Source organism: Dama dama, chromosome 29 (genome assembly GCF_033118175.1).
Source record: "Dama dama isolate Ldn47 chromosome 29, ASM3311817v1, whole genome shotgun sequence".
NCBI lineage: Eukaryota > Metazoa > Chordata > Mammalia > Artiodactyla > Cervidae > Dama > Dama dama.
Genome location: NC_083709.1, coordinates 33,097,950 through 33,170,038, shown reverse-complemented (window position 1 = coordinate 33,170,038; position 72,089 = coordinate 33,097,950). Strand labels below are relative to the sequence as shown.

The following is a 72,089-nucleotide window of genomic DNA, read 5'->3' as shown; positions in this document are numbered from 1 at the left end:
TAGACCATTCAGGTATGACCTAATTCAAATCCCTTACGATTATACAGTGGAAGTGACAAATAGAGTCAAGGGATTAGATATAATAGATGGAATGCCTGAATAACTATAGATGGAAGTTCATGACATTATATAGGAGTCAGTGATCAAGACTACCCCCAAGAAAAAGAAGTGCAAAAAGGCAAAATGGTTGTCTGACATGGCCTTACAAATAGCTATGCAAAGAACAGAAGCTAAAGGAAAAGGAGAAAATCGAATGCAGAGTTCCAAAGAATAGCAAAGAGAGCTAAGAAAGCCTTCCTCGGTGATCAATGCAAAGAAACAGAGGAAAACAATAGAATGGGAAAGATCTCGTCAAGAAAATTAGAGTTGCCAAGGGAATATTTCATGCAAAGATGAGCACAATATAGGACAGAAATGGTATGGATCTAACAGAAGCAGAAGATATTACAAAGAGGTGGCAAGAATACACAGCAGAACCGTACTAAAGAGATCTTCATGACCCAGATAATCCTGATGGTGTTATCATTCACCTAGAGCCAGACATCCTGCAATGCGAAGTCAAGTGGGCCTTTGGAAGCATCACTATTAACAAAGCTAGTGAAGGTTATGGCATTCCAGTTGAGCTATTTCAAATCCTAAAAAATGATGCTGTGAAACTGCTGCACTCACATGCCAGCAAATCTGGAAAACTCAGCAGTAGCCACAGGACTGGAAAAGGTCAGTTTTCATTTCAATCCCAAAGAAAGGCAATGCTAAAGAATGCTCAAACTACTGCACGATTGCACTCATCTCATACGTTAATAAAGTAATGCTCAAAATTCTGCAAGCCAGGCTTCAACAGTACTTGAACCATGAACTTCCAGCTGTTCAAGATGTATTTAGAAAAGGCAGAGGAACCAGAGATCAAATTGCCAACATCTGCTGGATCATTGAAGAAGCAAGAGAGTTCCAGAAAACATCTACTTTTGCTTTATTGACTACACCAAAGCCTTTGACTGTGTGGATCTCAACAAACTGTGGAAAATTCTTCAAGAGATGGGAATACCAGGCCATTTGACCTGCCTCCTGAGACATCTGTATGCAAGTCAAGAAGCAACAGTTAGATCTGGACATGGAAAAACAGACTGGTTCCAAATCGGGAAAGGAGTATGTCGGGGCTGTATATTGTCACCCTGCTTATTTAACTTATATTCAGAGTACATCATGAGAAATGCCAGGCTAGATGAAGCACAAGCTGGAATCAAGATTGCCAGGAACAATATTAATAACCTCAGATATGCAGATGACACCACCCTTATGGCAGAAAATGAAGAAGAACTTAAGAGCCTCTTGATAAAAGTAAAAGAGGAGAGTGAAAAAGTTGGCTTAAAGCTCAACATTCAGAAAACTAAGATCATGGCATCCGGTTCCATCACTTCATGGCAAATAGATGGGGAAACAATGGAAACAGTCAGAGACCTTATTTTGGGGGGCTCCAAAATCACTGCAGATAGTGACTGCAGTCATGGAATTTAAAAATGCTTGCTCCTTGAAAGAAAAGCTATGACCCACATAGACAGCATATAAAAGAGCAGAGACATTACTTGGCCAACAAAGGTTCATGTAGTCAAAGCTATGGTTTTCCAGTAGTCATGGATGGATGCAAGAGTTGGACTATAAAGAAAGCTGAATGCTGAAGAATTGATAGTTTTGAACTGTGGTGTTGGAGAAGACTCTTGAGAGTCTTTTGGACAGCAAGGAGATCCAACCAGTCCATCCTAAAGGAAATCGGTCATGAATATTCATTGGAAGGACTGATGCTGAAGCTGAAACTCCAATACTTTGGCCACCTGATGTGAAGACCTGACTCATTGGAAAAGACCCTGATGCCTGGAAGGATTGAAGGCAGGAGGAGAAGGGGACAACAGAGGATGAGATAGTTGGATGGCAGCACCAACCTGATGGACATGGGTTTGAGTAGGCTCCGGGAGTTGGTGACGGACAGGAAATCCTGGCATCCTGCAGTCCATGGGGTTGCAAAGAGTCAGACATGACTGAGCAACTGAACAGACTGAACTGACTGAAGGGGGTTTTGTAAACCCCAGGACATTCCCACTAGTGGATCATTTTGCAGACACATTGTTAACATGTATGGCAAGAGAAGACTGTGTATTCTTGCTGGTGAAGAGAACCAAGGGACAGCCTCTTATTAGCATGTAGATGCCCACAGTGCAGAGTGGGTGTCCAGGCAGACATGGGAGGCACACTGGCAGCCTGCAGCAAGAAGGTCTGTTACCTCTGCCAGTGTTGAAGCAGGACACTGATGTTGAGAGAAAAAAGAACCAGAGGAAAAAAAAGTGAGAAACAAAAAAGAGTAGGAATTTTTGAGTAAGTCATCTAGAGCTGGAAGAAACATTGTTTTGTTCTTCTTGAGCCTCTTTGGCATGCTGCCTTGACACCAGGCCAGTCTTGGATATTTTGATAAAATTTCCTGAATTGGATGGACTTGGGCATTCTAGCCAATACATTGTCTGTGCCAAGCTTCTTCTAACTGGCAAGTAGTGCTTATGTTAAGCAATTCTTAATAGTGCCTTCATTGGAAGATTATTAAACTTCAGGTAAATCAACAGTAGCTCTTCATCAAGAAGATCAATGACCCTTAGCACAGGATAATTGCCAAGAACACTTGTATTTCTTGTCCTTGCATCTGTGTGGTCTTTGGACATTGGCATGTTTTGTAGGGCACATGATGGAATACTGAGTGCATAAGACTTAACAGTTACTAAACTTGCTCCTGGGTCCAGTTGTGCCATGACTAGCTATGTGATGTTTGGAAACTGACAACTTCACAATTTCCTCAATTCCAACTGTAAAATGGGAACTAATAGAATAGTGATTAAAAGCAATGAATGCATCCAGCACTATATTAGATCTTTGAGCGGCCAGGAGGGTTAAAGAAATATGGCTCACTTCCTGCTTTGAAACGGTCTGTTTTCCCTACCTAACAGGGTTGAAAATGCTAAATGGGGTGGTTTATACACTTTAAAAGTGTAACATACTATATAAACACAATTTATTATTTCATTTAGTAAACAAAACCTGCTGGTTCCTATAGATGAAAGTAATTTGTTTTCCTGACAACATGATGCTTCCATGTATTTCTCAGTGATTCCCCATCCAAGAAAATGCCTGGCTCTTAAGGTCAGTGACAGTATCCTATAACATCAACACTGGGCAAAATGGAGGTCATCCTTTCCTCCTTCATCATTCCTTCTTCTATTTCCAACTGACTCCCCTCTGTCCTCCCTTACAAGGGCCTGGTGGAAAAGTAATCCCTTTGTTTCACCACTACCTTTGATGCACCCCCATGCTGACTCCAAACAGCTCATGTTCACTAAAATGGAGCTTTCCTCCTATTCTCACATATTCAATCAGAGCTCCAGATGGGTAAGCAGGAGATCCCAGATGGCCTGACCACTTCCTGGATCATAAAGCTTCTCAGTATATAAAATAGAAATCTCTTTGATGATCCATGTATTTGTCAGGATTTGTTACACAACACATGTCCCAAGCAAGTCTCCTGTGATTTCCAGCACCTCTGTCATAAGCCCAGAAAGACAGTTGGTTAGTTTGTTTGTTTATTTAGCTTTCACTTGGGCAGTTGGTTGCAGTTTCCTATTTCTGTTTCTTCTGCCTACCCCATTGTCCTTTAACTTAGAATGCAGTCATGATGCCCTTCCTTTTAAAAAATACATGAATGCTAAGATCCAGGATGAACTGTTGATTCTCTAAAATAATGCCATGTTCTTAATTATTGGAGACTATTTCTCATCATTTATTTTTAAATTTCTTGGCTCTCATTTACCTAACTGGAAAATATCTAATTTGAATAAATTTCATCCCCAAAGGAAATGGTCAAGACAAATCTTCCTTTAAATATATGTATTTATTTAATGAATATGTAATGAAATCTTACTTTGTGTCACACTGTTCCAGGTGCTCAGCATACAGAGTTAACAAAATAGACTAAAATCCTTATCCTTGTAAACATACTCATTCTTATCTTACCAGAACTTATATGTTAGTGAGAAACAGAAACAGTGAAAAGAACAAGAATGGGGGTGGGGGGAGAGGAAGAGGAGGGGAAGAAGGAGAAAGAGGAGGAGAAAAAGAATAGAGAAGGGGCCATATGAGTGTGGGTGTGTATTTTTTTAATTGTGCAAGTTTCATGGAGAAAAATGGAGAGGACAAGGAGGCCAGGAGTGGAGATGCAATTTAAAATTTTAAGTGCTAAGACTAGACTATGGGAAACAAAGGAGAAGCAGAAAGATCGTGGTGGTTTATGATAGGGTGGTGACAGTGAGAGTGGTGAGAAGTGGTCATTTTCTGGGTTTATTTTTAAATTAGAGCCAACAGGATTGTTAATAGGCTGAATTTGAGAGAAAGAAAAGAAAGTTAACATGAGAGAAACTGACTTGGGGAAGAAGGTGAAGGATTTGTTTCAGATGATGAGGGTAGCAGAAGTGATAGATATTCTAAGAAAGAGGAGAAGTTATGAAATAGTAATTTAGGAAGAAACAATATAGGAGAAAAAAGATCTGAAACCAAAACCATAAGATATAATAGTTTTCTAAAATTGAAAAAAGACATAAGTCCTCAGACTGGAAGTACAAAATCTTAAACTGAATATATAAAAATAAATCCAAATGTCGCCACTATAATGAACCTGCAGAACATCAAAGAAAATAAGAAGACCTTTAAAGCTCTCAGATAGCAGGCTTTTCCTTAGCTGCAATCAATGCCAAAAAATAACAATACTATCTTCAGGGCTCACCGGAAATAACTGTCAATCTGCAATTTTATGCCCTAACAACCTTTCAGTTTGTAAGACAAAGAAGAAGTCATTTTCATCATACAAAAACTTGGAGTATTTACCACTTACTGATCCTCACAAAGGGAACTATTAAATGATTTACCTCAAGAAGAAAAATGAACCCAGAAGGAAGAAACAAAACAGCACACACACACACAAACATGCATACATAAAAATAACTATTTATTTTGCATTTTTGAAAGTACAATAGAAGCTCTGAACTCAATAAAAAGATGGGGTGGAGGCACTGTTCCTTGGTAGTAGAAGCAGGCTAATGGATCTTGTAATGTTTGACAGGAAGATAGAATTATTACATAGCTAAAGGTTGGTAGAAAAATGTATGGTTAAATATTCTGGTAAACATTTAAGAGTAATAAATAAAATGGCAGGAAAACAATCTAGTTTATAAAACAGGAGAAAGAAGAAAAGAATGTGGGTATCTGTCTATGGCCATACCACCTTAAACACGCCCAGTCTCCTCTGGTCTCAGAAGCTAAGGAGGGTTGGGCCTGGCCAGTACTTGGATGGGAGAATGTAGGTATCTTATTAGTCTACTAGAAGAAAGTAAGTAAAAGAAAATAAGCAAGAATGAAGAAGGCAATCAGAAAACCTAAAATAAAAAAGGTAGAAGTAAACCCAAATAGGTCAGAACACAAACAATGTTAAGTATTTTAACTTACCTAATAAAAAATGAAAATAAGGAGCATCAAACTTGAGAAGGAAACCTCAAACCTCTTCTTATTTATAGGTGATGTGATTGCCTAAAGAAAATAAGAGTCTACAAAGTTAGAATTGGTAAGAGAGCTCAGGAAGAGTTTATACAAACATCAGTCATGTTCCTATGAACTAGTAATAACCAGAGAGAAATGTACTAGAATAAAAGTTACCACTCAAAATATCAATTAAATGTGTTTTTTTTTAATCTTACGATACATCTAAGAAAAGATATGCTATAATTTTATGGGGAAGACTTTAAAATAGCATTGAAGGACACAGAAGCAGACCTGAATAAATTCAGTGATATACCATGTTCACTGATGGAAAGTTTCAATGGCATAGAGATATCAAGTCTTCTCAGATCGATGTGTCAATTCAATTCCAAACAAAATCTAACAGAAACTTCCAAGAAGTTTAAAAAAGTTAATCCTAAAATTTATATGGAAGAAAAAAGGGCAAAAATCACCTGGAAAATTTTGAAAAACAAAATGAGTAGTTGGGCCCTATCAAATACCATGATTTATCATAAAGCTATAGCACATAAGTGATCATGATATTTGTGCAAGTGAATAGACAAACAGATCAATGGGATAGGATATCAAGAACTAAAAAACATATCTGTGGATAGGGGGAAAATGGACACATTACAAATTAGTGGGATAAGATGGATTATTTAATAAATGGTGCTGTGATAATTGGCTATTTATGTACAAAATAAAATTATATCCCTAAGCTACATCCTAAAAAAAAAAAAACCAAAAAACTATAGGTGGATAAAGATCTAAGTGTGAAAAATAAAAGTTTAAATTTTTTTAGGAGAAAATAGACTGTTTCTACATTTCCAAGCTAGAGAAGAATTTCATAATAACTGTACCCCTAAAAAGCACAAAACCTAAAGGGAAATATAGATAAATTTGACTTTAGAAAAACTTTAAACTTTTGCACATGAAGAGACACCACAAAGTAAAAAGTCAAAGTCATACACAGGGAGAAGGTATGAGCAAAATTAACCCAAAATTAACCCAGAACAAAAGGAAAAAACCCATATATATATATATATATATATATATATTCCCAAAATACATAAAGAACTCCTGTTACCTAATCAGTCTGCTCACCTGCTCAGTAAAGCCGATCTACTGACACCAGGCTGTGGTGAAGGAAAGTGCAAGTTTATTGCAAGGCCAACCAAGGAGTGAGACAATGTGGAGATGGCATCATCAACCTGGATCCACCTGGCTTGGGGCTCGTGGGCAGCATTCAGTTAACTTCTTCCACCTTGTGGGGATTTCAGTAGCTGTAAAAGGATGTGGCTCAGAATATTATCTCTACCCCTTAGGGAGGAACTAAAGGTCCTTGATTTTGTTTAACGGCTAAACTACTAATATTTGTCTTGCTTGACTGTTTTCCTTTGTTTCTGCATTTTCTCACTTTTTTGATTAAATCTCTGCTTCAGAACTCAGGAAAGACCTAGGAAGCTTAAGTTTTTCTACAAACAAGAGGCACGGGGAGAACATACAAATGGGGAGGGGGTGGTCTGTGGACCAGAAGTCCCCATAATTAAACAGGGTTCTGTTTAATTATATTCCTAGAAGTCAGCAAGAAGAAGAAAAGGCAAAGCATTATGAATAGTCAAGTTACAAAAGGGAAACACTACAGATTCACAAACATGAGGAGCTGCTCAATTTGAGTCATAATCAGAGCAATTCAGTTTACAAAACTAATGATATAACCACTTCTCAACCATAAATTTAATAAAAATTAAAGTCTGAAAACAATAATAAGTATCCCCATTCATGGCAGGTGATAAAACCATACCCGGCAGAAAAATAAATCAGTAAAAACTGCTTTGCAAAGCCAAGTAGTATCTTCCAATGTAGATGCTGTGCATACTCTTGGCAATTCCTCTTCTAGGCAAATCCAGAACGGTGTTACTAAAACTTGAGGTTTTGACCCATTAACAGATAATGAGATCAATTTTAGTAGGCAATGAACAGAATGGAGGGGGAGGAGGAAGAGAGGAGAGGCCAGAGTCAACACATTTAGACTGACTCATCCATGAATGTGTGTGTGTGTGTGTGTGTGTGTAGATGAGGGATATGATTTTCTTTTATTTTCTACATAAACAGCCAATTATTCCAGCACCATTTATTGAATAATCTATCTTGTCCCCACTAATTCACTAAATTAATGAAATCAGTTTAGTGGAAATGAACAGAAGGAAGGGGAAGGGGGGAGAAGAAGGGGAAAGGGAAGACGCGAGGTGCGGGGAGGGGAGAGGGTAAACATCAGACTATATCACAGGTTGGAAGGTGCAGTCAGTGCGAGCAGTGCCTTGCCCAGACCCCTTTACTGGGCGAGCACACTCACCCTACCTGCTCTATTAGCTGCTAACTGCTCACACCTGCACTCTTATCGCAACTTGGCAAGTAAGCCGAGAGGAGCCTCTTTCCCTGGAGAAGTCTGGGCAGTTGCCGCGCCCCATCCCCACGCCCCAGGTGGCCTGCAGCCAATGGCTGACGCATGAGGGGTATAAAAGCCAGACTCACCCCTGGCACAGTTAACCAAACTTGCCTTGCCATTTGTAGTTCAGGTTTTTACCCTGCAATGCAGGAAACACAGGAAACCTGGGTTGGATCCCTGGGTTGAGAGGATCCCCTGGAGCAGGGCCTGGCAATCCACTCCACTATTCTTGCCCGGAAAATTCCATGGACAGAGGAGCCTAGTGGGCTGTAGTCCAAAAGGTTGCAAAGGCAACTGAGCACACACATACATGTAGGTGAGAAGGGTTAGGATGTAAATAGGGTTTTAAAGGTTTGAGCGCTTCTGCTCCAGATTCTTGTAAGTGTGCACGCACAAGGAGAGAGTGACAAGAGAGTCTGTTGTGAAAACTAGAGTGTAATACTCTAACAGTAAGAGCAAAGATAATATGTGTAAAAATAACAAACCACTTGCTCATGTTCGCCTTAGACCAGAAAGGACTAAGGTTGAGAAAACATGACAAATTTCAGCCTTTACGGGGGCGGTGGGGGGGGGGGGGGGAGGGGTACAGGGTAATTCTGATATTTTTTATGCTTCCCTTTTCTAACTTTTCTCTTTATTTGAAATATTTAATGAGCAAGATAAAGGCCCTAATCCTCACTTCCTTGACCACTCACCTTCTCTTATACACCCCCACGGATAAATGAGGAAGCAATGTGTTTCCCACTCTTTGATAAGTTCTGTAAGTTAAGCTTCCCTTCTTCCTTGTTCTAAGGATACACAGGAGAACTTTGTTATACGGAGGCTCAATAATAATCAACTCCTGGTCTTTACCATCAGCTGGTCCTCTGAACTGCCATGGGGCTGGGGTTGCTGTTTAATTGTGGTTCTTGTTTCCTCAAGTCTTTCATGAAATAAAAATTAGTAGGAAGGAGGGAAGGAGAGTGGGAAGGAAAAAGTCAAGTGAGAAGGCAAAAGAAACTGGGAATCTCAGTTTCCGTGAAAACGCCATGGTTTACCATGGGGATGGTTTCTTTCCTTGCAGTTCCTAAGGGTGAATCGGAACCACTTGGGAGAGCTGTGACCTGTGGTCAGCTCTATTTTTGACTGCAGGTGACTTCCTGTTCTGATTTTGCTTTTTGAATGCCTAGGAAATCAAGGACAAGCAGACATTCCCTCCCTTCCCAACTGTAGCTTCTCATGCCGCCGTTCCACAAGGAGTAGAGGTTTCCCGTGTTTCTGTGTAGAATCTCCCAATACTTGCATATTTTCTTCCAGCTCGTTCTGGAGTCCGGTGAAACATACGGGAAATTTGCAGGAGATGGAGTCCATCAGCCAGGCATCAATCTGGAAAGATTTGTGGCCATGTCCATATAAAGAGACCATAGTTGTCCGCTAACTGTATACATACGGCATCCGGGAATATAAACTCACAGCCTGTGCCTTCAAAACCACATGCTACCTACCCAGGGAGGTAGAGGCGTGGTTCACGACATGTGGGTTGTGACCCGGAGGAGGCTGCCAACTTTTGGCAGGTGGGCAGCTAGAGATGAATTGTGTGCCTGCTGCAATTTCCTTTCTCTGAGATTGCCTTGGGTGTACACATGCACATACTCTCTAGGCCATAATATATACCCGGCGTGGAGCTGGAGCAATGAATGCTGATGAAGACTTGGACCCATACATAGACATATTCCTGTCTCGTCATTTTGCGGGCACATTCTTCCATCTGTCTTTATTTCAAATACATTACAGATACATGTGTATATATTTCATGGACCCATGCAAGTTTTGTAATTTCTATCAACCATGTGTGTGTCCTGCAGCCCCAGTGGGGAAAACAGACCGTGAGCAAATAGGTTGATCTAGCCAGGGAGGTTATAGGTGGTGGTTTTTCTTTTTTTCTTTTTCTAATACAACAAATTGTTTAATGAGCAAATTCGTCTTAGCAAATATGAAAGTGCCACAGAGAGGAGGAGAGGGACAGGGCCCACGGGGTGGAGGGCAGGCCCGGGAGACTAGAGAGAATCAACTAGGGAAGAAACCAGGACACCGGGGCGAGGACCAGAGGCCAGGAGGACGGGACCTGTGGTCCTGAGAGGGAAGGGGCAAGGTACCAGGCCGGACAACCAAATTCAAAAGAGTTTGGCCGTCAAATAGAAACACACTGTGTTTCCACGGTGGGGAAGGGTAAGAGACAGGGGGTATCCCGCAGAAGACTGCTTCAGGGAGGGGATGTGGGGGACCGACCCCGCCCCGCTGTCTCCCCCTCCCCGCCCTTCCCCCTGTGTCTGTGCCGTGCCTGCATCTGTGCGGGTCTGCGTGCGCACTTACCCGGGCCCCGCCCCGCCCCGCCCCGCGCCCAGCCCACCCCCAGCCTTCACTGCTGCCATTCCAGTTGCTGCCGGCTGTCATTCGGCTCACACTCCTCTGCCCAGCGTCTGCAGAGCGTTACGGGGGAGGGGGGAAATGGGGGGAGCAGGAGGGGGGAGACGCCCCCAGCCAGCTCCGCCGCTGCGCTGCCCCGCCACCTCTACCAGAAGTCCCGGCGGTGGTAAGAGTCGGGGTCACAGTATTTTGTGACCACCACTCTGTTGGCGAACTTGCGACCCGCCAGGCCCTGCATGGCTTTCTGGCAGTCAAACACAGAGGTGAACTCCACGAAGATCTTCCCGCAGCCGGGCACCTCCACGCCGTCCACGGGCCGTGGGATCTCCATGGACTGGACGAGCCCGTACTTCCCGCACTCGTCGCGCACGTCCTCCACGATCTCCTCGTACTCCTCGTCGTCCAGCAGCTCGGCCGGCAGCACCATGTTCATCAGGCACAGCACCTCCGTCGGCTGCCCGCCCATCTGCACCTGCGAGCTCATCAGGCCGGGCACTTGCAAGGTCACGGGGGTCTGGCTGATGGTGCTCAGCGTGGCATTCTTGGCGCCCACACTCGCCCTCTGGACCAGCAGCTTCTTGTCTCCCAGCTGCATCCCGTTCAGCCCCGCGATGGCCTGGTCCGTGACCTTGATGTCCACGTACTCACAGAAGGCGTAGCCCTTGGACAGCCCGGTGGCGCTGTCCTTGACCAGGTTGAAGGCCTTGAGCGGCCCGAACGACGCCAGCAGCTCTTTCACCTGGTCGTCGTTCAGGTAGTTGGGCAAGCCCCCGATGAACAGCTTGTGTGCAGAGTCCGGGACCACGGTGGACACGACTCCAGGCACGTAGACCGAGGGGCTCTCCGACATGCCCGGCAGGGGCTGGTAGTCATGAGGCCTGCGGATCTTCAGCGACTGGCCCTGGAAGATGATGCCGTCGAAGGCCATGGCCTGGGTGGTCTCGTCCACCGAGCGGAACTCTAAGAAGGCAAAGTTCTTGTCCTGGTTGATCTGCACGGCCAAGACGGGGTTGCCGGGGGCCTGCGTCAGCCCCCCCAGGCGCATCTGAGCGTTGAAGAAGTCCATCATGGCCTCCTCAGTGACCCCGAAGGGGATGTTGCCCACGTAGAGGCGCCGGGCCTGTCTGGTCATCTGGCTCCCGACCACGGGCACCGGCGTCGGGGTCACAGCCAGACCGTCGGGGGTCATGGTGGGGAGGAGGGCGGTGGCTGGAATCTGACCCGCAGCTTGCATGGCCTTGTACTGCATGGGGCTGATGTGCTCGAAGCCCGGCGGCGGCACGTCCCAGTATCTGCGGGCCTTCTTCTTCTCGTGGCAGGGGGAGCGAATCAACCCACCGTGCTCCTCTTTGGCGCCTCTGGTCAGAGGTTTGCTGCGGCGCCGCCTGTCCCGGGAGGCGCCGTGCTGGTCCCGGTTGCGGCGGTCCCGGCTCCGGCTGCGACGCTTGCGGTCCCGGCTGCGGGAGCGGCTGTGGCTGCGCTTGCGGTGCCGGTTCTCCTTGTCGCGCTCTTGCTTACTCTCGTTGAGCTGCCGCTCGAACTCGTCGAGGTCCGACATGCTGAGGCGGCCGCCTAGGGCGCTGTGCAGCTCTGGGTTCCCTGGCCGCGCGCCCGCTCAGACTGCTTTGGCTACTTCCGGCCGCCGCCTCCTACCCTAACCTAATCAAGGCCTGGCTGCCCGCCCCGCCCCGCCCCGCCCCACCCCGCCCCGGCTCCGCCCCTGCCCGCCTGCGCGCCCGCCAGGTGCCCCTCCCCCCAGGGTCTGGCTGCCAGACCCGCCGGCCACTTCCGGACCCCAGAGGAAAGCATCCGGAGCGGTGACTGTGGCTGCTTCCGAAAACACCCCAAGAGAGGGTTTCACCGACTCCCCCAACTCTTCCCAACTTTTCGGATATTAGCTCTTCCACGCTCGGATGTTATTGGAGGTCCTCGCCTTCCTCTGCACCCAGCCCCCGCTAGGAATCCGGCTTCTTCTGAAAATTCAAGCCGTCCCTTTACTGCCTGCGGGGATGCTCCCCGCTCTTCTCCGCCGGCCCAGTGTGGCCAGGCCTTTCGTGTATAGTCACTCCTTTTAAGGCATCAGACAGTTCATACTGGAGAGGAACCTTACAAATGGGATGAGTGTGGCAAGGCCTGTCGTGTAAAATCACTCCTTTGAAGGCATCAGACAGTTCATACTGGTGAGAAACCTTACAGATGTGATGAGTGTGGAAAAGTCTTTGGTTAAAAACCACATCTTCGACATCATTGGAGAAGTCATACTGGAGAGAGACCTTTCAGGTGTCATGAGTGTGGCAAGTGTTTCAGTCAAAATTCACACCTTACAAGTCATCGGGGAATACATATAGAGAAACCTTTCAGATGTTTCGAGTGTGGAAAATCCTTTACTCAGGTCTCAGCACTGACTGAACATCAGAAAATCCATACATGAGAGAAACTTGTGTGAATGTGGTATATGGTAGAAGTCTTTAAAACTCAAATTTGAACTTCACTCCCTACTGTTGGTCAGAGAATTCATACTACTGAGAAACCATACAAACATCAGGAGTGTGGCAACACCTTAGGCTTGATGAGAACATCCATACCGGATAGAAGCCAGATATATATGTGTTTATTAGTCAGGTCTTTAGAACAGGAATTCATTCGAGAAAGATTCTTCACCAGCTTCACAAATGTGAAAAAAGAAAAGAACCCTATCCTTAGGGCTCACGTCTCGCCAGTAGGCTCAGAGTATTTATCCTGGAGAAAACACACAGCAATGTCATGCGTGAGGCAAGGATCTTACCCAAAAGTCACAAGATAGGAATGTAGTGGAGCCATACTTCCCAGGCTCAGTGGTTGTGGCAAATCCTTTACGTCTTTCTATGTGTTCTCTGATGACTTTAGTTCAGATACTCAGTAACTGCAGTCAGTCCATATTTGAAGAGAAGCCAGAGAGATCTTTTCGTGTAAAAGAAACCCAAATTCTAACTCAGCAAAGATGCTTCTTTAGGACAGTAGTCCACCACTTTTATGTTCTCCTGGCTTTCTGTATAAAGTCACTGTTTCTTGCCACCAGCCCTCCCCCAAAATTACCACTGGGTCATTCCGATAATTTTTATGCTTCTCTTGTCTATAGTTCCCTCTTTATGTGAAATATTTAATGAGCAAGATAAAGGCCCTAATCCTCACTTCCTTGACCACTCACCTTCTCTTATACACCCCCACGGATAAATGAGGAAGCAATGTGTTTCCCACTCTTTGATAAGTTCTGTAAGTTAAGCTTCCCTTCTTCCTTGTTCTAAGGATACACAGGAGAACTTTGTTATACGGAGGCTCAATAATAATCAACTCCTGGTCTTTACCATCAGCTGGTCCTCTGAACTGCCATGGGGCTGGGGTTGCTGTTTAATTGTGGTTCTTGTTTCCTCAAGTCTTTCATGAAATAAAAATTAGTAGGAAGGAGGGAAGGAGAGTGGGAAGGAAAAAGTCAAGTGAGAAGGCAAAAGAAACTGGGAATCTCAGTTTCCGTGAAAACGCCATGGTTTACCATGGGGATGGTTTCTTTCCTTGCAGTTCCTAAGGGTGAATCGGAACCACTTGGGAGAGCTGTGACCTGTGGTCAGCTCTATTTTTGACTGCAGGTGACTTCCTGTTCTGATTTTGCTTTTTGAATGCCTAGGAAATCAAGGACAAGCAGACATTCCCTCCCTTCCCAACTGTAGCTTCTCATGCCGCCGTTCCACAAGGAGTAGAGGTTTCCCGTGTTTCTGTGTAGAATCTCCCAATACTTGCATATTTTCTTCCAGCTCGTTCTGGAGTCCGGTGAAACATACGGGAAATTTGCAGGAGATGGAGTCCATCAGCCAGGCATCAATCTGGAAAGATTTGTGGCCATGTCCATATAAAGAGACCATAGTTGTCCGCTAACTGTATACATACGGCATCCGGGAATATAAACTCACAGCCTGTGCCTTCAAAACCACATGCTACCTACCCAGGGAGGTAGAGGCGTGGTTCACGACATGTGGGTTGTGACCCGGAGGAGGCTGCCAACTTTTGGCAGGTGGGCAGCTAGAGATGAATTGTGTGCCTGCTGCAATTTCCTTTCTCTGAGATTGCCTTGGGTGTACACATGCACATACTCTCTAGGCCATAATATATACCCGGCGTGGAGCTGGAGCAATGAATGCTGATGAAGACTTGGACCCATACATAGACATATTCCTGTCTCGTCATTTTGCGGGCACATTCTTCCATCTGTCTTTATTTCAAATACATTACAGATACATGTGTATATATTTCATGGACCCATGCAAGTTTTGTAATTTCTATCAACCATGTGTGTGTCCTGCAGCCCCAGTGGGGAAAACAGACCGTGAGCAAATAGGTTGATCTAGCCAGGGAGGTTATAGGTGGTGGTTTTTCTTTTTTTCTTTTTCTAATACAACAAATTGTTTAATGAGCAAATTCGTCTTAGCAAATATGAAAGTGCCACAGAGAGGAGGAGAGGGACAGGGCCCACGGGGTGGAGGGCAGGCCCGGGAGACTAGAGAGAATCAACTAGGGAAGAAACCAGGACACCGGGGCGAGGACCAGAGGCCAGGAGGACGGGACCTGTGGTCCTGAGAGGGAAGGGGCAAGGTACCAGGCCGGACAACCAAATTCAAAAGAGTTTGGCCGTCAAATAGAAACACACTGTGTTTCCACGGTGGGGAAGGGTAAGAGACAGGGGGTATCCCGCAGAAGACTGCTTCAGGGAGGGGATGTGGGGGACCGACCCCGCCCCGCTGTCTCCCCCTCCCCGCCCTTCCCCCTGTGTCTGTGCCGTGCCTGCATCTGTGCGGGTCTGCGTGCGCACTTACCCGGGCCCCGCCCCGCCCCGCCCCGCGCCCAGCCCACCCCCAGCCTTCACTGCTGCCATTCCAGTTGCTGCCGGCTGTCATTCGGCTCACACTCCTCTGCCCAGCGTCTGCAGAGCGTTACGGGGGAGGGGGGAAATGGGGGGAGCAGGAGGGGGGAGACGCCCCCAGCCAGCTCCGCCGCTGCGCTGCCCCGCCACCTCTACCAGAAGTCCCGGCGGTGGTAAGAGTCGGGGTCACAGTATTTTGTGACCACCACTCTGTTGGCGAACTTGCGACCCGCCAGGCCCTGCATGGCTTTCTGGCAGTCAAACACAGAGGTGAACTCCACGAAGATCTTCCCGCAGCCGGGCACCTCCACGCCGTCCACGGGCCGTGGGATCTCCATGGACTGGACGAGCCCGTACTTCCCGCACTCGTCGCGCACGTCCTCCACGATCTCCTCGTACTCCTCGTCGTCCAGCAGCTCGGCCGGCAGCACCATGTTCATCAGGCACAGCACCTCCGTCGGCTGCCCGCCCATCTGCACCTGCGAGCTCATCCTTTACTCAGGTCTCAGCACTCACTGAACATCAGAAAATCCATACATGAGAGAAACTTGTGTGAATATGGTATATGGTAGAAGTCTTTAATACTCAAATTTGAACTTCACACCCTACTGTTGGTCAGAGAATTCATACTACTGAGAAACCATACAAATATCAGTAGTGTGGCAACACCTTAGGCTTGATGAGAACTTTCATACCGGATAGAAGCCAGATATATATGTGTTTATTAGTCAGGTCTTTAGAACATGAATTCATTCGAGAAAGATTCTTCACCAGCTTCACAAATGTGAAAAAAGAAAAGAACCCTATCCTTAGAGCTCACGTCTCGCCAGTAGGCTCAGAGTATTTATCCTGGAGAAAACACACAGCAATGTCATGCATGCGGCAAGGATCTTACCCAAAAGTCACAAGATAGGAATGTAGTGGAGCCATACTTCCCAGGCTCAGTGGTTGTGGCAAATCCTTTACGTCTTTCTATGTGTTCTCTGATGACTTTAGTTCAGATACTCAGTAACTGCAGTAAGTCCATATTTGGAGAGAAGCCAGAGAGATCTTTTCGTGTAAAAGAAACCCAAATTCTAACTCAGCAAAAATGTTTCTTTAGGACAGTAGTCCACCATCTTTTTGGTCTCCTGGCTTTCTGAAGAAGGTCACTATTTCTTGCCCAACAGCAACCACAAAAAATTACCACCGGTTAATTCTGATATTTTTCATGCTTCTCTTGCCTATAGTTCCCTCTTTATGTGAAATATTTAATGAGCAAGATAAAGGCCCTAATCCTCACTTCCTTGACCACTCACCTTCTCTTATACACCCCCACGGATAAATGAGGAAGCAATGTGTTTCCCACTCTTTGATAATTTCTATATGTTAAGTTTCTCTTGTTCTTTATTCTAAGAATACGCAAGAGAACTAGCTTATGTGGAGGCTTAATAATAATCAACTCCTGGGCTTTACAATCAGCTGGTACTCTGAGTTGCCATGGGGCTGGGGTTGCTGTTTAATTGTGGTTCTTGTTTCCTCAAGTCTTTCATGAAATAAAAATTAGTAGGAAGGAGGGAAGGAAAATTTGAGGAAAAACCGATAAGGTAAAAGAAACTGTGAATGTCAGTTTCAGTTAAAATGGCATGGTTTAACATGGGGATGGTTTGTTTCCCTCCAGTTCCTAAGGCTGAATCAGCACCACTTTGGAGAAAGCTCCTGTGGTCAGCTGTATTTTTGACTGCAGTTCCTTTTTAGAAATTGGTTTTTGAATGCCTAGGAAATCAAGGAAAAGCGGACATTCCCTCCCTTCCCAATTGTAGCTTCTCATGCCGCCGTTCCACAAGGAGTAGAGGTTTCCCATGTTTCTGTGTAGAATCTCCCAATACTTGCATATTTTCTTCCAGCTCGTTCTGGAGTCCGGTGAAACATATGGGAAATTTGCAGGAGGTTGAGTCTATCAGCCAGGCATCAATCTGGAATGATTTGTGGCCATGTACATATAAAAAGACCATAGTTGTCTGTTAACTGCATTCATATGGTGTCTGGGAATATAAACTCACAGCCTTTGCCTTCAAAACCACATGCTACCTACCCAGGGAGGTAGAGGCGTGGTTCACAACATGTGGGTTGTGACCCGGAGGAGCCTGCCAACTTTTGGCAGGTGGGCAGCTAGAGATGAATTGTGTGCCTGCTGCAATTTCCTTTCTCTGAGATTCCCGTGGGTGTACACATGCACATCCTCTCTAGGCCATAATATATACCCGGCATGGAGCTGGAGCAATGCTGATGAAGACTTGGACCCATACGTAGACATATTCCTGTCTCGTCATTTTGTGGGCACATTCTTCCATCTGTCTTCATTTTAAATACATTAGAGATACATGTTTATATATTTCATGGACCTATGCAATTTTTGTAATTTCTATCAACCATGTGTGTGTCTTACAGCCTCTATGGGGAAACCGGACCATCTGCAAGTCGGTATATTTAGCCAAGGAGGTGGGATCTGACTAACATCAGGGAATTAATTTCAGACTAGAATATTTGTTCTAATTTTGATTTAACAGGAGTACGGGGTGTGGGGGATTCACTACTTGTATAGTGGTCTTTCTGGTTCTTGTATCAGAAGCAAATTTCCCAAATCTTTTCTAATCAATGATTTTTATTGTTCATTCTATAAATCCAACATCCCCAGTAACTTTATCTTAGCATTGTAATAAAGTGAGTCCCTTTTAGACTATTTGACTCTACTTGGTTCTGAATGGCTTGAAATGGTGCCTCTTGGCAAATGGTCAGATTTTCTTATATTCTATGACACAGTCAATTGCTTTAAAATATAAATATGGTATGTTGACTCGGCTGCTGGAGTCAATTAAATATTTTAGCTACACTTTGCCAATGAAAATCTTTGGTTTGTTTATGGTTTCTTTGGCATGTGATGGTGTGTAACCTCACTTTTCTTCAGGCTTGGGATGCTGTAGTAACCTGGCAGAGTGGTCCATATCTATTTGCATCATCTTTCTGGTGTTTTAATTACCATTCTTCCATCAAAATATTTAATGACAGCTCAACCCCTTGACTTGAAGTTCTCGTGAACTAATACATAATCTTTTGCAAGCTTACACATTTCAAAGAAATAGCCTGAGCAGAATGAATTAAAGGTGACTGCTGCAGAAGTCAACTATGTTTCTATAATGCACTGGAACAAAAACAGTGTCTGCTACACCCTTCCAAGCACAGCCATCAGCATAGCCTTAGGGCATTCCAGAACAATCTAGGCAGCCAATTATGTTCAATAATAACCTGAGCTCAGGCCCAAAGACTTGATCTCTTAATGTGATTGCCCTAAATTTTCCCATGTCTCTATTGGGATAACTGCTTCAACCATGTCTCACACTTGTGGCCCAACAACTAATACTGCCACTCAGGGGATTGTGTGGTACACAGTGTGTATTTTTTCCTAAAACTAGTCTCAAAAATTGCACCCTATCCACCATGAAAACAACCTGTGCCATTTTAGCTATGTGGAATTCAAGTCTAGACACTCATTTTTTCCAAATGGGACCTTCACTTGCCTCTACAAATGGGCTTCCACAATGGCTCAAGCAGTAAAGAATCTGCCTGTCAATGCAGGAGACATGAGTTCAATCCCTGGGTCAGAAAATTCTCCTGGAGGAGGGCATGGCAACCCACGCCAGTGTCCTTGCCTGAAAAATCCCATGGACAGAGGAGCCTGGTAGACTACAGTCACAAAGAGTAGGACATGACTAAACATGCATGCACATTCCCTTTACAAAATCAAAAGGCCCAAGGAAGTCAGTCTTCCAGAAAAACAGGTTAAAATTTCCTACCACATCTTCACCTCTTGTAGCACAAGGAAATGCAAGAAGTTTTGACATGAGAAAATCCTTCACTTGTATATTCTAACTTCACAAATTTTCAAACATTATGCACAAATTCTTTTAGTCACAGGTCTTGAACAAATGGAATTTACAACTGCTTTGACCTAATGTCTCCACAACTTGAAGATATGCTAAACTGTGTTTTCCAAAGATCAGACCTTATGGCTTGAAGTCAAAGGCCTCAGATTTCCTTTTCTTCTCTTCTGCAAGCCACTAGCTTTTCTCCAGCTCTTGCTCTCAGGTACAGAGCACCGGCTCTGGTAGGAGGATCACAGATGCATCACCTGTGTCTACAGTTTACTCAGTTTCACGTACATAAACACCCAGAGCAGGAAACTTGATGGTGGAGTATGAATTCCCAATTACAGGACTACACATTCAAATTAAAAGAAAAGAGGGGAAACATTAGTGTCGAGAACAAAGAGTACAAGATAACTCAATCTTCCCAGACGTGCAAGTGGTAAAGAAACCACCTGCCAATGCAGGAGACATAAGAGACACGGGTTCAATCCCTGGGTCAGGAAGATCCCCTGGAGGAGGGTATGGCAACCCACTCCAGTATTCTTGTCTAGAGAATTCCATGGACAGAGGAGCCTAGCAAAGAGTCAGACACGATTAAAGTGACCTAGCAAGCACCAGGGAGCTCAAGTGGAAGGGTAGGCAGGTTTTCGGGAGGGTGGGCACCAGAAGTGATGATTTCCTCAGATGCTCCCTACTATAGCCCTGAGAGGGAAGGAGAAAGAACCTCATCTCCCCTGATTCAGGAAGGGATGGAAACCTAGACTACAAGCAGATTGTGATGGCTCTAAGATGGATTCAATCCAGTGTGGCACCCAGGCCCTAAACTCTTGTTTACCCACCAACCCCATATGTAGCTGGAAGCACACAGAAGAGAAACCTCCTTCAGAAGAAGGAGAGATGATGGTGAGGCTGAGGCTGCTCACTCTGGGGAAGGGGCAGATGCTAGCACTCCATGCAGGGTGAGACACTGTAGTGGCTGTAGCATGTGGATTCTTCCAGAAGGCCCCAAGGCTACCAGCCAGAGCCAGTCATCCCTGAGAATGCAGATTTCCATGGAGTCATGGAAGAAGATGACTGCTTTGGGCCAAAGAAAGGAATTTAGCAAACCTGAAGAACCTGGAGGCAGGTGATAAGGGGCAAGTTGTTATAAGCTATGTTATTTCTCTCCTTGCTCTTTTGCAACCTCCAACCAATCCCTGGAGGAAGACATGCTATTGATATTTATTTCTTTTACATCACCATAGCTCTTCACATGTCTTGAGTCTATGCAAAGCTAGTTAACTTGACTAGCACTGTGTAGCACAATGGTTAGAGATTGAGATTCTTAAGTTTGATGACCAAAGTTTAAATCCAGACTCTGCCACTCAATAACTTGTGTATTATGTGACCTTGATGAATTGCCTTAGCTTCTTTGTGCATTGATTTTTTTTTTTAATTTTTATTTAAGTAATGAAGGCACAGTGCTCATACCCACCTCAGAACTTTAGGGGAAGGATGAACAGCCTAATAGACATAAAGAACTAAAATAGTGTCTGGCCAATGTTAGACACTCCATAAGCACTATGTACAAGTTTTTACTTGTTAAAATCAGAGGCCCTTGAGTAAAAAGGGCTTCATAAAAGAAACTTCATTCACACAATAGACTGAAAATGTCAGGCCCTGGGCAAGGGTCTAGAGATAACAAAAATAATTGTGCTACGCAATTCATGACTTTGTCAACATCTCCCTGCAACAGTTTACCATCTTAATTTCCTAATCTTATGCTCTTTTTCTTCCCTTTTAAAAAACTATTTTTGCAATAAAATATTAATCACAGTAAATAAACTTGGATTTTTTAATGATTTTACTTTAATATTGGTCACTTGCATATACTATAGGCTTCCCAAGGGCAGGGTCTGGGATCTGTCTATTGCTGTATCCCCACTGTCCAACCCAAAATCATATATGAGATACTCAGTGAAGGTTTGAGTGAATAAATGAGCCAAGAGGAGGAATTAACATTTTCCAGAAGTTCTCACTAAAACTCAGCACAGCGACAGAGACAGGTGGTAAGTGTTAAATATCTTACCACCAGCAGTCATGATGTGCTTCCTGAGAGTAAACCACATGCTTCTCTGTACTACGTAAGTCATTTCTCTGAAAGATAACATGGAAACCCTGCCACCTCATCTTCAGGTTACTTCCTCATTTGAAACCAGGAAATGTGGCATCTTGGTAGCCAAGCAGGTAGCTTACCCTCAATTTAAATATTCAAGAGAGGATACATAGATACTATTTTAGTAGGAGACAGAGAGGAGAATGTATCTGAAATAAGTGTCCTCATTATACATGGATGGCTGTTTATTGATTTCCAAAAATCTTTCTGCCAGTGTATTGCAAGAGAAAGGATCATGAAAGTAAGCACTCTGCATAAACTACAGGTTGTGAATCAAAAATTTTCAAAGATAAATTTTTCTCTGCACTTATTTCTCTGCCAAAAGGATGGCCACTTCTCTTGTCTAGATTCACTGTCACGTTTGAGAAACACAGAGCCAAGTTGAATCTCAACCAATCAAGTCTGGGCTTTCCCGCCAGCAAATGCTGAATTTACAATCGTGTACTCAGAAACCCCTGAATAATTGAACTAAAAAAAGACAGCAGCATCCTGAATAATTGAAAGGATTCTGCTGCATAAAATCAGTCTTCTCCAGCCCTGAAAAGTAGAATTGTTTTCACCTCCGGTGGGTGGAACTGTTTGCATAGTGGGTCACAGCAGGAAGCTTGTTGGGGCACTGGTACCAGCCGGTGGGGCGATTATGCTATCTGAAAGGTATGTGCCTGCGATTTCTTAATGATGGCTGCCTGCTTGTTTAGTCCTGCAGGTAATCAAGGATGGTTACGGAGAAATGTGAGCTAGATCAATGAAGGATAGAGGAGGTGGGGACAGACAACCACAGCGAGCCAGCAGAATGAGGTGTGCCTCACATTGTCAGGCAAAGCTGGAAACTGAATCACAAAGGCCAGAGGCTCAAAGGAGCCCTCCAATCTGGGGACTCAGGGTTGGAGGGAACCCCCAAGTTATGCCTTCGGCTGACTTCTGCTTTTGTGATCCTGAAAAATTTGAAAAGGTAACCTTTCAGGAAGTGTTTCTTTCATTCATTCATGTATTTATGCTTTATTGAGCATAAAGTATAATCTTATATATATTGGGCATTATCTTCAACAGTAACGATGGCCCCCATTTAACAAGCAGCTTCTAGGTGCCAGGCACTGTGCTAAGCAAAAGTAAATAGTATTACCACTGTTACAAGAGGAACTTGAGATGAAAAAAGGTTCAGTAGCTTCCCTATGGTGATGGGGAGGTGGCAGAGCTGGGACCCAAGTCTTTCTGACATCAGAGTCCTTGTTTCCTGCTTCACAATATACCACCTTCCTCTTGAAGGTTTTCCTGAGGATTTCTAGCTGATGACTAGAAGCTAATTTGTTGGGAGGAGGGGAAGAAGAGGGAGGGATGAATTAGGAAGATGTGAGAACACAAACTAGTGAAGACCAGAGAAACCCTGTGTTGGGAATGATTTGCTTTTCTCTTTATTCACCTGGCACTGAAAAGAAGTTGGGCTTTTATTCAATAATTCTTAGTAAGACTTGATCTTAGTAGCCTTCACATAGTTCTGGGGAATAATCCAGACCTTCGTTCTGATGACTTAGCCCTAACTTGGTGTGAAGGGTCCTCCTTGTCCCCCAGACAGAAGTCATCTCATAGGTCCCATGGTGTAGTGTAAGTTTGAGTTGCAGACGTAGAGTTAGATGGTTCTGGAAGGCCATGCTCCTAGGGTTCATTCTTCAAAATACTTCAGAAGGCCTGGATGAGCGTGACCTCGCTGTTCCATGACTCAGGAGCCATCTCGGCCTCATGGAAGATCCAAGGGCCCCAGGCTGGAAATGGAAGTGTGGGTGGTCCAGCTGAGCCTTAAAAAAAAAAAAAAAAAAAGCCTGCTCCTGACTAAGCAGACCGACCCAAGTGCATTTATGAGGTTCGACACTTGTCAAGTGCTTGGACACTTTAACATGTTAATTCATCTCACGCTCACACTCACTCCAGGAGGCTGGGATATTTCTCATATGTTATGAATGGGAGAAAAAAATGAACTCAAGAAGTGCAGCATCTCATTCATGGCCAGGCACCCTTTACACAGAAAAGTGGAAAATGCAGACCCACACATCCAGCAGCTTGTCCTTTTTACAGACTGAGAGCCCTCTTAAGTCATCTGTATCCACATGGAAATATCCCTTAGACTGGACTTCTGAGTACCTTGTTCCAGCCCCTCACCCCAGATCCAGCTGGAGGTGAGGTTGACGAAGGGGGTCATGTTCTGGAAACTCATGACTATGGAAATCACAAATGAAAACTAAGCTAGTTAGACGATAAAGCAGCCTATGTTGTAGGTGTGGTCTGGGGAACAAGCGCATCCTAACAAGGATACAAATGGAGGGCCCCAGTTGGCCCCCTTTTCTCTCTTCTCAGGCTCCTTCCGGCTCTGAGGGGGGCCTTGCCTGCCTGCCTTTGGACACTCAATTGTGCACGTCCAAGCTCTGTGCAAGCGCCACCCAAACAGCCAAATCCTGGGAGTGGGCTGGGGCTAGGGTTGCCAGAAAATATACAAGATGCAGTCGAGCTGGAATTTAGATAAATAATAACTTTTTAGCATTAAGCATGTTCTAAATATTTCATGGGACATAATTACACTAAAAAAAATTTGCTGTATCTAAAATTCAAATTTAACTGGTCAGCCTGTAATATTTGCTACCTCAGGCAACTCCAGCTAGGACCCCTTGATGAGGGAGTTCCAGGAGACTAGGTATCTAGTGTATAGTCTAAAATGTAAGGGGGGCAGGGGGGCAGCAAGGGGTCCCTGGGTAGGCAGAACTATCCAGTTTCCCAGACTTTTTGCCTCTTGGGAGGGGCCCTCTAAAGCCTGGAGCCTGAGGGAGGGACACCTGGTGCCCAGATCTAAGAGCAGTACTGGTAGAAGGAGGCTTGGAAAGCTAGCACATGAGAGGGAGAGGCCTTCAGCTGTGAAACAGACTGGGCTCCACTACAAGCCCTGGGCAAAATCACATTCTCTCTCTGAGCCTCAGTTATCTGAACTGTGTGTAGAATGGAGGCTTCCCTGGATTCCTATTTGTAAGAAAGTTAGCCTGTGCTCAACACTTAGTAGGTCTCAATACTAGCAGCTTTTATTATCAACTTAAAGGGAGATCAATACTAGGAGAATGCTGAGTTTTTCTGCTTCCTGCTTTCTGTTGTTGAGTTGATTGACCTCAGCTGAGCTGGGAAAAGGTATCATATCAATGTTTCCACTGCTTATACCTGGATTAGGAACGATCACTCTCTGCTTGATGTAGCAGCCAATGAAGCTCAAAGAGAGAGGCTGGGGCCAAGTATCCCAGGAGAGCTGAGGGCTTTTCCTGTTCCCCACCTGCCCTCACTGTTCCTCAAAACCTATATCTGGGCTGGTATGCAGATGAGGCACTGTCCTTTCCAAAGGGAGCGGGGAAGACAAGGAACAGAGCAGACACTTGCCTGGCCTGAGGTGCTGTGAAGTAGTTACTCACTTACCTCACAGACTTGTCTTCTGTCTTGGGTGAAGCCAGCCAGCCTTCTATGAGAATTTAAGCCGTATGATTGTAACTCGGGGCTGCAGGGCTGCACACAAAGGGAGCCCAAGCAAGCTCGCCCCCAGGCGAAGTGCTCGGTGTTTGAGGAGGAGGTAAATGGACTTAGACCATCATGAAAGCTAAGACTCCTTTCTTAATTTCACAGTCTCATTCCTAACTACCACCTCATGGAATCTGACTCAGGGTCTCTTCCTGCTTAAAAGTCCAGAGTAAGAAGTAAGGGGGTGGGGATGGTAAGGGCAAGGTGGCTCAGAGTCAAATTGATCAGCTTCCTTTTAAACTTGGGTGATTTAATGGGAGTAGAATTTTTTTTGAACTTTAAGGTACCCAGGTTTCTTTCTTTTGCAGATTACAAGAGTTTAAATTGACTAGGGGCTGAAATGACCTTGTTTAGGGGCTTGGACTGTCCCTAGGACCATTGTGGTTCTGCATTTTGGTGCAAGCAGATGAGATGGTGCGGGGGGTGGGGGTTCCCAGGAAGAGGCATTACCCAGAGTTCAGATGGAGATCTGTTAATTGAGGTGATAATATTTCTCCAGCCCCTTCTGCATCTCTGAGGGTCTTGTGTAATTAGATGTAGAGCTTTTGTCCCTGAAAGACCATTGCATGAATGGCCTCTCTGCCACATCTAGGTACATTCATGAGTCTTCATAAAAAGTGAAGCTTCTTTTCCCTCCTTTTTTTCCTCCCTTCAGATCCACTCTTCTCCCAGAAAAAGGACTCTTCCTTCAACTTTGTTACAGTAATAAAGAAAATATAAATGAAATAAAGTGTAGATACCTTAGCGAATAAAAACCATATGTCTTTAGAACCCCACCATCACCTGCAGAAACACACAACCATTTCGATCACCTGATAATAATACTGAGGGTTGTTTTGTTTTTTTTTTGCTCCTATTCATGTTGGTATCTATGAGAGTGATTGTTTAGACAAATACATGGCTTTTCAGGCAGGAAGAGAAGGGGACAACAAAGGGTGAGATTGTTGGATAACATCACCAACTCAATGGACATGAATTTGAGCAAACTCCAGGAGATGGTGAAGGACAGAAGCCTGGAGTGCTACTGTCCATGAGGTCGCAAAGCGCTGGATACAATTTAGGGACAGAACGACAACAAATGGCTTTTCAGCTTGAATGAGTTTTGAAATCAAATAATTAACGCATCTACTACAAGTGATAAAATAAGTTGCCAATTATTTCGGCAAATTGCCAATTCAATTCAGCAAATATTTTGACCGCTAGGGCAGTGGGTAACATGATGATCAAGAGAGAATCCTGACTCCACCACCTGCTAGTTGTGTGACCTTGAGTAAGTTACTTTAATCCCTTCAAGCCCAGCTCCCTTACAATATGAATTACAAATATACTGCTTCATTGGGTTGTTGTGAGGAATCATTGAAATAATGTATGTTAAGCAGCCATCACAGTGCCTGGCACTACTGATTGGTCAAGGAATAAAGACAATCATGTGGTTTCTGTCCTTCTAAGGAGCTTACTACCCTGAGTGAGAATAAAGGCAGAAAATTGCTACCACTCCTGGAAAAGGATATACTACTGCATGCAGTGGGTATATTAATCAGGATTCTTCAAAGAAACAGAGCCAACAGGATACACAGACATAGGGAAGATTTTTTTTTAATGAGGATTAGTTAATGCCATCAGAGAGGCTAAGAAGTCCCATATTCTGCTATCTGCAAGCTGAAGGCCAGGGAAAGCCGGTGGTATGGTTCAAGTCCAAATCTGAAGGCCTGAGAACCAGGGCAACTGGTGGTGTGTAAGTTCTGATCAGAGTCTCGAGGACCTAAGAAATATGGAAGCCAATAGTGCAAGATCCAGACCAAGACTGAAAGTCCAAGAACAGGAGCACCAATGTCTAAAGGCGAGAGAAAATGGATGTCCCAGCTCAAGCAGAGAGCAAATTCACCCTTTCTGTATTTTTATTCTATCAGGCAGACAGGACATCACCCACCCACACTGGTGAAGGCGATCCTCTTTACCCAGTCTACCTATTCAAATAAAACAGTATCACACACACAAATAAAAACCAAAACACTATCACACATATACCCAGCAATTATGTTTTACCAACTATCTGGGCATCCCTTAGCCCAGTTGAATTGACACATAAAATTATCACAGGGACCCATGAGTCACTAAACTCCGAACAGGCATGAGTGGAGAGGAGGTAGAGGAGTTTGGGGGGCCAAGCCAGGCCTTGAAAGTTTACTAGCCTCCACTGAACAGGCTGAAGGGATAGAAAGAGCAGAGGTAGGTCATACCATCATGACTTCTAAAAAAACACGGTCACCGTATTTATCGTCTATTTCGACAAATACCTGGTCCCTTCTAAATCAAATTAGTTGCCCCTACCCCTAAAGCTTACCCCTTCATTCTCCTTGACATTTTTCTCTAAATTTTAATGGCCTCCCAGCCTTGTTCCCTAGGGGCTCAGTGGTAAAGAATTTGCCTGCAATGCAGGAGACTGCAGGTTTGATCCTTGAGTTGAGAAAATCCACTGGAGAAGGAAGGGGCAACCCATTCTATTTCTTGCCTGGGAAATCCCATGGACAGAGGAGCCGGGCAGGCTTCAGTCCAGGAGGTAACAAGAGTCAGATATGACTTAGTGAGTAAACCACCACCACTAACCTTGTTCACCAAATACATCTTCTGCCCTGAGCATCCTATCCACCATCCCCCATTCTATGTACTAAATCAGCATCCCAGCTCAGTAGTTCTGGCCCAGTTCTCAGCCAAGCTCCAGGAGATCTGACCCTCTTTGTCTGTCTTCTCCACAATTTCCACATGAGCTTGGCTAAAATACTACTTTGCCTCAGTGTTCCTGTTCATAAATAGACACAAGCACTCTAGCTACCTAGATAAAAAGGAGTCTGGTAAGCTGCACAAGCCTACAAAGTCTCAAGAAATAGAATGGGAAAAAAAAAAAAAAAACCCACTTAGAAATGGGCTTCCCTGGTGGCTCAGTGGTAAAGAATCCGCTTGCCATTGGCAGGAGACACGGGTTCCATCCCTGGTCCTGAAGGATCCCACATGTCATGCAGCAATTAAGCCCGTGTACCATACCTATTGAGCTTGTGCTCTAGACCCCAGGAGCCACAAGAGACGCTTACACACTGTGTCTACAGTAGCAGACCCGACTCTGCAACTAGAGAAAAGCTCAAGCAGCAACGAATACCCAGAACAGCCAAAATAAATAAATAAAATTATAAAATAAGGCCAAATTAAAAAAAAAAAAAAAAAAAGACAAGTAGCAAAAAAGGAATAGCATCTGACTTGATTCACTGGGTTGGTGGGCTGGCTTGATCATATCCAAGAATGCTGCTTGCAGATCAACTGGAAGCAAGGAAATCCAACTGGAAGCTCAGGCTCCAGCAAGATGGACCTGTATGTGTTCAGAATAATCCCCCAAGTTAACAACTAACTGCAGTTCATCCAACAGGAGATGTCAGGTCTCCCACAGGAGGGTCCCAACCTCTAAGGCTCTAGCACAGGAAGGGGAAGGGACTCTGGAAGAGACGGCTGGTGATTCTGGCTCACGGTGAATGTGTTGGGGTTTTCCTCCCCTCACCACATCCGACTCAAGGATGCAGCACCTGACAAGGGAAAGAACCTCCTTCTAACTGGCTGCAAGAAAAACATCCTGAGGCTAATTAAAAACAGAACTTAAGCTCAAGTAGAAGTAAACAGCGCTCAATGAATGGCTTTGTCATTTGCCAAAACCTCACTTCTTTGCTGCCTTCATTTAGTTAATTAGCCTATCACTGTCGATCTGCGGCTGTCAAGTAGGCAGCATATATGCAAACCACATCTCTAACTCCAGTCGGCTCCTCAGTCTTTGAAAGATGGGAGGGAGGGCGTTGTAACCAACCTATAAGCCAATTGCAAAATGAAAAGTTTCATTTCCCATGCATAAGGTGCCAAGATCTTTCTTCAATAACCCAGCAGAGTTTTCTTTCTCTGCTGGTGGAATTTCAAATTAGCAGAAGCTTCCGTGGTTTCTTGCAGACCACCTCAGTTACAGATGAAAGGGCCCCCCAAGCCCCCATTTTGCATGTTTTCATTTCTCCTTTTATTGCTAAGCTTGCACTTACATTCTTAGCTTTCTGTGCACAAGTTTTTAAAAAACTATAAATTAGCACCTTCATTCCCTCATGGTTGACATCTGCTGCATTTCAAGTGAGAATGCATTAAAACCACCTGTTCATGAAACTATCGTTATCATAAAAGCATATAAGCAGAATACTGACCTCCTCACTCTGTCATTTTTTGTGATTGTGTGTATCAAATATTTCATAAATATGAGATGTTATAAAACTTCATAGCATACTAAACAGTATATAATACTGTTGGTGAATACATGTATACAAGTAGTACAAATATTCGAACATGCTTGAAAATGATAAACATCACTTTCAGCAATTGAGCAGACCTTCCACCCAGGATACTTTTTTCTAGTCAGGTTGTAAACATGTTTACACACACACACTATTACATGTACACACACATTCTCAATTTCGTTTTATATATGTATATATATATGAACAAGGTATTCTGGAGTTTGTCTTAGAAGACTTCATTCTACCTTTAAAAGAAAAGGAAGGCAGAGCAAGTGAGAGTTTGTTGATGTGGGGGGTGTTCACGACCTCGCTTTCAAGGGTTTTGACTGCCTTCCAGTAGCTCCCCTCCTGGGTTCATTTTTGAGGCAGGCTCAGGCTTGGCTCGAGGCCAGTGTGACAATCAAGTCTGGCGAAGTCTCTTCTTTCAGAGATTATTTCTCAGGTTTCTTTGTTTTATTGGTGGACGGGAGGAGGGACAGTAAGAGGGGATGAAGCGGGAATTTCTCAACTCAAAGCGGCGTGTCCTGCTGCTGCCCCAGCCCACAAAGTTGTGCTCACACGGCCAGGCTCAGGGCTTCAATTAATCCAGCGAGTCTGGGCAGCCAGACTGATCCCTTTGAGAAGCTCCAAACCCGGAGGAGCACCCCTGACTCTAGCTGTCTGGCCAAGGTGGTTTTGAAGAATGATGAACTCAAGGGAAAATTAAAAAAGAAAAGATAAAACTATCAGGTTAAAATACGTGCCTTTAAATAGCCATGGGCCAGACACCAAAATGAGTTTTTATAAGCTTCCAAGGAGACAATTAAAGGAATTGGGAACAAGCTGAAGAACCAGATGATTTTCAGCGTTGGAAACAGAAGGAAGGAGGAGGATCAGAAAGGGGGCCCCCGGGCCAGCAGTTGGGGAGGATGAGCAGACAGACCTCACCCCCACCCCACACACAGCCCTCTTGTGAAACGCGTGCCCCCAGATCCTGCCAGCTTTACACCCGCCTTCAGCAGGGACTGAAAAGGAAAGGGCACCAGCGCTGAACATCTTTGAAATTCTGCTTGGGTTCCAAATGAAAAATCGTTCTGCCTTCAAAGCCTAATGGAAGTTTGGTAGAAACATGTGCTTCCCCCTTAGGTTCAAAAGAGAAATTAATATCCCTCCCATTTCTCTGTGCATTTATGTTTCCTTTTCTCAAGCAGAGAGGAGAAATTATGATAAGAGGCATATTATAAAAATAGAAGGTAGTACAGAATAACAGTACTGCTCCTTTATGAAAGCAGATGTTTCCATATTTTCTTTAAAACAGAGAAATACAATTTGCTTTAAAATCTACCATAGTACCAGCAGTACCTAATTTTAAAAAAAATCGGCTTTTAATAGGGAATCATCGTGATTATTTACTCTATTCCATTTAAAAACATTGTGTTTGCAAGGCAAATGTCAGAAATGATGTCCATAAAGCTTGGCAGGATATAGCATTGGCTGAAGATTACAGGGAACTTTCACATCTTAAATCATTTATTCCTATAGATATTTTCTTTTCTGATGAGAACATTTTAATTTTATAATAGGAAAAGCAAAATTTATTGAGCAGAAATCCTGTAGTAGACCCTACTAACACAGAAATGGTTAAAGATCTCATGGCCTATTTCTGCCCTAAAAGAGCTTGTGTCCAATAGGGGAAGAAAGGCATGTGAAGAGGAGCAAAATGATGAGTGTTACAACCAAGTTAGGTGACGACATACCGAAGGAACGATTCTTTCTGTAGGATAACTACCAAAGAAAACTACACCTCGATGATATTGGTGAAAGCAGAAAGGTAAGGTAATCAGAGACAAATAATAAAGGCCAAAAGGAGTGGAAGTCTGATATTTTCTGGAAGCAGAAAGGAGTCCAGTGTGGCTGGAGTGTGGAGATGGGGAGAGACTGGAATGGTTGGAGTTGGGCTGGGAATGTGGACTTGGAGCCGGAAGGCAGTTCATCAAAGGCTTAGATTGCTGTGCAAAGGAAGGTGACTGCTAAGAAACAGGGGAAGGGAATAATCTCTTTAGAAAGAATCCCCTGGTCTTCAGAAGCTGTGTTGGAAGGGAAAGGGGTCTTTCAAAAACAAGAAGCATTTTTTGTATGGCAGTGTTAGGGTGGCAGAGAAGGCAATGGCACCCCACTCCAGTACTCTTGCCTGGAAAACCCCATGGACAAAGGAGCCTGGTAGGCTGCAGTCCATGAGGTCGCTAAGAGTCGGACACGACTGAGAGACTTCACTTTCACTTTTCACTTTCATGCATTGGAGAAGGAAATGGCAACCCACTCCAGTGTTCTTGCCTGGAGAATCCCAGGGATGAGGGAGCCTGGTGGGCTGCCGTCTATGGGGTTGCACAGAGTCGGACACGACTGATGTGACTTAGCAGCAGCAGCAGTGGACTGAAACAGGGAAAGGTGAAGTCAGACTGGATCTTGTGAAAAGAAAAGGTGAGCTTGAGGATCAAGTTCCTAACACAGTTCCTAAACTGGTTGGCTAAAATAGGAAGTGCTAAGTAACATTTAACATTTACCATGTGTTGCTACATGCTAGAGCCATGCTAGTTTAATTCTCACAACAATCATCTAGGGCAGGAGCTATTATTATATCCATTCTACAGATGAGTAAAATGAGGCAAAGAGAAGTTTGGTAAAGAGCTAAGATTACAGATGACTCAATGAGGCAGCCAGAATTTAAATGAGGGCCATCAGTCCCCTGGACAGTTACTGCACATATGCTCATGGAGAAGGAGACACAGTATTTAAAGGGAAAGAAGTGAGATCATGTAAGAATGTAAATTTTGAAGTTGCTGCAAGATATCAAGACAGAAGAGAACAGCAAAGGATGAGATGGTTGGATGGCATCGCCAATTCAATGAACATGAACTTGAGCAAACTCCGGGAGATAATGAGGGACAGGAAAGCCTGGTGTGCTGCAGTCTATGGGGTTGCAAAGAGTTGGCCACAACTGAGCAACTGAACAACAGCAAATCAAGACAAATGTCCAATAAATGGTTGGAAAAATAGGCCTGGCAAGTGGAGAAAGATTCATTCAGCAAATATTTCTTGAGTGCTTATTATGTACCCAGCTCTGTGTGAGAGTTGGAGTTATGACATCATCAAAGTAGTTAGCACCCACAATGCAAAGTACTTGTATACCAGATTTTATTATTTTTGGCCACATGGTGTGGCTTGACAGATCATAGTTCCCCAACTAGGGACTGAACCTGTGCCCTCAGCAGTCAAAGTGCAGAGTCCTAACCACTAGACTGCCAGGGAATTCCCCTTCCCTTTTTTTTTTTTTTTTTGGCACAGTATATCAATTTTTTTACCCCGTTCCCTGGTAGCTCAGTGGTAAAAGAATCTGCCTGTCAATGCAGGAGACACGGATTCCATCCCTGGGTCAGGAAGACTCCTCTGGAGAAGGGAATGGAAACCACTCCAATATTCTTGCCTGGGGAATCACACGGACAGAGGAGCCTGGCAGGCTATATAGTCCATGAGGGTCACAAAAGAGTCATACATGACTTAACAACTAAACAAATATCAAGTTTTAGTCAAGCAAATAATTTTCATCACAGAACTGAACACATACTCTAAAACAACTCAAAGATAGATCCTTCCATAAAATAATTCATCCCTTTAGTACCTGTTTATATAACTTTGGAATGATGCCTACTGGCTCTCAATTAAAATAAAATACCTCATAAATGTGTAAAAATTCAGTTAGGAAGAAAGGGTTCATTTTAATTTTTTAAACCACTTAGCACATGTGTTGGGCTGGGAAAATATAATATGTCTCCATCACTTATGTTGATAGAATTTCATAGGAAGCCCACAGTAGTGAAGAGTTCCTGATAGGTAAACGGAATGCAGACCTCTCTCCAGAAGAGAGAAGAAAGTCAATCATGAAATTGACGATCACAGGGAGGAAAGGGAGCAGCCCCAGTCCCTTGGCCTCAGCTGTACAGTCCATATAACCACCGACCACACCATTCACAAATATTGAATACTACTTAGATTTTTGTGGCCTGGCAGGATTGCCCATATAGGTTCTTTGCATTCATACCACCCTCAGCTAGAGCCCCCCACCCCCACCCCAAACACAGCTGTTGACTGAAATCTGCTCTCTGGCTCAGCTTTAAGGGGCTGGGGCACCAGGACCCTTATCTAGTTCCAGAGAACACTGCTATTCTGTATTGTTTCTCGGTGCCAAATGACCATTACACAGTGTACTGCCTTATTATAAAATGAGATTCCTTTCACAGAAAAACATTTGAGACCGTTTATGTCATGAACTCACTTAACCCCCCACTTCTGCTAAGTACCTCAACTGACTCTCAGATACCATCTTATGAAATCTTCACAAGTTTCTGCACTGGAAATATTTTTATGCAGTGGCTTGGAGAGCAAAGGCATTTCCATGAATGCATGTCCTGGTTGAGAGCAGGTATTGATTTATTCTTCCACTGGAGAATCAGCAGATCATTTTCTTCAGCAAATCCCATGGTGGTCCAACTCTCACTTGGGCAGCAGTGGACCCCTCTCATACAGTACATCTTGCCTCTCTCATCGACCTCCATACTTCTCATCACCAACTGTTTTCAATTCAGAGGCTTTTCAGAACACACACACACACACACACACACACCCCAAGTGTTAACAGAGCATAACAGTTAACAGCATAGGCTTGAAATCAAGCTCATTTACTGTGTGAACTTGGGCAAGTTTTCTAACATCTGTAAAACTCAGTGTCTTCATCTGTAAAATGGGAATGATCAGTCCTTCTCAATATGCTCAAGAGAGTTGTTATAACATACAAAGTGTTTGGACAAAGCTGGCAGGTGGTGAGTCCTCTATATGTAGTGGTTGATTAGATCCATCTGTCCATGTGCGTAAAGCGAAGAGCCAGGAAGTGGATGTCAAAGGACCTGGATTCTAGATGCAGGTCTCCCACCAACTAGGTGAGCTTTCTTGATAAAGTCAAGTTCTCTGAGACTCAGCTTCTGCTTTCTGAAGTGGAATGGATTATTCTCACTGGAGCTTTGGGGGAAGTAACTGCAGCTGAGGGCCAGTGGTGAATACCTGCTAGGAGCTCCTGCTGGTCCACAACGGGTATCAGACAGCTCAGGAAAGTTTCTTGCCTCAGGGATTTAATAGTGGTTGAAGAAAAATACCCCCAAAGAAAGAACATTTCTCTGGCTCTGCCTCACAAGCAGAATTCTAAGGCTTCATTTCCCTTTCTTATCAGGAATAAAATAACTACCCAACTGCAATCCTATGTACAACTATATCTCTGGCATTTATTTTTCTGAGGCACCTACATGGTAGAGCTCCTGTAGGGTCTTTATAGACAATAAAGTATCCATTAGACAGTCGTTTCCTCCAGAGGTTTGCTTATGGTTCTTCCTGCTCCTGCACTCTCTCTCCCTCGCCTTCTAGAAGCTGCTCAGTAGGGCCACAGAGCAGCTTCTAAATTGGGAAAAGAGTGTATCAAGCCTGGTTGATATTTACACCACAGGTAATAATGAGCCCCCCATCTCATGCCTATGGCAGACATCACCAATCAATAGTGGCTCTTTTCTAGTAAATCCAAGAAGCTTTTTCCAACACAGCCATTCAGGAGCCAATATCACACAATTCAACCTGGCAAGTGAAGTGAAACTTCTGTGTCATCCAGGCATTAGGCCTTAAAGAATGAAAACTCAAATCCCTCCAACAGGGACTAGGCTGATCATGGAAATAAAATGGGTGGGATGTCAGTCCCCATGGACACTTCATGTGAGAGTGCTGAATGAAGCATCATCTGTCCTGGATGAAGGAGCAGCCAAGTCGCTTCAGCTAATGTCTTCCCACATTGAAGTGCATGTTCAACATTGCTTTATCTTCATATTTTTTAATAAAAACCTGAGCATGTATCTAAAAATCTCAATTTTTCAACACTATGCAGCCTAAACAAAATGCACGTTTGGGTCACACACAGCTCAGAGGCCATCACTTGGTAACCTCTGCTATAAGCCAAGTCTGTAATCCTTGCCTTTCTCTGAATTCTGGGCATCTGGATAAGCTTCATGACCTGATTTCCTGGAATCACAGCTCTCACCTCGATTAATGAGATCCCTAAGATGCATCTGGATGAGCAACTCATATATGTAAGACACCAGCTGTCTCCAGTGTTTCCCTCCTCCAGACAGAAGGTCCAGGGCTAGTCTCTGCCCAGCGTGGCTCCCAGCGAACAAGAAGACACTGGAAAAGGAAAGGCCCGTTTTCCTTAACATTGGCAAGAGAAACCGGAGAGAGGGGTCTGAGCAATGTTTGGGAAAATCTCAAAGGTTACATATTGTCTGAGAATTTCCAACTCTATCTCTTTCTGAAAGTTTTGCGCTCTGTGGTACTTTCTCCCAATGAGGTTTCCCAGATATGTCCTCACTCTTCTGATAATTTTTTCCTTCTTCTGTACCCCCAGCTGTCTCAACACCTAGTCCCGAATTAGCAAGAATGTCTCCAAAAAATGTAAGACACCCACTCCAAATTGTCACACTCTAGAGCCCCTTCTGGCTCCAGGCTCCCCTGTGAGCCTCTGTTCCGCCTGACTAAGCAGCTGGTGCTTTGCTGCTCCGAGCTCCTGCCATCTCCCCTTTCATTGTTGCCTCAAGGCTCTCTGACCTTCCAATGGGATCATTAGTTAATCTTATCAACTAATTTGCTGAGGAAAGACACCAGGCTCTTGGCCCTCTAGGGGAGAATAACAATGGAATTCTAGAAACAGGGCACCATCTTTGTAGTCTGTCTCAGGGCAATTATCTCTGTAGTGTGTATTTGCAGACAGGCCAGAGGGAAGGCTTGACCCTTAGACCTTAGGTGGGTAGGCATCACTCCCATAATTATCCTAAAGGAGGGGAAAGGGAACAGTGTGATACAGCCCAGAAAGAGGCCTGATCTTAGAGAAGACGTGTCTACTATATGCATGCATGTGTGCTAAGTTGCTTGAGTTGTGTTCGACTCTTTGCAACCCTATGGTCTGTAGCCTGCTGGGCTCCTCTATCCATGGGATTCTCCAGGGAAGAATACTGGAGTGGGTTGCCATGCCCTCCTGACACAGGGATTGAACCCACATGTCTCTTGAATTTGCAGGCAGATTATTTACCACTAGTGTCACCTGGGAAACCCATCTACTATATGATCTTACTATTAATATCTCAGTTCCCATTTATAAAATACTAACTCCAGCCCAGCCCTCTTCCCAGGACTTTTATAAGACTTTATCAAATCATTTGTGAATGAGTCTTGAGCTAAACAGATGGGAAGCTATTAAAGAGTTGCATTTAGGGCCATAGATGCTTGAATTTGGCATGACTTCAATAATCATTGCTTGCATTGTCTCACTTCTGAGGGTTACCAGGTGAACAAAAGGGGAAAGAGAGATCCCGCTGCTATTTATCCTAGGCTAAGTTTCCAGGGCAGGGTTCTTAGCCTGGGCTCTATATTAGCATCATCTGGGGGGAGGTTTATAGACTGTAATGTCCTGAACCAATTAATTCAGAACTTAATCTCTGAGGCGGTAGGACCCAGACATCAGTACTCTTTTAATAGCCCGTCAGGTGATTCTCTGCACACAGGGTTGAGAACCCCTGCACCAGGGTAAGTCAGCAGCATAGAGATTAATTGGAGTCTCCTTCCTTCAATCAGGCAACCACACTTGAGGGAGAGAGTGACACAGTCAACTCACAAGGGGTCAGAGCACCCTTGGTTTTCTTTCTTGGCAAGTGGGTCAGCATGGGCAATGCTACCTCATGACCCACTCTGGGCATTGCATTTACCCCTCAGAACTACTGGAGGTTTCATGTCAAAGGTGTTAAAAATGTGACAGGGGCTTGGAAGAGGGAGGGCAGTGAGGAAGAATCGTGTGGGAGAAAGGGAATATGAGGTTGAAAGAAAGAGATAAAAGCAAAAAAAAAAAAAAAGAGAGAGAGACAAAGACAGGCAGGGGGTGGGGTACAGAGAAGCAGCAGCAGAAAATAAAACTGCTGATAATGGCTTTCAGAATTCAGACCTGCTTTCAAACCATATGGCAGAGATATTAGCTTGCCTGTAATTACTACAACATTCTCAACTGCAGAATGACTTTCATTAAAACCCATGGATTGAGGCACTTGGAATTTGTGAATAATTTTGCTTTGAGCTCCAGCTCTATTATGCTTCTGTTTGGAGTTGATATTTTTTAGGGAGGGAGAGACTCCACTTGTTCATCAAGCAACTATTTTGGAAATAATGCTGTCAAAATCCACTTAACGAGCATTTGTTGAGCACCCATCATGTGCCAGGCTGTGTGCTAAGAGCTGGGTAGTAGGAATGGATAAAAAGGACTGATCCCATCCCTTGGCCACATCCATTCAATAAATATGTTCAGGATCAACAGCTTGCCAGGCACCCTGTGAGATGCTAGGGGTTGAGAGAACCCTAGACACTGACAAGAATGCAGGCAACTACTTGTAGTAGGGTCACTTGAGATAAGCCATCAGACACCCATTAGGCTGCTTCCAGTGATGAAGGGAAGAACATAGTAGATGCATTTATCCTTGACTGCAGGGGTACCTAGAGTGACAAGGGTGACCACTGCTTAGTGAGCCATGAAAGAGGCAGAGGTGACAACTTCCCATTTCCTGATGAAATCAGGTTCCAAGCAGGTTCCTGCATGGAGAATGTCCCTCTCTTTCTAGAATGAAATGTGACCAAAAGAACTCCCAAGTTCAGGGTTTAGCACATTTAATATCTATACCATCCTCGCTAGCCATTTGCCACTTAGCCCAGAGAGGACAAATTGCTTGCCATCCCAGATCAATTGGTAATGACTGCTCAGAGAACTGCTGATAAGGTTTCTGAGTTCAGAGGCAAAAAGTTTGGAGACTGATAGGTAATGTCTGCCATGGTGTGGCATTAAACCGTATAGTTTTCATCCCTCTCTCAGCCCCATCTCCTTTGTTATCTATTGCTGCACAACAAACCAGTCCCAAGACAGTAGCTTATTTTCTTCATCAGTCTACAATGTAGGCAAAACTCACAGGAGACAGCTGGTCATAGATTAGGGCAGAAGATCTCCTTCTAAGATAGCTCATTCACATGGCTAGAACATTGGTCCTGCCTATTGGCTGGGAGCTCAGATGGGGCTACCCACCAGGGGCCTCTTTAAGGGGCAGCTTGGGCTACCTCGCAGCATTGTGGCTGGGTTCCAAGAGACAGTGAATGAAACTTCTGGTATCTTACGACCTGGTCCTTGATACTGACTGAATACCCCTTCTGCCGTATCCTGTTTGTCGAAGGGGTCACAGAGCCTGCTCAGGTTAAAAAGAGTAGAAAAAGCATCAACAAAGTTGTGGCCAGCTTTCTTCAACCAAATCTTTCTATTTTGTGAAGCAAGTTGAGCCTAAGCTTCAACTGTTGGTTGAGTTTATCATAAAAGTGGTGGGGTGGGGAGCTCAAGACTGATGACTTGGACAAAATGGTTTAGAATGTGAGAACTATCCTTGCAACCGATTCTATGCTGCTTTCTCTGATGTCCTCTCTGGTAAGCCTCTGCTCTCCTGGACCCTCTCAAGAACTTCAAAGGTTTAGTCCTTTGTGAAGGCAGAGCACTGCCAAGCCTTTGCCAGTCGTTCCAGGAAGTGGGCTGTCTGTACTTCATAATGTTTTCCTCTCTCTCTCTTTACCAACTGAGGCCTCCACTTTCCACACTGTCTTTTGCCCAACCTCTACTTCTTGGGGTGATTGTCCCAAAGCTTCTCTTCTTGTTCCACTCTTCCAGGCTCTGCCATAGTATTATAGAGGCTTCAGCTTTCCAAATCTAGCTGTCAACTTCTGTGCAGGGGAGGGGATGGGCTCATGGTTTCTAGAGCTGCACGTTCAGCAAGGGTTTTCTGATGAGTCCAGGGAAGGGATAAGATTCTCCTCCCTCCCCCAGGTAGTAGAAGCCACCTTTGGAGTTAATAAATTCTAAACAAGTTCGTGGCTCTTTTTTATTTTTATTTGTTCCTGCCATGCCCACTGAGCATGAAGTGGCTCCCAAAGAAAGGAAACTGGCAGGGAAAACAAAAAAAAAAAACCCAGAAAACTCTAATATGCACACTCTCTTCCCTAAGGTGAATGAATGTGCCCTGACAATCCTATTATTCTTTTTAGAACAAAAAACTTCTTCTATTTGTCTTTGGTTACTGAAAGCTTAATCACTTCATATAATCAGAGGATTCAGCACGCTAAGGTACCAGGCAGGGTACTCTAAATGAGAGGCACTATCAACCTGGTTTTAAAATTGGTTGTGGGTTTTCCAAGGTATATTATTTCAGCTTGTCCACAATGTCTAGGAATTCTCCCCAGTCTCTTGGTCTGCCATATACACTACCAGACTGATTTGATCCTAGTTACAATTAGTGATAAATGCTTGGTAAACAATTTTGAATTTAACGATTAGAGATTTCCAGACAGGCTGCCAAAATAGAAGAAAACTCTCACCTAAGCTTTAGAAATGTAAAGCTCCTAAGATTAAAATCTGCCTCTTTATAGTTCTTAACCAAATTGAAGAACAATGTCATAACTGTATTTTTTCATATAAAATTTGCTATCTTCTATTGGTAAAGCCTGGTCTTTGGAAAGTATGGAAAACACCAAATTATTTTTTTTTAATCACACCATCGACAAAAGACAGCATTGTTTGCATTTTATTTCCCCAGAACTGATAGAAAAAGGAGAAATAACCCTGTAGTACATTATTCCTGGCTACCCAGATTACTCAGAATTTTACTTTTGAGGAAATAAAACTGACCCTCCCAAAGGCGTAGTGTTTCACTGGGGTCAGACGCACATAGTTTGAATCTTGGTTTTGGACCTTTCGTATCTGTGCAACCCTGGCAAATCCATTACCTGCAGCTGCCTCAGTTTCTTCATCTGTAAATGAGAATCATCAGGACTGCCTCCTGGGCTTTTGTGAGGGTTGGAGATAATATATGTAAAGCTTTTAGCACAGTGCTTAGCAAAGGGAAGTGGTCAAAGTTGGCCCAAAAGTGACTTTTAATGAATTTGTGAACTGGATTCTTGAGGAACTCCTAACAGATTTGCCAGCCACAAGAGTCTGAGCCACCTGCAACTTGCTTGCTAGAAATGGGCCTTCACCTCAGCATAGCCCAGAAATAATTAGGTCTTGCTAGTGGTAAAGACGGAGAAGGCAATGGCACCCCATTCCAGTACTCTTGCCTGGAAAATCCTATGGACAGAGGAGCCTGGTGGGCTGCCGTCTATGGGGTCGCACAGAGTTGAACACGACTGAAGCGACTTAGCAGCAGGAGCAGCAGTGGTAAAGAACTTGCCTGCCAATGCAGGAGACAGAAGAGATGCAGGTTAGATCGCTGGGTTTAGAAGATCCCCTGGATCTTCTTCCCATGGCAACCCACTCCAGTCTTCTTGCCTGGAGAATCCCATGGACAGAGGAGCCTGGTGGGCTACAGTACATGGGGTCACACAGAGTCAGACCTAGCCCACTAAAACTGGAAAAGTGGCTCTTTTCCACTTACTATGTATACTCTATCACAGGCACCTTCTCACTTCATATTTGGGCATCAGAGTGTATAAAATGGAAGCCATCAAACTAGAGCATCCACCATCTGGATGCTTCACTCTGGCTCCCCTTAACGGACTTCCTCTGCAGGAATGTTCTCCTTCAGTCTCCCCATTCTTCTCATCATGTTCTCCTTGCCATCCACTCTGGAGTTGGTACATTTTTCTACCATCACATGTCTCTTTCTAATCTGCAAAGTTGGTTTAATGTTAATGGGAATTTTATCTTCACCCCCCTACCCCCTGTACCTAGCAGAGCAGCACTTAGTAAATGTCAATAAACGTTTGCTGAGTAAATGAATCAGAGTTGAGTAAAAGGGTGGATAAACAGAACATGTGTAGATTCATCTGCACCTACGATAATGTTGCGTGCTTTCCATAACCCAGGATCCAAGCCATTTTCCAGATCATGAATGATGGATGTGCACTTTTTCCTTCTTCACTAATTTGTTCTGAGGTTAACTGGGGAGGTATTAACCAGCAAGGTTCACTAAGACCTGGGCAGGGGGATCTTTAGGTGAGAATTTGTTACAGTTCAGGTCACTGCGTGACCTGGTGAGAAACGAGGAAGCTTGTAGAATTCCAAGGGCACACTTTCCACTGGACTCCAAGTGAATGGCGGCCCCTGCATCCCAGTACCCTCTGTTTATATGAATGATGCCCTCTGGAGCAGTGATAGTCCAGTGCTAGTTTCACCCTCTAATGTGTGTCCCTTTGGGAAGAATTTTGCAACATTTCTTGGTGCGGCTGGAATAAAGCCAACCCTAAACACTTCCATGATTGTAGGGAGGAAGCCAGCTTATCCACTTCCCTTGGGCCCTCCTGGTGTGCTCCTTCAAGCCCCACACAATTAAGGCTCTGAGTAAATCTCAGACCTGACAGAGATACACATCTCCTCCTCTCTCGCCCCGGGCTCTTACTGGTCTCACTCTTGCTCTGCACCTCTGGGCTGGCCAGGTGTCTGGAATGACTAAATTTTGACAAGAGACCCAGAAGCCACTTCCTGCTGCCAATCTGACTTCTATCACTGTCAGCCCTGAGGGCCCCCATCTCCAGCAATACCAGGCAAACTGTCAGCACAAACTAAATAATGCAAGAGATCAGGAGAAGCTGATGTATAACAAAGGCTGTGGCGAACAGGGGCACTGAGGTTACTATGGCCCCATTCAGACAGCTCTGCCCAAGCTGAGCCACTGACTGGGGTAAGTTCCACAAACCACTCAGAGCCTCAGTTTCCACATGTATAAAGTTAGGATAATGATACCTACTCTACAGGATAGTTGAGGGAACTAGAGTTCCTATTCAAGTGTCTGAACAAAGCTGGGTCCTATTCAGCCTTTGATCAGTAATTGTGGGCTGTTCTTTCTCAGATAACTCAGTTTATCTCCTCCACTCTGGGCAGGACCAGCAAAAAGCTGAAAGTCAGGTCAGTTGACCTTGGTTCATGTACTACAGCTGAACCTTGTCCTTCCTCAAAGATTTTTTTTCTTATGAAAATACCAAGTCAGAGAATTTCTAAAACAAATCTTTCCTTCATGGATTGGCGAAAAGAGTTGAACTAAAGCATTTAAAACAATTGGTTCCATCACTCACTCACCAGAATTTGGGGCCAAGGGCAGTCTCAGGTTTGGGTTCCTACTCTGAAAATGAGAGCAATGAATGATGTCTACATCATTGCAAAGATTAAGTGAGATAATATGGAAGATCCACTGGGACAAAATGTTAGTACTAGTTCCTCCCATTCCTAAAGTTTTCATTTTATAGAAAACTGAGATTTAGGGACTTCCCTTGTGGTCCAGTGGCTAAGACTCCACACTCCCAATGAAGGGGGCCTGTGTGCCACAACTAAGACCTGGTGCAGCCAAATAAACAATTTTGTTTTTTTCAAAAATTGATGTTTAAAGGGTCAGGCAAGTCACTTAATCTCTATGAATGTCATATGTGCTTGTTAAGTCACTTCAGTCATGTCAGGCTTTGTGCAATCCCATGGACTGTAGCCACAGGCTCCTCTGTCCATGGGATTTTCCAGGCAAGAATACTGGAGTGGGTTACCATGCCCTTCTGGAGTGGGTTGCCAGGGGATCTTCCCAAAACAGGGATCGAACCTGCATCTCTTACATCTCTTGCACTAGCAGGCAGGTTCTTTACCACTAGCACCACTACCACCTGGGAAGCCCTTCTATGAATGGGCATGCCTATAAAATAGGTTGATATAAATGGCCTCTGAGGAACTCTTCATGCTAAAACACGTGAGTCTCCAAGCTACACTTGATGCATGGAGTCACCACTGTTACAACATCTTCCTGATGAGTGAGCACTGAAGTAGACCACTGAGTCCAGGACTCAGACCAAGATCCGGACCTTGGGTCCATCAGCATGGCACTGTTACCTTTTGAGGGATATTTCCAGGCCAGCCAGAGAAGCAGCACCCTGCAAATGTCCTGGAGTGTGTCCCTGTTCTTACACCACCCACAGCAGGGGAGCCACGTAAATGATTATCCATACTGCTGAGGTCTCTCCAGTCACATGAGCATCACAGCGAAGAGGACAGGTGTGGCTGCTGGCAGAGCACTGGAAAGGTACTGCCATCCCCTTTGTGGATTCTGGGCAAAGGTCCCTAAGTGTCCCTAAGTGATGATGATGATAAAAGGGAGCTGAAACTATTTACAATAGGTAGAACATGGAAGCAACCTAGATATCCATCAACAGATGAATGGATAAAGAAGTTGTGGTACCTATACACAATGGAATATTACCCAGCCATAAAAAAGAAGCATATACGAGTCAGTTCTGATGAGGTGGATGAACCTAGAGCCTATTATACAGAATGAAGTTAAGTTAAAGAGAAAAATAAATATCGAATACTAATACATACATACATACAATCTAGAGAGATGGTACTAAAGAATTTACTTACAGGGCAGCAATGGAGAAACAAACAGAGAACATACTTATGGATATGGGGAGAGGGGAGGAGAGAGTGAGCTATATGGAGAGAGTAACATGGAAACTTACATTACCACATGTAAAATAGATAGCCAATGGGAATTTGATGTATGTACCAGGAAACTCAAACAGGGGCTCTGTATCCAACCTAGAGGGGTGGGAGGGGGAGGGAGATGGGAGGGAGGTTCAAGAGGGAGGGGATATATGTATACCTATGGCTGATTCATGTTGAGGTTTGACAGAAAACAACAAAATTCTGTAAAGCAATTATCCTTTAATTAATAAAGTTAAAAGAAAAAGAAGGGAGCTGAAGAAAAGTCATCCCATCCCTGCCTTCAGATGACTGCTTTTCAAGGTTTCACAAAGGCCCAGGTTTCCTTGCTGTGCACATCCACTAAGCACCTAATTGACTTCCCTGGTGGTTCAACGGTAAAGATCTGCCTGCCAATGCAGGAGACAGAAGTTTGAACTCTGGGTTGGGAAGAATGCCTGAAGAAGAAAATGGCAACCCATCCCATATTCTTGCCTGGAGAATCCCATGGACAGAGGAGTCTGGCAGACTACAGTCCATGGGGTCACCAAGAGTCATACACCATTGAGAGATTAAACAATAAGCACCTAATACATGTTTCTTTCTAGGGCACTTTAAGAAACACACATCACCATAAGTCATGGTGTTCCAAAACTTCCTGAAACATGAGAGCTACATTTCACAACCTATATTCTTAACACCAAGAGGCTCTCCAAATTCAATAAGTCCCACACATGTGAGTGTGAAAATTTCTGCATCCTTGGAGATTTACAGTGCACTTCATCACAGCCAAGGCACTGAGCAATGAAAAGAAAGCTAATTTGATTTTCTTTAATTGACAGGTCAAAAATTAATGTAAACCCCAAGACATTTTTTTTAAAAAAATGAGAAGCAAATGTTTTTCAGACAGAATTTGGAAACTGCCATGCTATAATTTAAAACAAATTTTATTTTTAAATTATTTTTGGGTGTACTGGGTCTTCATTGCAAGGGCTTTTGCTAGTTGAAGCAAGCAGGGGCACTCTGTAGTTGCTCTGTGTGGGCTTTTCATTGCAGTGGCTTCTCTTGTCGCGGAGAACAGGCTCTAGGCTCAAGGGCTTCAGTAGTTGCAGCTCAAGGGCTCTAGAGCACAAGCTCAGTAGTTGTGGTACACAAGCTTAGTTGCTTCGTGGCACGTGGAACTTCCCCGAACCAGGGACTGAACCAGTGTCTCCTGAATTGGCAGGCAGATTCCTATCCACTGAGCCACCAAGGAAGTCCATCCTATAATTTTAAATGGAGATTAAATGTCCTCTTTTCACCACAAATAATGGTATTTTCACTATGTTGCAAATAGTTCTCACCATCACTATCACCCACCCACACTCCCATCCCTACCCATCTCAGGTATCATGTTAACTTTGGAATAAGAATATGGCAACTGCTTGTTCATATCCCACTTAGAACTCAGTCTCAAGGGTAGTGTGGCCTCTTAAGCTCACTGCAGGGCCAGAGCCCCCTCCCCCATAGCTGCACTTTTCCTTGGTGTTACGGGGTGGGGGAGCTTGGGTAGCAGTGATCCTCATTAATGCTAGGGGAAAGACAGCATTCTGACTACAGGGATTCTGACCTTTAAAGGGGTGTTGGGTAGGCAGTCAGGGGAGACCCCAAGGTGAGGCGTTAGAGGTCCCACCCTTCCGGGAGCTCCCATACACCCTCTGAAGTCACACTCCCAGAGCCTAGAGCAGAGTCTGCCACGTGGTGGGTGATCAATGATCAGTGAATGAATGAATCACTTTTGCACATTGCAGGACATCATGCCCTTCCATATATGGGAGAATCTTTGCCTCTGGACTGTGAACCCCATAAGGGAAAATACATGTCCTCTTAGTTTTGTGTGTCCAGTGTCCACACAGGGCCCAGCTTGGAGACTTAACCAACAAGGGGGTGGCTGGGTGAACGAGGTGACAAGTGAATGACCTTGAGCTTCTTGGGCCTGCTTTCTGGGTGCCAAGAATTGGAGGTAGAGCACCCAGCCCTCTATTTTCTCTTCTCCCCCTTTCCACTTTCTCCTCCTCAGCCTGGGTTCTCTGCTACTTGGTCCCTGTGCTGGAGGGAAGGAAAGAGGGACAGGACTGGCCTGAGGAGAAGCAACCTCTCTAGCCACGCATGCATGAGGAGGTTCACACTGACTGGGAACCAAGACTTGGGGATCAGCTCCCTCACTCTCAGAGTTGGTTCATAACACTTTGCTGTAGGTCGCTCTGGAAAACTGGACATGCAGTAGGAGCTGGGAAGTGGGGAGGGAGAGAGGATGTTGAGGTTGATGGAGGACACGGTAGGAAGATGGGAGAGGGGGATTGGAAAACACCAAGAAGGGAGCTCCCCGCCCCCCACCCCCAGTCACTGGCTACGAGCCCCAAGCTCTGCCTTTGCATCAGGCCTCTAGTCCCACCTCTTCAGGCTCAGCTCTCTGCTCTCCCAGGATGCAGGCAGTCTTCCAGGGCCCATCTGAAGACTTCAGTTAAGACCTTTCCCATCTGCCCACTGCTCACAGTAGGTAGTCTCTGAGCAGAAATAAGTGCTGTGTCAGGGGGAGGAACAGGAAAGTAGGCTTTCAGAGGGGTGCCCTTCCAGGACACTTAGGACCTGCCATTCTGGGACATCATCTCCAACAAGGAGCCACGGGAGCAGCACTCACTGTGGACACTTTGCAGCTAGGGATTTTTTTTTTTTTAAGGCACAATTTTGCAGCTAAAGATTTAAAATTCACTGCTTTGACATTTTGCAAGTGACTCCAAAGGACCACTGGGGAGCAGAGTCCTATATCACTGTGCCTGAGGCATGAATTTCAATGTCCAAGAATCCAGGCTGGTATGAGGGGGGGAGTCCTAGCCAGGTCCTAGATGTCACCTAAACCTCACCAGTTTTGTGGCTCACTTAATGCAAATGTGTATGAACATTTCGCTTTTCCTGGTGGGGTAGCCGTTATTATACCAGTTGTATAAATAAAGAAATGAGATACACATGTGATGCAATGTCCATTTGATTTGGGGAATTATGGATATAATCCTTTCAGGAGGAAGAAGTGAAGTGAAAGTTGCTCAGTCATGTCCGATTCTTTGCGACCACATGGACTTCTCCAGGCCAGAATACTAGAGCGGGTAGCTGTTCCCTTCTCCAGGGGAGCTTCCCAAACCAAGGATTGAACCCAGGTCTCCTGCGTCACAGGCCGATTCTCTACCAGCTGAGTCACCAGGGAAGTCCAATTAATTGGAAGTGCTTGCATACATGCTAAGTCACTTCAGTTATGTCTGACTCTTTGCGACCCCACGGACTGTAGCCCACCAGGCTCCTCTGTCCATGGGATTCTCCAGGCCAGAATACTGGAGTGGCTTGCCATGCCCTTCTCCAGATTAATTGGAAGAACTGATGCTGAAGCTGAAGCTCCAATACTTTAGCCACCTGTTGGGAAGAGCCGGCTTATTGGAAAAGACCCTGATGCTGGCAAAGACTGAAGGCAGGGGGAGGAGGAAATGACAGAGGATGAGATGGTTGTATGGCATCACCTATTCAACGGACTTGAGTTTGAGCAAACTGCAGGAGATAGTGAAGGATGGGGAAGCCTGGCGTGCTGCAATTCATGGGGTCGCAAAGAGTCAGACATGACTTAGTAACTGAACAACAGCAACAAGCCACTCAGGAATACCCACATATTTGGTGATTCTGGATCCAAACCCCAGTGCCCCATTTCTCAGCTCATCTTCCCCTCCCACTCCTTAATTTCCCAAACTCCCTTCTCATTCATCTGTTCTCAGCTCTTAAGTTCTGAAGGAGGTGGGATACAGTGAGAAAGGGGATATGGGGAGAGAGCAGAGTTCTGGATGTCTCTTTTCATCCCCAGCATCCCCTGTTTCCTCTGCTTTCTTTGTCTCCCTGACATCAGCTATCCTTTAACATCCAGACAAAATCAGCCCCAAATCCCCTTCAACAAGCAGGAAGAAATATAAACTCCACTCAAGATTTCTTCAGCTTCTCAGAAGTGTACCTTTCCCGAGTTACCTCTATCTCATACTCGGTTTTTCCTGAATTTGTCAATCAGGGTCATCTAGGCTTTTATTGTTGCTTTTTAAAAAAATCCTCTTCTTGGTATTGACCCAGACAAAGAATTCAGCCCCTTCCTATTAATGTCTTAATGTACTTCCCAGTTTCACTCACATGGAAGACTATATTTTTACAGGAGGTTGGGGATGATGGTAAGGTGTTTCTACACAGTACTGCACAGTCTGTAATTGAAGAGCATTTTCATGACGATTCATAACAAGCCCTGTCACTCATCCTCTCCATCTCTCTTTGCTACACAACCTCACAACACCTCCCCTCTCCCCTCCACCCCAACCACCAAGTTCAGTTTTATTATTTACATAAAACCTTTAGTTGTCTCTTGGTTGCCTTTTCCCCCGGGTGATTTATCAAGGAATTCTTCTAAAATAAGGCTCTTTCCCTAAGCAACTCTGGTATCTACTGGAAAACCAATAGATACTTTTTCTTTCTGAGCCCAAACTTCCATCCTACTCATTCATTCATTAGCCTAATTAATAAATATTTATTGAGTGCCTCCTAGGTGAGAGTCTGGGGATATGAGTAAACAGCAAGGCAATAATCCTTGTCCTCATAGAGATTACATTCTAGGGAACTCTGCAAACCCTCATTTGGGAAATAAAAAGGTTTCAACACAGTAAAAGCTTGAAAGTTGATGTCTTAGAATATTTAAGAAAACATTTAAAGTCAACCATAGCAGGTTGCTAATTTTCCTATTTATTCTTTTTAAATGGAAGAGGGGATGGAGGGAGGAACTGGCTCCTGTTTTTTGGGATCCAGTTTCCTTTTTTACTTTCCTCCTCTGTGAAAGGACTATTTCCTCCTCTATTCTCTTAGGCTGTGCTAACCACCTCCTATTTCCTGCTTAAGCCTCTCTGAGATATGCAAAACTGCACTTCCCACCCTACCCCCACTCCACCTCACCCCTGCCTTCAAGGTTATTATATCCAAGGGCTCCTTCCCACTGAGCCCTGTTGCCCACTCATCTACCACACCACGCTTTCTTCTCCCACCTAAATTAATTCTCTTGCCCTATTTTGAAGATGTTATCTGTGCTGGCAGGATGTGCTGCTTTGTAGGTCATTAAACCGTCCCCCATGTAATTTACCGATCCCTCCAATGATGCATGTCTGACTGTAGATGTCACCAACAGATGTCTGGGGAGTTACATTCTACCCAGAAAATGCTCTCCTGCAGTTTTAAGAGTTAGACTGTGCATCTTTATTCTTCCTTTCCTCCTGGGCTAGTGGGTTTCACCAGACATGTGCTGCTGTCTCTTTTATGGGATTTCCTTTTTAATTTCTCCAGCTCGTACCCAACAGATCATCTTTGGAAAGTCACTTTACAACTGGCTGAGATTATCAGGACATGGAAGGCCTCTGTCACAGCGCTACTAGGCGCAACAAAGAGACCTTAGATGGGTTTCTACATGTGCCTCTATTCCTGCGACATGTCAAGAAAGAAAAGTCCCAGCAGGAGACTGGTGCAGACATCACAGAAGAAAGGAAAGCATTGAACAACATGCACTACCCAAATTATTCTGTACTTTTATTATTTACCTGGACTCCATCTTTAAAAAAAAAAAAATTGGGGAGGGAGGCTCCACAGGGAGGGGATATATGTATACCTATCACAGGACCACAGCCTTGTCTAATGCAATGAAACTAAGCCATGCCGTGTGGGGCCACCCAAGATGGTCGGGTCATGGTGGAGAGGTCTGACAGAATGTGGTCCACTGGAGAAAGGAATGGCAAACCACTTCAGTATTCTTGCCTTGAGAACCCCATGAACAGTATAAGAAGGCAAAATGATAGGATACTGAAAGAGGAACTCCCCAGGTCGGTAGGTGCCAAATATGCTACTGGAGATCAGTGGAGAAATAAGTCCAGAAAGAATGAAGGGATGGAGCCAAAGCAAAAACCATATCCAGTTGTGGATGTGATTGGTGATAGAAACAAGGTCTGATGCTGTAAAGAGCAATATTGCATAGGAACCTGGAATGTTAGGTCCATGAATCAAGGCAATTTGGAAGTTGTCAAACAGGAGATGGCAAGAGTAAATGTCGACATTCTAGGAATCAGCGAACTAAAATGGACTGGAAAGGGTGAATTTAACACAGATGACCATTATATCTACTACTGTGGGCAGGAATCCCTTAGAAGAAATGGAGTAGCCATCATGGTCAACAAAAGAGTCCGAAATGCAGTACTTGGATGCAATCTCAAAAATGACAGAATGATCTCTGTTCATTTCCAAGGCAAACCATTCAATATCACAGTAATCCAAGCCTATGCCCCAACCAGTAACGCTGAAGAAGCTGAAGTTGAACGGTTCTATGAAGACCTACAAAACCTTTTAGAACTAACACCCAAAAAAGATGCCCTTTTCATTATAGGGGACAGGAATGCAAAAGTAGGAAGTCAAGAAACACCTGGAGTAACAGGCAAATTTGGTCTTGGAGTACAGAACGAAGCAGGGCAAAAGCTAATAGAGTTTTGCCAAGAGAACACACTGGTCATAGCAAACACCCTCTTCCAACAACACAAGAGAAGACTCTACACATGGACATCACCAGATGGTCAACACCGAAATCAGATTGATTATATTCTTTGCAGCCAAAGATGGAGAAGCTCTATACAGTCAGCAAAAACAAGATGGGGAGCTGACTGTGGCTCAGATCATGGACTCCTTATTGCCAAATTCAGACTTAAACTGAAGAAGGTAGGGAAAACCACTAGACCATTCAGGTATGACCTAAATCAAATCCCTTATGACTATACAGTGGAAGTGAGAAATAAATTTAAGGGACTAGATCTGATAGACAGAGAGCCTGATGAACTATGGACGGAGGTTCATGACATTGTATAGGAGACAGGGATCAAGACCATCCCCATGGAAAAGAAATGCAATAAGGCAAAATGATTGTCTGAGGAGGCCTTACAAATAGCTGTGAAAAGAAGCGAAGCAAAGGAGAAAAGGAAAGATATTCTCATTTGAATGCAGAGTTCCAAAGAATAGCAAAGAGAGATAAGAAAGCCTTCCTCAGCGATCAATGCAAAGAAATAGATGAAAACAACAGAACGGGAAAGACTAGAGATCTCTTCAAGAAAATTAGAGATATCAAGGGAACATCTCATGCAAAGATGGGTTCAATAAAGGACAGAAATGGTATGGACCTAACAGAAGCAGAAGATATTAAGAAGAGGTGGCAAGAATACACAGAAGAACTGTACAGTAATGATCTTCATGACCCAGAGAATCATGATGGTGTGATCACTCACCTAGAGCCAGACATCCTGGAATGTGAAGTCAAGTGGGCCTTAGAAAGCATCACTACAAACAAAGCTAGTGGAGGTGATGGAGTTCCAGTTGAGCTATTTCAAATCCTGAAAGATGATGCTGTGAAAGTGCTGCACTCAATATACCAGCAAATTTGGAAAACTCCGCAGTGGCCACAGGACTGGAAAAGGTCAATTTTCATTCCAATCCCTAAGAAAGGCAATCCCAAAGAATGCTCAAACTACTGCACAATTGCACTCATCTCACACACTAGTAAAGTAATGCTCAAAATTCTCCAAGCCAGGCTTCAGCAATACATGAACCGTGAACTTCCATATGTTCAAGCTGGTTTTAGAAAAGGCAGAGGAACCAGAGATCAAATTGCCAATATCTGCTAGATCATCAAAAAAGCAAGAGAGTTCCAGAAAAACATCCATTTCTGCTTTATTGACTATGCCAAAGCCTTCAACTCTGTGGATCACAATAAACTGGAAGATTCTGAAAGAGATGGGAATACCAGACCACCTGACCTGCCTGTTGAGAAACCTGTATGCAGGTCAGGAAGCAACAGTTAGAACTGGACATGGAACAACAGACTGGCTCCAAATAGGAAAAGGAGTACGTCAAGGCTATATATTGTCACCCTGCTTATTTAACTAATATGCAGAGTACATCATGAGAAACGCTGGGCTGGAAGAAGCACAAGCTGAAATCAAGATTGCCGGAAGAAATATTAATAACCTCAGATATGCAGATGACACCACCCTTATGGCAGAGAGTGAAGAGGAACTAAAAAGCCTCTTGATGAAAGTGAAAGAGGAGAGTGAAAAAGTTGGCTTAAAGCTTAACATTCAGAAAACTAAGATCATGGCATCTGGTCCCATCACTTCATGGGAAATAGATGGGGAGACAGTGGAAACAGTGTCAGACTTCATTTTTGGGGGGCTCCAAAATCACTGCAGATGGTGACTGCAGCCATGAAATTAAAAGACACTTACTCCTTGGAAGGAAAGTTATGACCAACCTAGATAGCATATTAAAAAGCAGAGACATTACTTTGCCATCAAAGGTCCGTCTGGTCAAGGCTATGGTTTTTCCACTGGTCATGTGTGGATGTGAGAGTTGGACTGTGAAGAAAGATGAGTGCCGAAAAATTGATGCTTTTGAACTGTGGTGTTGAAGACTCGTGAGAGTCCCTTGGAATGCATGGAAATCCAACTAGTCCATCCTAAAGGAGATCATTCCTGGGTGTTCATTGGAAGGACTGATGTTGAAGCTGAAACTCCAATACTTTGGCCACCTGATGCGAAGAGTTGACTCATTGGAAAAGACCCTGATGCTGGGAGGGATTGGGGGCAGGAGGAGAAGGGGATGACAGAGGATGAGATGGCTGGATGGTATCACCAACTTGATGGGCATGAGTTTGAGTAGACTTCAGGAGTTGGTGATGGACAGGGAGGCCTGGCGTGCTGCGATTCATGGGGTCGCAGAGAGTCAGACATGACTGAGTGACTGAACTGAACTGACTGATGCTGATGCATGTTGATGTATGGCAGAAACCAACACAATATTGTAATTATACTTCAATTAAAAATAAACTTTAAAAAAATTGAGGAGGTTTACAAAAGTGCATATAATATTGTAATATGTAAAACCCAGCAAAAAACAGGATGCAGCAACATGTATGGACCTAGAGACTGTCATTCTGAGTGAAGTCAGAAGCAGAAATATTGTATGACATCCCTTATATGCGAAATCTAAAAATCTGAAAAGATATGATACTGCTGCTGCTAAGTCACTTCAGTCGTGTCTGACTCTGTGCAACCCCATAGATGGCAGCCCACCAGGCTCCTCCGTCCTTCGGATTCTCCAGGCAAGAGCGCTGGAGTGGGTTGCCATTCCCTTCTCCGAAAAAGATATGATACAAATGAACTTATTTACAAAGCAGAGACTCACAGGCTTAGAGAATGAACTTACAGATGCCAGTGGGGGACAGGGGGTGGATAGAGGAAAGGGGGTTTGGGATGGACAGGTACACACTGCCATATTTAAAACTGACAGTTAACCAACAAGGACCAACTGTATGGCACAGATAACTCAATGTTATGCGGCAGCCTGGATGGGAGAGGAGTTTGGGGGAGAATGGATACATGTGTATATATGGCTGAGTCCCTTCACTGTTCATCTGAATCTATCACAATATTGTTAATTGGCTATACTCCAATACTAACAATTTTTAACAAACAGTAAGGAAATTCAGTTTAAAAAGTTAGGAAAGAAAAATGAAAATATCCTCTTGCAAAAATTGTATATAACTTGCCTGTTATGAGAGTCTTTGTAGATCTTTGAAGGCACTCACTAGCTTTGGCACTGAGATTCCTAACGGCCAAAGCAAAGAGGAAAACACAGCTTCAGATGAAGCCCATCTGGAGAGGGGAAGGAGGTCCTATAGCGCACGCTTATTTTTTCACAATGACTTGAGAGTATTCTATACATGTAGTGGGTGGGCTCAGGAAGCCTAAGTATCCCGCAGTACATAACCCTCCATAGCAGCGTTGTCCCATCCAAAATGCCAATCACACACCTTTGAGAATGACTGACTTTTATGATTCATTGAGTCTAAAAGCCAAAATTCAAACTAGTAATTCAGGAGGAGCACTGAGACCAGAAGACAATATCCTTCTGAGACCTAATAGGGACTCGGTGGTGTAATAGACATCAAGACCCTCCAACAGATAAAAGGAGGAGATTTCTGTCACCACTTCTAACATCATCCAGAGAGAACTGCTGTTGAGGGGTTTCATGGTTTGACGTAGCCCTTAATGGAGAAGTTCAGCCTGAAAAATTTGTCCCACAAATGTGTGAAACGAGTGCCAGGTTCTGTTCTAGATGCTGCCCTGGTACCCCTGACGGTTATAGACCCCATCTCTCTCTCAAGGAACTGATCTTCTAACAAGGCTACAATCCCTTCAAAAGCAAGTTAGGAAATTGACCAAATAAAACCCCAAACTGTCTCACTTATCTCTCTGATAAACATGTAAACCAGTCTTTGAAATAAACCAACAGACTGATTAGGCAACTCAAAACAATGAAGAAAAACTATGGCAGCAACCTCTGAGAAGTTGGTTTTGTTCTGGTCAGGGTGCTTGGTGAAAGCTCTAGAAATTTACCCTGGCTCCCTTCAGCAGAAAAGAAACTTGTTGGAAGATTACCAGTGACCCATGGTATGTGCAGGAAGCCAGAGCCAAGTGAAACATCAGTAGGAGACTCGGCTCGGAGCCCAGCAGCGATGCCCTTGGTATGGCGCAGCTACTGCAGATGAAGATGAAGAGCCCTCAGTGTTTATCACTCAGTCCTGATCCAGAATCCCAGGCTGGGATCCGATTGGCCAAGCCGAGGTCACACTTGGCTGCCAGGGGGCAGATGAAGAGCATCCACCCTCAGCAAATTCTACAGGGGGAGGAAGGCTGTGTGTCCAACTACTACCACACACTACAGAGGATGCACACAGTTGAAATGTGACCCTTGTCCCCAGCACCTGATTTACATCTCTGCTCAATCAACAAGTGTGTGCTTGACATTATTCTGAGCACCAAGGATGTGAGTGAGGAGACCAAAGTTTCTGCTCTCAAGAAGTTTATATTCTAATGTGTGGATGGGTGGTGGAGTAGATAACGAACAAACTAATTAAGACAATCAACATTAATTGGATTTAATTCTAATTAATTTAATTTAATTCTAATTAAGACACAATATGTTATGGCCTCAAGGACTCTGGGTATAACAAAAAGTGGGGTAGAAGAGCTGGGGGTTGTGATTCTACATAGACTGGATGGGGGTGTCATGTCATATGGATGGGGGGGGTCATGCAGGTATCTGGGGGAGGAAAATTTCCAGCCAAAGGGACAGCAAGTGTAATGCCTGAATCAGGAGCACACTTAGTGTGTTTACAGACCAGCAAGGAGGCCTATGGCTGAAGTGAAGTGGATGGTGAGGCTGGCCCTAGATGGTGAGGCTAGACCTAGATGGTGAGGCAGTGGTGGTGAGGAGATGATTCAGGGTGCTCTAGGCCACGTTGGGGACGTGGGCTTTAACCTTAAGTGAGCTAAGAAGCTAAGAAGCCCTTAGAGAATTTGATCAGAAGAGTGGCTTGATTCAACTAATGTTTGAACAGGATCCATCAATCTTCTGGGTTAAGGATCAACTTTTCATGTGCAAGGGGGAGGCCAGTTCACCCCTAGGTCCCTCTCCTGACCACTGCCCTATGACTGGAGTAAAGAGTTTATAGGCAAAGGGGACCCTGGCGAGGTTCCAGGCAAAACTGTATTGAAACTCAGGAATGTGAAGGGCCCACTGCATTTTGCTGTCAGGGCTGAGGGGAGAACCAGGCCTCCTATCTTGGTCCTGGGTTATTTTCAGCAAGCTGCAATGACAATAGAGGAAGCTTGGTGTCTCTTTTTTTTTTGCCCAAGGATGATGGAGCATGGCTTACATGTTGGGGATGAAGAGACTGTGTCCTTCTCAGGCCTCTCCCCTACACTGGGAAAGGAATAGAAGCTTGAATGGCAGCACTAGACATAACAGTAACTTTTCCTGCTTCAGTCACCATCCATGTGAAAGAGGCAGTCTTTATGCAACTACATCTCATGACACGTGACTTTCTTCCTCAACCTTCACCCCAGCCTGACTCCAGATGTCCAGTTCAGACTGGACTCTTGATCTGAGTCGTGGGATCTGAAGGCTGGCCAGGCAGTTGAGTTGACACAGCCTGGCACAAAAAAGATAAGAACGGCCAATCAGAATCCCTCTCTGGAAACTGAATTAAGAAATACCAATAAAAAGAGGTTCTCAGCAGTGGTATCTGAAGCTAAAAGTTAATATAGATGTAGAGCTGGGTTAAGGCTTATGGCAAACAAGTGATGAAGGAGCAGACCTACAAAGAAAAGCGCAAAGGCCATGAGTACCGTGGTACCCACGAGTCACAGGAGAGGCTGGGTCATACTCATGCCAGAGCATTCACAAGGAGAATCACGAACCATCTTTGTTCAAACTCCCTTGAGTCACCTTGCCCTGAGACCAGCAGTGCTGCTTTTTCTGAAAATGGGCTGGACGGTAGCCGTAATTTTGATGTGTCTGTGGGAGGAGGTGAGCTCAGTATCTTCCTACTTTTGCCGCCTTGACCTCCCTCCAAATCTGCCTTTAAAAGAACTAATGTTGATTGTGTAAGTCCATCAGCAACTCATTGATCCATTTCTAACCAAGATGTCTGGACGATGCTCCTGCCAGACTAATAGCTCACTTGGCTCATAGAATTAAATGCTGAGGAGTTCTAGATTTTTTACTATTTTGTTTAAAGTAGAGTTAGAAAGATAAGATCACATTTTAGGAGACAGAAAAATCTTTTCTCAGATTAATGAACTGACCATTTCATCCCCACCATAAAAATAGGTCTTATTCCATTGGCTTGTGGGGCTGGTCACAAGTCCTGGCCTCAGGGACTCACGCTCACCATCCAGGGTCAAAATTGAGATTCCCATCCTTAGGATCTTCACCTGTGTGTGCCTGCCAACTAAATGAAGCAGTAGGGTCTGGCAGGAAAGGTAGACTGTTGCCAATGGCAGTTATTGTCTTAGTTTGGATCTCCAAGAAGAAAAGTCTGAGATGGGGATTCTTAAGAAGGCAATATATTAGGGGAGTGTGACCAAGGGCAACTCTGTGAAGACAGCAACTGTGAGTCGCTAGGAGCCAGCAGAGCACCGGAGGACAGGGTGGATCCACCTGGGGAGGCAGGTCTGGGCCAGTCACCCACACATCCTCTAGAAGCAGCAAGAAAGATGGGGTGCAAATTCCCGACGCATTCTGTCTCTGCACAGGACAGAAGACACTTCAGGGCACCTGAGAAGTTGTCCTGAATGACTGTATACACATCAACTGTGACCACTGTTACCAAAGAAGAAATCTCTAGTACTGGAGCAATGTCAGGTTTTAGATTTATGGTTTTGATTTTGTCTTTGTTTTCCTTTTAAACCTGGACTCCTATAGTGGACTGAATGGTGGTCTTCCTCAGAAGACATATCCATGTCCTAACTCCTAGAAGCTGTAAATGTAACTTTACTTGAAGAAAGTGAGTGTGGAGGGGGGAGTCTTTGCTGATATAATTAAGGATCTCAAGATGAATTGGGCTCTAAATCCAAAAACAAGTGTCCTTACAAGAGACAGAAGAGAAAACACAAACACAGAGATAGACATGTGAGGATGAAGACCAAGATTAGAGCCATGCAGTCTACAGCCAAGGAATGCCTAGATAGTGCCCCCAGAAGCCAGAAGGGACAGGGAGTGGAGTTTGTTCCCTAGAGTCTTTGGAGGGGGTGCAGCCCTACCAAAACCTTGATTTTGGACTTCTGGCCTCCAGAACCACCAAGGAATAAACTTCAGCTGCCTTAAGCTACCCAGTTTATGGTGGTTTATTATGACAGCCTCATGAAATTAATACAAATCTCTTATCTGCCTGGTGGTTTTCAAGTTAACTATTCAGAGCCTCAGCTTCCTAATATGTTAAAAAGGATAAAGAATCTCATAATTTTGTTTGAAGGGGAAAAAAGCTCACAGGCACTCAAGAATTGACACATAACAGATGTTCAATGAACCTTACTTTCCCATCTCTCTTCTACCTATACTGGCCCTAAACGAAGCTGTATGAAGTAGGTTCTCACTCTGCCTTTCCACTGTGGCAACCCTAACACCATAATCATAGCACCTTAGCACCTCTCCCCTCACAGATGTGTGATGGGGCTCTGCTACCAAAGATCAAAATAAGGCCAAACAGAAAATTTTCAATAAAGCATAACTTCAATGATAGCCTATTAGAAGATCAAATATATACATATTATTAGTAGAAAGTTTAAATTTCCACAAACTGAACACAATCATGTAACCAGCATCCAGAGTGAGACACAGAACATTACCAGCTTCCCCTCTCCCAGAAATTTCACTTGTGGTCCTTTCCAATCACTATTCCACCACAAGGGAAACCATGATGCTGATGAATTTTGCTTGTTTTTTGAACTTTATATAAATGGAACCATATGTGTTTTCTTTTGTGCGTGTCTCCTTTTGTGCCATGTAATGTTGATGAGACTCACCCATTTTATCTGTAAGGGTAGATTGTGTGTGATCATTGCTGTGTAACATTCCATTTGGGGACTATACCATAGTTGATCTATCTATTTTACTAATGATGAATATTTGGGTTGTTGCCAATTGCTGACTATTACAAATGGTGCTACTATAAACATTCTAGTTTATATCTTTCAGCAAACATGCTTATGGGCTTCCCGGGTGGCTTAATGATAAAGAAACCACCTGCTAATGCAGGAGACATGTGTTCGATCTCTGGGTCAGGAAGAAATCTTGGAGAAGGAAATGGTAACCCACTTCAGCATTCTTGCCTGGAGAACTGCACTGACAGAGGAGCCTGGCAGGCTACAGTCCATGGGGCCGCAGAGTCAGACATGACTGTGTGACTAAACAGCAGCAACAACAAAACATACATAATGGATCAATCTGGGAAAACTGACCTCCCTATAGTATTAAATCTTCTAGAACATGAACATGGCACATCCTTCCTTTTATTTAGGTGTTTTAAAATAATCTCTCAACAATGTTTTATACTTTTCTTTGAATCTGTTGACATCTTCCCTTAGATTTACTCCTAGTGTTTTATTAATACATTTCTGATGCTATTGTAAATGGTATTGGGACTCTGTGGGACTTTAAAGGGGCTGCCCAAGTGGCTTTCGTGGTAAAGAACCCACCTGCCAATGCAGGAGACATAAGAGATGAAGGTTTGATTCCTAGGTTGGGGAGATCCCATGGAGGAAGAAATAACAACCCACTCCAGTATTCTTGCCTGGAGAATCCCATGGACAGAGGAGCCTGACAGGCTACAGTCCAAGGGGTTGCAAAGAATCGGACATGACTGAAGTGACTGACTGACTGGGATTTTAAGGAGATGGAAATTTTCAATAGCCTGAGCTTTACTGCCTCTCCAGACAAGGAATATAAGATTTCCTTTTATTAAAATTGTAGGAGGAGGAAAATTATTCCAAACTGTTAAAGCTGGCAAAGGGGGAAACAAATAGGATCAGAGGTTGCAATTAGTCCCTTTCAGTCATTAATGACAAATTTCAGTTTTCATCATCAACGGTATTTAATAAGCCCTAAGAAATCCTTTTTCAGAAAAGTACCCAAAAGAAACAAGTTGAAATTCTGTGTTTGATGTAAAATAGATTAATTCTCTTGATCTTTGGTCAGAGTTTAGTACTTTCTCTGATTTCAAAAATTTGAAAAGGGAGACAAAATCCAACATTTATATACTCTATTATGTGTCAAGTGCATTTACATAATTATCTCTTAATTCTCATGATAAACCCATATGCTGTTAGCATTTACTCGATTTTACAGTTGAGGAATCTGAAACACGGAGATTAATGCCCCAAATCACACTCCATCAGTGATAGAAATGCAAATCCAGGCCTGACAGATGCCAAAGGTAATTTTCCCCTCCTTTAAAAGTACATTAATTAGTATCTTTTCAACTATTAAAGGAATGTTCATTATAGGAACTCTGAAAAATATAAAGTATGGACAACTGGTTTTTATAAATGCATATTTTTCAGTTAATATTGCTTCATGGTAACTACCTTATAATTTTATATATCCTTCTGACATCATTCTAATGTCTATATAATTTTTTATCAGTTAAATCCAGCATATTTTTTTAACCAACTATCTTTCATGCTGGACCCTTAAATTTTTTGTGTGTGGGTTATTCTTTTTTTTATTTATTAATTTTAATTGGAGGCTACTTACTTTACAATATTGTGGTGGTTTTTGCCATACATTGACATGAATCAGCCATGGGTGTACATGTGGTCCCCATCCTGAACCCCCCTCCCACTTCCCTCCCCATCCCATCCCTCAGGGTCATCCCAATGCACCAGCCCGAGCACCCTGTCTCATGCATTGAACCTGGACTGGCGATCTATTTCACATATGATGGACCCTTAAATTATTTGTTTTTCATAGAATTGATAACTCTGTAATGAACTACATAGGCATTTGTATCATTACAATATTGCATACACTTACAATTTCTCCTTTATGATAAATTCCTCAAAATATTCTCCCAGATTAAAGGAATAGACATATGTGAAGCCTTTTTAATATATCTGGCCAAGTCCTCCCCGCTACACCTGATGCTCCATGCCCTTGAGATGGGTCACTGTTCCCACTCCCCACTGTCTGAGAGAGTGGCCACCACTTTGTTCTTTGCCTGTGTTGGGTTTTATCACTTAGGAAAATACTTAACCAACTGGATAGGTTTAAATCATATAAATTTATATTTAAGTAATGGTGATGTTGGACATTTACTTATAGGCCATGTGTATTTTCCCTTTTGGACGCCAGTGTTTTTCAGAATATGGTCTTCTGGATTACCTGGGTTAGAATGCTGAGGTGCACAGGAAATGGGCAGATTCCTGAGTTTCATACCAGACTTGATCAGACACCCAGGTGGTGGCCTAAGGGGAATGTGATTCAGTTAGCGGGCTTAGCTATCAATTCATATGCTTCTAGACTTTGATAACCACCATTCTCCTCCATCCTACCTCTGCCAAGTCTGTCCCTAGGAGCCACAAACCAATAGCCAAGTCTTCATTCCATGAGTAGCAATAATCTTCACAGGATGCTCTTGCTCATCTATATCACGTCAAATGTGCTTTCAGGTACATTAATAGTTGCATAGAGACTTCTTGAATGTAATTGTTCAAACCTGGCCATGTGAATAAGCTTATAACACAGTTTCAGTGGTCCAGGGTAGGCAGCCACTGTGAATTCAGCCTCTGTGCCTAGCAGGATCCCAACTAGATGACAAAAGGAAAGATCTTAAAAGCAGAAGGCAAAATTTTTATTTTGAAGTGTTCAAAAAAAAATACTGTAAAAAGCTATGAAAGCTAACCTAGAAAGCCAAACAAAATAACATGCCATCCAGGGCTGGCCTTTGCAGGCCAGAGGGGAAGTACAGCTGGGTGGGCTACTCCGGCTCTCTGAGCTCACCCCCTTCCACTGACTCCGGTCTCATCAAATAGTGACAAAAGGATTGTTTTTCCTGAGGATGGCATGCGTATGTTTACGGGCATTTGGTTTCCGTTTCTCATGCCTTACAGAGAGTTCTAGGGACATGACATCTGCAGTGGTATTATTTGGGGGCCAGCTATTTTTTATTATGCCTTTGCAATTCAAATAAGCAAAACTTAATTTCATTAGCAGTTTTAGAACTTTATAGCCCAAGGAGTACCTACAGGTTTTTATTACCAACAGGCCGAAAAACCCGGATCATTGGCCAGGACTGGTAGGATGAGCGGATGATGACATACCATGTTCTAAGATGCAGACCGTGTGGGAACCACTTAAGGAAACAAGCTAAAAATGTCCTCTTCCTGGGAAGGAAGAGAAAACAGTTTTATATATGGAACCCCTTAGTCCTGCAGGTGCTACATGCTGTTCATACACTCCCTCCTTTATCCTCATGACATTGACCCAAGGTGGCTGTTCATGTCTTCATGTGGTTGGTACCCAAGCCATGATGACTTAACCAAATGAAGGGTTGTTTTCACTTATGTGCAACATGTGTAGAGAAAGTACCTTTGACAGAGTTGGTGCTCCATGGATGATTAGAGATCAATGAATGAACAAAGGAAGCAACAGAAAACACTGACCTGTGATCTACTGATGCCAAACCCCCTCCTCCTGTTGCATCATGCTGACACTGAGGGCTGGGAGTCAGCAGAGTTACCTTTTCTGGCCAGAAACTATGTGCTGGCTTGACCCAGAATAGACATATTGGAATGGTGGATTCATAGACATGCTCAAAAATTCAGAATTTAATCACAGGTCTTTCTCTCTCTCTCTCTCTCTCTCTCTCTCTCTCTCACACACACACACATACACACACACAGGTGCTATCACACAGTGATCATAATCAGGGCTGGGATGCCCACTTCTTGAGCTCTACTGCCCCAACCTCAGCTGAGATCTGCCAGGAAGAGAGCAGACAGGGCTCCCTTCACCCTGCTCCCAACCCTGGCTTGAACCCTGCCACTTTCCCAGCCCAGCAGAACTGTGCTTGTTGCTCTCTGCTGAAACCCAGGGAGGGAAATCATTTTCTTTCTAGCCATGCTGAGCGGAGCATGCAGGGTAAGGCTGAACTCTGTCAAACAAACAATGCAGAAAACCCAAATTAATACTGAGATGGACCCAATTCTCTGACAGGCGTGTTAAATGTGATTAAAGCTGCATAGCATTCCCTGCATACCCATCTGCTGCGTCGAGGAGCCCACAGCTGTTCTAATTTCCGACGACGTACAGTTTCTTGTCAGTTGTGGCAAAAGCATCTCATCTTGCGCAGTCTCCGGGCCCTCCCTCCCTCGTCAGCTGGCCCTGGCCAGCTTCTCTAAGCAGTCGCTGATACCCACATGCCTCTGGCCGCGGGTCTGTGGAGGAATGTGTGAGTCTTGGCTGGTGCAAAAACATGTGATCACAGGGAAAGCTTAGCGCTTTGGCGGCTGGAATGAATCTCTTGGATCCTAAGCTGTGGTGACGCCACCACCTGCAGCTCCTGCTGCCTTAGGCTGTGGGGTGAGAAGAAAGAACAGGGATGAAGCATTTTGGATGCTAAAGGGAGCTGCCCCTCAGCAGCCCACCAGCCACCACAGAAAGAGCTACCATAGGAACAGATTCTGAAAGCTCTTGAAATTCAGTGAGATCCTGAAGGCTGAGAATCCTGGGGAGAGGCAGAGAAGCAGAGACAGATGGGGTTCTACTGGGTGAGGCCATTGGAGACCTTGAGACCCACAGGCACAGAAAAGGCAGAGGACAGCTAATTTCAGGATAAGAACCAGGCTGGCCAGCATTATCATGAAAAAATTTTAAATGATGCCCCCTATAGGAGTGTGGGCTTGAGCCAGGATACACAGCCAGGCAAGCATAGGATTGTTGCCCTACTTGTCCCTTTGACCAGGAGTCCTTGTGCAGTGAACCACCTGTGCAACCACAGCCCCCAGCTCTGGACAGAAGAAGAGGTCAAAGTTTGCCTGAGGAGATCACCATCTGAAGCAGGAAGACGAGGGGGAAAATACCTGCCCTCAATACCAGTAGGAATAAGGCTAGCATATGAATGTGGAAAATACAAGGGAGCCAAAAAGAAGAGCCAGGAGAGAAATAGGAAAACAGAGTAGCAAGTGGATTCAAAGAAGTTGAAGTGTCTTCTTAGCTTCTGGTGGTTTGCCAGCCAGCTCTGGCATTCCTTGACTTGTAGATGCATGACAATCTCTGCTTCAGATGTCACAAGGCATTTCCCCATGTGCCTCCATCTTCCTGTGGCTTATAAGGATACCAATCATATCCAAGGGAATTCTTTCTAAAGGACTGATTGTTGCTTTACATCCCATATGAAACAAAGCATCATAACTTGCTCCACCCAGTTGACCAGCCTGGGTGGGGCTGTTGTTTTCTATTCTGGGAAAAACCTGGGCTGGGGCTTTTACTTGTCTCTAAAACAATTCAAACTTTTCCCTCAAAGCCCCTGTTTTTTAGGTCTGATGAGCCAGTACTATCCCAAGCTAAATGCAGAAAACAACAGCTCTGGATTAAGAGAAAAACCTAATTTAGCATAACCCCCTGAGTTCTATCAAAGATATCAGAACTTATGTATTGACTTTCTTAAAGAAAAAAATATGAATTGAAAAAGAAAAGCTGGTCATTATATGAGAGCTACAGTTTAATTCAATAAACATTTGCTGGACAAATACCACATTTCAGGCAGAAAGGATGCAAGAAAAATAAGACATTCTGATGTCAAAGAGTGTCTGGAGGGACAGAAGTACCACACACAAGGCCACAGGACCCCAGGGGACAATGTCAGGAAGTCACGTTCCTTCAAACCCAAGCTCTTCCTTCCCCTAAACTTCAGATCACATCTGTACCACTCTAAGATAACTACAAAATTTCAGTTGTTAGCTAGTAACACCACCAATTTTAGATCAGGTGTAAATAATCAGATAAACACAGATACATCTGTGTGAGTGTGTATGTGTAATACACATAGATCTATACAAATACAGTGTGTGTATGCATTTAAAAAAACCAAGTGGCCATCAAAAATAAAACCAACTTTATCACAGTCATCCCATGCCCCAAGATAAGTTGAGGTCAGCTGAGAATGTCAAACAGCACAGAAAAGTCACATTGAGGAAGCAAAGGCATTTTATCCTTAGTGAGGATAAGAAAAAAAAGTCATGTTTGAGTGCTTATCATGTGTCAAGCATTTCATTTGTTTCACATCATTCTTTTATTTAATCCATATATTTGGATTACCTCATTTAATCCTTACCTTGACTCTGAGAAGGTCCATAATTTCCTCTTTTTTTACCAGTGAGCAAGCTGAGGGTTGACAAGCAATTGACTCAATAAATGGCAGAACAAGGATTCAAACCTAGGTCTCTTGCATTCCAAACACAACCTAGGGAAAGGTTCTAGAAAGAGCCCCAAGGTCCAGGCTGGGCTCCAAGAGACCGTATCAGCATCATCACAGTTTTACATTAATTCTGATGGAGAAACCACACAGGAGAGAAACCACACCAGGAGACCAAAGTAGCCGTATCTAGGGGCGAGGGTGAGGCTGTCAACAGGAAACCAGGCTGCAGCTTGGAGGCCAAGGGTTCTGAAACCTTGGGGGAGGAGGGGAATTGAAGCTGAGCCTGGGGAAGGGTTGGACACATGGACTGTGAGTGAAGCAGGGGTGTCTGGGCTTCTAATTAGTCATTGGTGGGCCGGCTTGCCTAAAGGACAGTGCAGGTCTGGAAAAGACCCAGAAGACTCAACAAATTCTCACTGGGCCTTCCAAGCAGCTGGTACCACCCTGGCACATTTCCCTCTGCAGCAAAGAGAAGCACTTACCCAAGAAAGAGCCAAAGCAGGCCCCATGCAGGCAGCTGCCAGGAGTCCCATGCAGAGTCAGGCAGAGCTGGGTCCAGCCTGTGACAGCTCCCAGATACAACACAGGTAGCTGCCTGGGGCGCTCCCTCGGAGAGACCAAGCACAGTCCAAATAATGGACCACAGGCTTCAGTGGTCCTCCTGACCAAGCCTTTTTAGGTCACAAATGATGCTGTGTTTATCCTCCCCAGGACAGAACATCCTTTGCTCATAGCCCACGTCCCGCCCCCACCCACCACCTCCCTCCCTTTGGCAAATGGCTGGACTCTTAGCAATCTGCACAGATGTGTTGTGAATCACTGTCAGTTCAAGAACACGGTATTCCCTGACTTTAACCCCCATCTGCTTGCCCCACATACCTCCCACTCTAAGTGCAGATGGACGCCGACTCCACAAAGCAGAAGTTCCCTGCTCTCAGCCACAGTCAGCCACAGCAGGCAAGGCAGCCACAAAACTGGCTGACCAAGACCCCGGATGCAGAGTCAGTGCTGCCCTAGAAACTTGAGATCCTCATGGCCCCGTGAGCAAGCGTGGATCACGTCTATTGCAAGGATGAGGAAACAGGCTCAGGGAGGCTGATCTGCACAAACGCTAATGTGAATGAAAGAGCTGAGATTCAAAACTGGATATGTTCTTTCTCATAGACAACATCTCAAATCAATTATTTTTATTAGCAGTCATAATAGCAGCAGCTTGGGGGCGACGCCCTGTGTTAAGTGTTTCATATGTATTAAGTTTTTTAATCCTTCCCAAGAGCACTGAGGAAGATAAGGATTATGATCTGTTTAGAGATGAGACTCGGGCACAGAGAGCTCAGCAGGCAGGAAAGGATGAGGAAGAAGGTGGTGAGCCACCCACCCCCTGCAGTCCTCATTTCCTTGACTCCTCTCCTGGCAGAGGCTACTCAGCGAATCTGGGCAGAATGAGACTCATGTGGCTTGAAGTCCTTATTAGGTCCTCCACAGACCCTTGCTAGGGGTGGAAGGATCCAAGGGGATGGGCAGCCATGGAGTGTCTGAGTGATGGTTTGGTGGTTGAGATGTGTGTGTGTGTTGGGCTTCCCTGGTGGCTCAGCCGTAAAGAATCCACCTGTCAATGCAGTTTGATCCCTGGGTTGGGAAGATCCCCTGGAGAAAGAAATGGCAACCCACTCCAGTATTCTTGCCTGGGAAATGCTATGGACAGAGGAATCTGGTGGGCTACAGTCCATGGGGTTGCAAAAAGAGTTGGACACAGCTTAACAACTAAAACAACAACAAATAATATATATGTATATATAGATATGTATCAGAGAAGGCAATGGCACCCCACTCCAGTACTCTTGCCTGGAAAATCCCATGGATGGAGGAGCCTGATAGGCTACAGTCCATGGGGTTGTGAGGAGTCAGACACAACTGAGCGACTTCACTTTCACTTTTCATTTTGATGCATTGGAGAAGGAAATGGCAACGCACTCCAGTGTTCTTGCCTGGAGAATCCCAGGAATGGGGGAGCCTGGTGAGGCTGTCTATGGGGTCGTACAGGGTCGGACACAACTGAAGCGACATAGCAGCAGCAGCAGCAGCAGATATGTATGTCTATTTATACATTTCAGCCTCATAAAATTGCTCCCTGAGGAAAGCAGAGAAAGAAAAAGTGGGTTGGGGAGGTCTTGAGCTAAAGAGGCAAAAATGTACATTGGAAAACTTGGAAGTTTCTAAAGACCATGGGAGTGGGCAGGATGAGGCAGGGCAGGATGGTCAAAGGAACAATAAAAACTAGCGCTTCCCTGTGGCCAGTCCTTCATCCTGGGTCACAAAGGACCTTCACAGACTCAAATGCATATTTTATTCAGCAGAGACTCAAATATTCTGTGTAAAAGGCAAGATGACATAGGGAAAAGGAGCATGAAAGCTTGGGAAAGGATATTGGGCAGGTGGGAATATATGGAGGGTGGTCCCAAGAGGAATTGGCCATGCCAGAAAGAAGATTGATGGGCTCTGGGATGGATCAAGTGAGTGATGGCAGAAGCTACCCCAGCATCAGTCATGTCCAGCCACACTCCTCATGCTCCCTGGAACACGATCCTTCCTTGAGAGGTGTCCAGTATCTCAATTGGGTGTTTCTCTACTTCATTGGTAATGTCAGCTATCATGGGACAGGAGGGGATGGCTCCCAGTGAACTCTATATTCCTGAAGACCTAGAATGGTCCACAGGGGATTGGAGAACAAGCTTCTCTACTCCTCACCCCAAGACCAGCACCAAATTCGGCTTTTATTCATCTTCACTAAGCATCTGCTAGGCCCAATGCTAAATGCGGGTCTAATTTTGAAGACAAGGAAACTTGCTCAGGGAAGGGCATGCCCAGTCACAGAAATCGTAAGTGGCAGAGCCAGGTTCCAAACCTTAGACCTCATGCTCCACGTTCTCAACACGCCATGTTGCCTTCCAGAAACATCAGCCAACTCTGTGCTTCTATGGCAAATGTCATGTTCAATAATTCTGGTTACTTTGAATCCAGAAAAATGCCTGTCAGTTAAACCAAGATCCACAATATAAGCTTATCTTTATATCTAGTACTTTCTGAGAAAGATTTATATATATATAAAAAATACAGTATTTTGAAATAGAGATAGATGATTGATAGATGATAGATAATGGGTAGATGATGGAAGGATAGATGGACTTTAAATTAAGCTTTGATCTTAGCTCCTCCATCAAGCTTGGTGATCTTGAAAAAACAGTTTTCTTTTCCTGTAAAATGACCCTGTCAAACCCTCTCTCACAGGATTCTTGTAAGAACACAGTCTCTAACAATGCCTGGGGTACTCATAGACTCTCACTATTCTTCTCTGTCTTAAAACTGCCCTAGAATTGTGTCCAAATTTCACAGCAAGGACCCAACTCAAACATTGTTGAAAACATGCGGAGTGTCTGTTTTTGACATCAAGTTGGCCTGGAGGTTTAACAGCCTGGTATCCATAACGTCCCACCCAAGAACCTTTCCTTCAAAACAGGTTCCTATTACAGAAACAGCCAGGGTTTTCAATATACTCCCTCTCCTCATAAAAATGCCCCAACTAGCTAAAGCCATCCTGCTTAAAATATTTAATTAATACCCTCACAGCGGTCTGGTCCATATTAAAGATTCTTGGGGACCATGTCTTAGGGGCAGTTCTTTGTTCTAAGCAGCTCTATGTGTTACAGATAAAGTACTGGAGCATGCTTTCTATTAAGAGCAGGGAGGCTGGTCTGCCCACTGCTGCAAACCCCTTTTGTCATCAGAGTGACACATTAAAGCATAATCCAAGTACAACACACAAACACAAACAGTGGAAATCCACCCACTTAGTAAAAGGAGCCCCGGTAAAACCACAAGAAAGGGCTGGTGATTAGCCGAGGGGATTAAAAACTTGGATGAGTGCTGCCTTTACCTCGGCTCCCCACTGAAGAGGCCACAAACTCATTTTGCTCCTCAAGCAAACAAGAGCCAACCTAGAGGCACTCACTGTGCTCTGTAGTCCCCCCCAGCATCTTCTGGGCTTCTTGGCCTTGGGCAGGCAAGAGGAGCCTGGGCTAACAGTCTGCCCTTGTCAGAGGTAGGCCCACCCTCTGCCCACATTTGTCTCCCCAGCCGGAAACTGGCAAATGCTTGTTTATACTTTTTGGTGTTAGAGAAGGAGTTGTTGGCCTTGTTGTTGTAAAATAGTATAAGCTCAATTTTGAAAATTTTGGAACAACCAGGAAAATAGGAAATAAAGATGAATCTTAATCCTACCACCTAGAGGTGTGCACGTATGCTTGGTCAGTTGTGTCTGACCCCTTGGACTGTAGCCCACCAGGCTCCTCTGTCTGTGGGATTTTCCAGGCAAGAATCCTGGAGTGGGTTGTCATCTTCTCCAGGGGATCTTCTCCACCCAGGGATCGAATGGGCATCTCCTGCATTGGCAGACAGCTTCTTTACCACTGCACCCACCTGGGAAGCCTCAGGATAGATTTCACTTCTTCTCTGTGCACAGTTTCACATGATGATCCCATAGATTTCCACTCCATTTCCTGCTTCTGGTCTTACTGCTCCTCACTGAGCACTTCCCTCTCATTTCTTTTCCATCACCAAGGAGGAAACCACTGTAGGCTGACCCACCAAAACTATAACCCACCATTTCCTTGTGATAAACATGGAGGTTCTTTGAATTTTTCACAACTGTAATCAGTGCAATGATAGCATCTTGTCTCGGTCCATTTTTTGGGATTATCTCTTTCAGACTGCTGCTGCTGCTGCTAAGTCGCTTCAGTCGTGTCCGACCCTGTGCGACCCCATAGACGGCAGCCCACCAGGCTCCCCCGTCCCTGGGATTCTCCAGGCAAGAACACTGGAGTGGGTTGCCATTTCCTTCTCCAATGCATGAAAGTGAAAAGTGGAAGTGAAGTCGCTCAGTCATGTCTGACTCCTAGTGACCCTATGGACTGCAGCCTACCAGGCTCCTCTGTCCATGGGATTTTCCAGGCAAGAGTACTGGAGTGGGGTGCCATTGCTTCTCTGATCTCCTTCAGACAGACTCCCCCAAAAGGGTATGGCTAAATCAAAGACTAGGAATATTTTGAAAGTATTGATGTCTTTTGCTAAATTTATCTCTCAAAATGCTGTACCACTGTATTGCCTACATGTGAGAACATATATCTCACTACACTTTAAAATTATTTTTTAATTACTAAGATATACAGAGAGCTACATTTTTTAAAGCAGAAAACCACCAGGATGCTGCTGTCCTTTTTCATGTATCATAGGAGCACAGTTACCCCTTCTCTGCTGGTCCTTCCATTTACACAAAACAGAGTTCTGGGCCCCCTAAAAGAAGGGTGCACCCCTCCTTCCACCTGCGTGAATTGCCAGGGAACACTGAAGGTTTCTGCAACATCTAACATGGTTGAGAGCAGGGATTTAAACTTCGGCCCCTGTACTGCAGCCAAGATCTTCGAAGAGTTTGTTTATTTTTCTCTACTTCTCCCTTTGAAAATCAACAAATTCAATGCATTCGTTTAAAATCCCACAAGTCTGTTCCCTTTCCCAGGAGCAGAATGAAGTAACCTAGTTCCCACGTTCTGACAGCCCAGTCTGGGGCCCACAAAAGATGATAGCCCCCAGCCTCCGTAGAGCCAGAGGTGGTTCAAATAACTGGAGGTTTGCTAACACAATCAAGCAAAAGGACGTCTGCACCAAAGCCTTGGAGATCTTCTAGCACTTAGCTACCCATTATTCCTTCCTACCAGAGTTTCCTCCAGCTGACTGTAGCCAAAGCTTGACATTTAACTGAGCTTTGCTATCAGAAGATTCCATTGTTGTCTTCTTAGAGTTGCAAGTGATGATTTCTTGGGTAGGCGGAGCCTCTTGGTGTAACCTCACAGTGTTCCAGGTCTTTGCATCCTATTCGAAGCTAACACGGAGACATGAAGGTGGGTGCTCACCTCATTGTGTGCTGAGTATTCTAGGCTCTGGGGGTTTGGATAGGTGAGACTTGGGAAGTACCTGTAGCCTTATCATCCCTAATCAACAGTGACCACACAAGATGCCCCCAAGCCCACTGAGGGTCCCAGTTAGGTTACAACTCATGATGTGGCTGTAAAGCCATCCCAGGTATGGATCTGTTAATTTCAGGTTTTATGCTGAGTGACTGTGAGGCTAGCTTCCATTTGTTCTCTGAAGGCCTGGCTGGGATTTGTTGCTGCCCCTACACAGTCTCAACCTGGGTCTATCCACTTAAGTGACAGGCAGGCAGGTTAACTATGTCACTGCTGCATACTAGCTCCATCCCACATCCCCCTAACTCCCAGCCCACAGCCCTTCGCGGCCATTCTGCAAAGGCTTACCAGGCTCAGGAGAAAACTGACCATCTGACCTGAGTTCTCCTTTTCTAAAGGTAAAGAAGATATTGAGAATGAGTTCATTGTACTGAACACTTTTAAAATTTGTTTTAAAGTTTTAAAAATTACAGAGAAGAATTAAAAAAATAAGACAAAACAACTCATCAGCCAAATAATCCTCATGGTTATTTTACATAAAACAACATCTGTAAGTTTAGAAAGTTTAGGTTATTTAGAAAGGTACAAAGTTAAAAGTGTAAAAAGGCAAAGTCTACTTTGCCCATCAAAATAAATATAAAACTCACAATATATTTGTCCTATTTAATTATGCACACTTTGAAACATACCAAGAGCACAATCCTTACATAAAATGAAACAGCCTTGCACTATTTTCATCATTCTGTTTTATAGAGGAGGCAACTAAGGTAAAGAGAGAGAAAAAAAAAAGTAACTTGCTAAAGTCTCAGAGATACTAAGCAACAGCGCAAGGATGTCTGTCCAGAGTCACTGGACCATACATCCCAGCTCCTTACAGTTCACCTGGGTCATTTGATAACAGACCAGCATTTCTGCTGCCAGATCTAGCATCTATCAACCCATGCCCCTACTCAAGTCTCTTAATGTCTCTTCACTTCATATGCCTTCATTGGGGAACTGATTGGGTATGGGAAATACCATTTTTGAGATGTTTTTTAAAGAGAATGGATTCTACATCAAGCAGGGTGATAACCATTTAGTAGTTACAAAAGAGTGTAGGTGACTACCTCTTCCTGTTAAGGGCTGTAAGATAATGGCTATTAACATCTTAATAAGATTTAGGTCAAGAGTTGGCAGTAATGGTTGTGTGTGTATGGGGGGTGGTGTTTGTTTTTATTTTTTGTGGTTTTTTTTTTTTTTTTTTTTTTTTTGCTTGCCTTACACCCCTTTTGAAATGGGAGGGAAAGGGAGATTGATCTAAGCAAATAAAAATGAAATAGTTACCCATTATTTCCAGTA

At 44.3% G+C, this 72,089-nt stretch overlaps 2 protein-coding genes across 3 annotated transcripts; both read right to left on the bottom strand.

The window, feature by feature from the left end:
- Positions 1–10,436: 10,436 nt before the first annotated feature.
- Positions 10,437–12,030, bottom strand: LOC133048485 (splicing factor U2AF 65 kDa subunit-like). Its single transcript, XM_061132171.1, has one exon. It carries the CDS (start codon positions 11,994–11,996, stop codon positions 10,584–10,586), a length of 1,413 nt encoding a protein of 470 aa, XP_060988154.1. The 5' UTR covers positions 11,997–12,030; the 3' UTR covers positions 10,437–10,583.
- Positions 12,031–14,678: 2,648 nt separating this feature from the next.
- On the bottom strand, positions 14,679–65,380 carry LOC133048812 (splicing factor U2AF 65 kDa subunit-like). Of its 2 annotated transcripts, XR_009691123.1 has the most exons (3): positions 65,214–65,380; positions 64,648–64,697; positions 62,766–62,887 (listed from the first exon to the last, which is right to left on the bottom strand). XR_009691123.1 is itself a non-coding variant. In XM_061132595.1 (2 exons), exon 2 carries the CDS (start codon positions 15,818–15,820, stop codon positions 15,482–15,484), a length of 339 nt encoding a protein of 112 aa, XP_060988578.1. In that variant the 5' UTR covers positions 15,821–15,844; positions 65,214–65,380; the 3' UTR covers positions 14,679–15,481. The 2 variants fall into 2 exon arrangements, 1 of the variants encoding a protein (XP_060988578.1); XM_061132595.1 differs by lacking the exons at positions 62,766–62,887; positions 64,648–64,697 and adding an exon at positions 14,679–15,844.
- Between the last annotated feature and the right edge of the window lie 6,709 nt (positions 65,381–72,089).

Bases quoted from the DNA above. Each gene is read 5' to 3' on its own strand.
- LOC133048485 (XM_061132171.1), bottom strand. From the start codon at position 11,996: ATGTCGGACCTCGACGAGTTCGAGCGGCAGCTCAACGAGAGTAAGCAA.
- LOC133048812 (XM_061132595.1), bottom strand. From the start codon at position 15,820: ATGAGCTCGCAGGTGCAGATGGGCGGGCAGCCGACGGAGGTGCTGTGC.